This window comes from Lontra canadensis, unplaced genomic scaffold, assembly GCF_010015895.1.
Source record: "Lontra canadensis isolate GAN:19392208 unplaced genomic scaffold, GSC_riverotter_1.0 scaffold10, whole genome shotgun sequence".
NCBI lineage: Eukaryota > Metazoa > Chordata > Mammalia > Carnivora > Mustelidae > Lontra > Lontra canadensis.
In genome coordinates this window covers 12,836,825-12,908,913 of record NW_022631004.1, presented here as the reverse complement: position 1 = coordinate 12,908,913, position 72,089 = coordinate 12,836,825, and the positions used below count along the sequence as shown (strand labels likewise).

Below are 72,089 nucleotides of genomic sequence, written 5' to 3'. Positions count from 1 at the left end.
GCACACCACCTCTGTAGTGGTTCCCCACAAAACAGATGCTGAATGCGATGCCCACTTTTTAACTTTTTTCATAGGAGGGAAATCCTCTCCAGGTTTCTTCCTGTACTGGAGCCAGGTAATAACACAAATCTTTCCAAAAAGCCAAGTGTCTTGAAATGAACTTTGAGAAAAGTGGGAAAGACTTGTACTTAAAAGTTGCTGAGGGGGTAGAAGTTCAGAGTTCTCCCAGACACAAACAAGAGCAGGTCCATTGTGAAAGGCACCTTCCTCAGCAGGTGGAACATGGACTACCTCCCATCCCCGGAAACCTCCTTTGCCTCACTCAGGACAACCCACAAGATCTAGGAGTTACCTCAATTCCTCCTACGTCCCATTCCCAAATCAAAGCCATCGGCAAATGCCGTGAGCTCCGTCTTCACTAGGTACCCAGAATAGCACTAACCCCCCCTTCCAAGGCCACCTTTCTGGTCCACACTGGAGCCCATCTCTTGCCCGAGTTCCTGGAAAAGCTTCATCACTGACCTCCCTTGCCCACCCTCAACCCTGTGTCATCTGTTCTCAACACTGTAGCCAGGATGGCCCAGTGAAACAGGGTTCCATGGGGTCATGGCCCTGCAATGGCTTTCTGTCACCCTGTTGTCACCTCCCTGGGGTCATATCCTAAGCTATCTCCTGTGGCCACAGGGCCTTCTTGCTGCTCCTGGACATACCTACCTGCCCTAGGGCCTTCACATATGCTTTCCCTACCACTTAGAAGCACTTGGTGTAATATCACTCACTTTCTTTCAAACTTGACTCAAGTATCAGCTTCCTAGTGAAGTCCCACTTGCCCCTATGTGAATAGCAAGCACCACCACCACCTCCCCTTCAGCACCCCAGCCCTGTCTCCTGCTTTCTATTTCCAGAGCAGTTATCACAGTCACCAGGCCATCTTGGCAAGGGGGAAACGGAGGCCTACTCGGGTGGTTTCACCACTGCCTCCCTCTGATTTCCTAGTCCAGAGCCCAGGGGGAAAGGTGACCAGAGCTCTTGCACAGTCAGGATGCCTGGGACAATGGGCCCACCTATGGCACCCTGAAGACCATCAGGAAACTGAGCCATAAGAGGAATTCATTTACACATGAAACCTGAAACCAGACACCTTCCTTGATTCCAGGTGAGCACATACACTTCCTCCCCTTACCTAATGTGCTCATCTGAGAAAGCTGAGCAGAGAAGCATTCCAGGATCCAAATGTCCCTCTGGCCAAGGTCCTGGGAAACAGGACCTACATGCATCAGCCACCTGTGATTGACATCCAGTATTCTCCTATGGGGGCGGGCAGAATGGTGCACCTGTCCCTCTTTCCTGGGATGTCATCACAAACCAGGCTTTGCTGCACACTCTTCAGGAAGGAACCTGCAGCAGCAGCAGCTGCAGGCCGCCCAAGTTAGGTCTCAGTCTCACATCAGGCCCCATGTGGAACTGGAGCTTCAAGGAGACTGGTGTGCCATATAGCCTTGGAACCAAACGGCAGGAGCTGAGATTTCAGTTCCAAATGAAAACTGGCCTCTTCCTCACAGCACAGAAAAGTGGAGGATTTTCAGGGGTGTGGCTCTGGAAGAAGAGCTTCTGCTGGCTGAATTCACAGACACCAGGCAAAGGACACCTTCAGTGTTTCACCTGAGGAAACAAGGGGCACACTGGTTAAGAATCCATAATGCTGCCCATCGGCTGCTTCCCACCAAGCCCCCTGCTGAGTCGAGGGCTTGAGAACCAAACAGGAAACAAGTTTCATATCCTATCTGCAGCAGGAGGGCTGGCTGGGGAGCAGAGCCCTGTCCCTGGACAAGCTGGCCTGTGCATCAAGAGTGAAGAGGCCACCACCATGGCCTCACAATCTCCTTGCTCTCTGATCTGACTACCCTGCCAGGCTCATACCTACTGACATGGTTGACTCCTAAGACTCCAGACACTGCTTTCCACCCCAGCTCACTGCTACTCACAGAGAAGCAAACTCCAGCCTCAGAAATGTATTCATTATTAGCTCTGGAATTCCATGGGTTTGTCTACACTGGCCAACAAAGGTGTCCCATCGAGATCATTCCACAAGTGCACTAGGGTTCCAAGCCACTTTCAAGCTGCCCTTCAAAAGGCAGGAACTGGTCCGATTAGGCAGACCAGCCGAGTGACTCTGTGTGCAGGAAGCTTGGACAACTTCCTCCCTGACACCAGTGCTTCCAAGTCCAAGCTTCAAACCGTCACTAGGCATGGAGCACCACATCAGCATGAACACTGCTCTTTCAAATCTCTTGCCTCCCATTCCTTAAAATCAGAAACTCCAGTCGCCGCTTTATTTTCCCCTCAGAGATCCTCCGCCATGTTCTCCCTGCAGGGAAACTAAAGAACTCTTGCACCCACTCTCTTGCTGACAGCTGCTTCAGTTTGACTTTGTGGCTCCACTGGAGATAAGAGAAAAGGACGTTTGGGGTTAAAGAGAAGTTTTACCTCCTGTCCTGACATGGATGTGACATTTGCCCAATGTACCTGCTGCTTTCTCTGAACACTGACATCCTGTGACGTGACTGACTCAGTCCCTGATTTCAAAACTTCAGTCTTGTGGAGCCAGAGTGGAGAAGGGTTATCAGGTGGGGATAAGCAGGCACCTCCCACCTAAAGTCTCACACCTGCTCTGATTCCTGGGAGAAGGGGAGACACATGCTTGTTTCTTAAGTGGTAATTAGCTTCATTCTAAAGTTGACCAATGCCATTGTCCTTTTTGGAAAAGCGAAGTTACTCTTCCAAAAAAACACTCATCAGTTCCAAATGCAACATGAGTCGGGTCTGGTTCCCCCCTCCTGGACTCCAGACCCCCACAGGGAGACCCCTCCTGCAACATCCTGACAGCCTATTACCACCAAACCCGGGGACATGGGGCACAATGCTGAGAGGGTGGATGGCTCCAGGGGTTGTTACCACCACTTTTGAGCCCGGGGAAACAGAGACTACATGGCTCACCACTCCCTCCTGTAGAAACAAGCTTCAGTGCCTCACCTTTCAGGGTCTTTACCCAGCACCTCGCCACTGCCTTCAGTGCCAACAGGTTGCACTGATTCCTCTTCCAGTGTCTTTCACACTGCAGTTTACCACTGCCTCCAGTGGTGGCAGGCAGCATTGCCATGCCTTCCAGTGACTGTTACACCGCAGCTCACCACTATCTCCAGTGGTGTGAACCTGCACTGCCGGGCCTTCCAGCATCTCACAATGCACTTCACAACTGACTCCACTGGTCTCAAGCCAAACTGGCATGTCTTCCAATGTCCCTCAGACTGCAACTCAGCACTGTCTCCGGTGGAGGGAATCCACACTGCCTCACCTTCCCACACCTTGCACTGTGTCTGTTCACTGTATCCATTGTCGGGAAGCTCCAGCAGCACGTGTTCCAGCATCTTGCCTACAGCAATTCAGCATTGCTTCCCTTGGTGGCAAGCTGAACTGGCTCATCTTTCAGCATCTGTTGCACTGGGGCTCAGCACTGCCTCCAGTGGTGGAAAGATAAATGATGAGAGCTGCCTGATGGCATGGCAGTGCAGATGTCTGTCACTGGAGGCAGTGCTGAGCTTCATTAGGAAAGCTGCTGGGAGATAGACCAGTGCAGATTGCAGGCACTGGAGGCAGTGATGAGCCACACTGGGAGACCCTGGAAGAAATGGGAAGAAAACGGTTTGTGCCTGAGTCAGCTGCAGTAAGAGGGATGCCAAAAGGATTTGCAGTGCTGATGACTGCCACTGAAGGCAGTGGTGAGCTACACCATGAGAGGAGCAAGAAGACTTGACATTGCAGCTTACGTCCACTGGAGGCAGTGGTGAGTTCCATTGTGAGAGGCCAGAAAATGCTGCAATGCCCTTCCACACTACTGGACGCAGTGGTGAGTTGCAGTGTGAAACGCTGGAGGGAGGGGCAGCATCGGTTCCCGCCACTGGAGGCAGAGATCAGCTGCAGTGCCACAGACACCGGAAGGCTTGCAGTGATTCTTATGGCCACTAGAGGCAGTGTTGAGATGCAGTGTGGGTCCAGTGATAATGAGGCTATGCAGCTTGATGCCACTGTAGGCAGTGGTGAGTTACAGTTTGTGACTCTGGATGGAGTGGCAGTGTCAGTTCCCACCATGGGAGGTATGAGATCTCAGTCCAAATCTCATGAGAACTCAAGCCCTACTCCATAGATTTTTACCCAAATATCGTGAGAACTTATTCCAAATATGAGATGAGAACTTTTTCCAAAGCTCAGGAGATCTTGTTTGAAATCTTGTTCCAAATCAATAGATTTGGATAGAATTCTCTTTAGAATTGGGTAGAAATCTCGTGAGAACCCTTTTCAAATATCCTGAGAACTCAGGAACATCAGTGATCTGAGTCCAAATCCTGGAAGATCAAATCCAAAGCTGGTGAGAACTTACTCTAAAGCTTGAGAGATCTCAGTCCAAATCTCCTGGGAACTCAGGGAATTCTCACGAGAATTCCAATCTATGGATTTCAGTAGAATTCTTACGAAAATTGAGGAGACACCTTGTGAGAAGTATTTTCATATATCATGAGAACTCAGAGACATCACATGACATCAGTCCAACTCCTGGGAGATCTAGTCCAAAGGTTGTGAGAACGTATTCCAAAGTTCGAGAGATCTCAGTCCAAATCAATTTGGGCAGAAAGCTCCTGAGAATTGGCCAGAAACCCCCAGTGAACTCGCTTCCGGTGGCAGGGCCCTTCAGGGGAGCTGTGTGGGCCCGGCCCATGGTTTCGAGCACTAGCAGCAGGAGCCTCTCCAGAACATGCTCCCAAACCCATGTACATGTGGCCCAAATCTCCACACAACACACAATGCCAACCAATATCTGGAGCTTTCTGCCCATCAATCCATAGGATTGTTGCAAGGACTAAATGAATTAATAATGTAATTTTGGAAATTAGTGAATATATAAAGTTTAGTTATTATTAACCTTTAAGTTAAAATGGTACCATCTTTTATATATCTATCTATATATAGATAGATAGATACACACACACATATACAGCATTTATATAAGCACATACCTATAAGCAACTCCCACATAATCAGATCCTTCAGGTATCTGGTAATTAAGTCCCAATGAGTGGTGTCCCAATGCATTCTTTTTCCCTTTTGATCTGTAGGAAATTGTCATTTTTTCCCCCATTCATTCTACACATATCTATTGAGTCCTAACTATGTGCCACACACTATGTTGGAAGCTGAGAGTATAACAGTGAATAAAAACAGATATTTCCCCTTGTGTTGCTTTTGTACAGTGGGGGAGAACACCACCATTCCTATACCATAAAGTGAATAGAAAACATAAACTATGAAAAATGGAACAAGGAGAGGTATATGGTGCTATAAAAAAGTCAATTTATCAAAAATCAATTTGCAGAAAGTCAATTTTCCAAATGACTGATTCACTGAATTCCCTAACAGACAATTCATCAAAAGCAAGTTTGCCAAAAGCCAATTTCTAGAAAATCAATTTGATGAAAAGTAGTCTGTCAAATCATTATTTCACCAAATAACCAATTCACTGAATTATCGATTCTTTTGTTGAAACTTCATTTCACTGAAGTTTCAATGCAGTCCTTTTATGACAGCTCTTCAGTCCCAAATTTGACAGTCTCTCTGGGCTGAATATCAATTTCATGTTTTCACATTTCAGATGCCAAGCCCTTCTCTTGTAATGTAAGCAAACGGTGGACTTCTCTTTAAATGCAGCTTACTGTCTTCAGACTTGAGCTTCTGCCTGTCTCTACCTCTTCCAGAAAGATAGCTGCAGAGAACTATCTGATGATATCTGATGATGAACTGGTCATCTGCAAATTGGTTTTTGCCAAATTTGTTCTTAGAACATTGGTCCTTCATGGAACTGGCTCTCAGTTAACTGTTTCTCAATTAAATTACCTAGAGTTCATGTCTTGAGAGGCTATCACTGGGGAATCTGACCTTGTCGGACCGGTGAAGGAAGGCTTCATTGAGCAAAAATAACTGATGTCAGAAGGATAACTCAAAAAAACAACCAAACAGTGTGCCTGGATGGCTCAGTCCATTAAGCGTCTGCCTTCAGCTCAAGTTATGATCCCAGGGTCCTGGGATGAAGTCCAGCATCAGGCTCCCTGCTCTGCAGGGAGGCTGCTTCTCCCCCTGACCCTCCTCCCAATCATTCTCTCAATCTCTCTCTCCCTCTCTCTCAAATAAATAAACATTTTTAAATTAACATGTAATGTATTATTAGCTTCAGGGGTACAGGTCTGTGAATCATCAGTCTTACACAATTCACGGCACTCACCATAGCACATACCCTCCCCAATGTCCATAACCCAGCCACCCTATCCCTCCCCCCAACCACCCCTCAGTAATCCTCAGTTTGTTTCCTGAGATTAAGAGTCTCCTGTGGTTTGTCTCTGTCCCCAGCTCCATCTTGTTTCATTTTTTCCCTCCCTAGTCCCAAAAGGCCCCCGCCCTGCCTCTCAAATTCCTCATATTATAGAGATCGTATGATAATTGTCTTTCTCTGATTGACTTATTTCACTTAGCATAATACCAACTAGTTCCATCCACGTCATTGCAAATGGCAAGATTTCGGGTTATTGATGGCATAGTATTCCACCAAATAAATAAATAAATAAAATCTCAAAAACAAACAAAAGAGAGAGGAAACAAAGGGACAGCATGTATAAAAACTATGTGGAAGGTGAAAGCACCAGAATTACAAAAATTTGCAAAATGGCCAGAGTGGCTGGAATACAGAAAACAAGGGGAAGCAGAGTGTGATAAGAGGCTAGCAATATAGTTGGGAGCTAGATCATGTTGTGCCTCAGAGACCATAGTAAAGACTTCTGTCATTATGTTAAGAATGATGATCTTTAATATATTTTAAGTGGAGAATGACATAAGGTTTTCATTCTGAAAGATCATTTTGCAAGTGGTGTAGAGACCATATTTTAAGAGTGTGATAGTATAGGCTGTTTTCTCACCTGGAGAGTTTTCTCACTCTTGCTCAGTCGTACTTAGATTGGGGGTATAGAAAAAGTGGAGTAAAGTAAATCACTTACAGAGTTGTGTTTTTTTTGTTTTTTGTTTTTTTTGTTTTTTTTTTTTTCTACAATGTAGAAACAACAGAATTCATTATGGAATATTGGATATGGGAATGAAGAAGAGAAAATTCTATGGACAACTCCAAGATTTCTGGTTTGCAGAAGCAGATGATGTTGTCATTCCTGAGAAAGAAAAAAAACGACACTAGATTTGTATAATATTCTCACTCAATGTATTGCTACACATGTGTATATTTTATGTATTTATAAGAATATCTTCTTTCAGATCTTAAGTTATTAAGAAATGAAATGTAAAAAAAGAAAAAAGAAATTAAATGTGAATTTGATTGAGGATTTTTATGTAATTTAGTGCTTCATTTATGTAGATATTCAATAAACCACAATCTTTATGTTGTAGGCTCCCTCATTTACTAGCTGGTTGACTTTATGCAACTAACTCAAATTCATTGTCCCTCAATTTCTTCAACCTTAAAATGGGAATAATACTAGTGCTTGCCTGGGAAGAAACTAGCTAACAATATTCCTGCAATCCATTCTCTCCCTTTATTACAGGGAGGCCTCCCCCTCCCCCCCAAAAAAAGAAGTTGACCAAGTTAAATCTCCTCATGAACATGCTAATGGCAAAACTGGTAAACACATTAATTATGCCAAGTCATCATTTTACCAAATGATGCTAATGAAAGATCCTTGTTACGGGCTGAATGGTGTCCAGGTTAAAGCCTAATCTCTAATATTTGAAGACAAGGCCTATAAAAAGACAACAAAGTTTAAATCAGGTCGTAAGGGGGGCCTAATCCAATAGGCCTGTCCTTATAAGAACAGGAGGAGACACTAGAGGCCTCTGTATCTCTTCATTTCACAGAAGGAAAGACATTGTGATGACACAGTAAGAAGGCTACTGCCCAGGAGCCAGTAAGAGAGACCTCATTAGAAACAAACCCTGATGGCACTTTGATCTTGGACCTTTAGCCCCTAACTCAGAAAATAAATTTCTGTTGTTTAAGCTGTGCAGGTTGTGGTATTTTGTTATGGCAGTTCTAGCAGAATAAGACAGTCCTTATCTATGGAAAGCCTTTAGCAGAATGTACCTGATCTGTTTTGATTCCTTATAGTAGCTGAATCTAGAATCTAGGGATTTAGGGGTCAGGTACCAATAACTATCTAAGTGTGAAGTGGAAATGTGTTATTATTGAAAAAGCTACCTTTTGTGTAAAAAATGCAGCAACTTGCATTACTTATTTAGAGACTTCATATACTCATCTGTGCCAGAGTGAATCCTGGTACAGCAAGAAAGGACATGGAGATCTGTGTTGGTGGTCCCAGGCCTCTCCCTGCTAAACCTGTGGTTCAAGATTACTTGTAATAAAGATTAGTTAACTTGATGCAGAGTAAGATCTCTAATTCTTTTTTTTTTTCTTTCTTTTTTTAAAAAATATATTTATTTATTTGACAGAGAGAGGGATCACAAGTAGGCAGAGAGGCAGGCAGAGAGAGGGGGAAGCAGGCTTCCCACTGGACAGGGAGCCCGATGTGGGGCTCGATCCCAGGACCCTGAGATCATGACCCAAGCCGAAGGCAGAGGCTTTAATCCACTGAGCCACCTAGGTGCCCTAAGATCTCTAATACTTGGTTGTCTGATTTGATAATGCAATCCTTTGTGTTAAGATCACTAACTAAGAGGGGCACCTGGGTGGCTCAGTGGGTTAAAGCCTCTGCCTTCAGCTCAGGTCATGGTCCCAGGGTCCTGGATCGAGCCCCACATTGGGCTCTCTGTTCGGCGGGGAGCCACTTCCCCCTCTCTCTGTCTGCCTCTCTGCCTACTTGTGATCTCTCTCTGTCAAATAAATGAATGAAATCTTAAAAAAAAAAAAAAAGATCACTAAGAGAACTGTAGTGAGGATTAAATGAGTCAATGCTTGTGAAAATGCAGTACCAAGTTCATAGAAAATACTCTTTAAGTATTGTTATTATTAGTCTACTATTCTAATCCTAAGGAATATTAAAAAGCTATCTTTAATAGAGTGAATAACATGTGACAGCCACTTGAACTAAGTAAGTACCTTCTATGGATTATCTCATTTATTATATAAAAAGCCCTAAATTCTCTATTACCATCATATGAGAGGCCTGAAGCCTCAAGACTAATTCATTTTCCTAAGGTCAGATAGCTAGTAAATTATAACACTAGGTTTTAAACTCAGACACTCGAACTCTTCAGTTGAGCTGTTGTTCCTAATTTCAAATCACAGTGTCTTGCTATACAATCATGTCTCTGAAACCACTTTGGAATGTCTATCTAGGTGCTATTTTTAGTATGATGAAAGTATATATATATTAACTAGCACCAAAATGGCCTTAAAATGTTAATGCAGTTTCTAAATAAATTTGACTTCCATCTAAGGAGTACTAACATTGGGAGAAATTTTTTAAAATAATAGAGAAAACTATTATTTTTCTCAGTTTCTCAAACTGTAATGAGCCTTTGCTATGGCACTGAGCATAACCTTCCCCCTATCCCCATGGTACCCCAAAAAGATACATGGGCTGGCCAATTCTGAAACAATAAACTGGAGTTTTAAGAAAATTAACAAGAGGTTTAGTGAGTTTATTTTTCCTCTCTGTATTCTCAGATTATACAAGCTATTTCATCTCTTCATTGCTTTCTCGTATACAACAATAGGAATAAGCAAAGAAAGAGAAGAGATACAAGTGAACTCTATCAACTTTGTTAATAGCACTAATTAGATCAAAATATAGGACTAAAATATTATTTTGGAGGATAAAAGAGTATTGATTTGATTTGAAATTACATTTGGAAATGATATAGACACTCTACAAACTTTATTACATAAATGATAGTTATAAACTATAGGCACTCAATGTTGTCTTATCTCATTTTATTTATTAAGGACATTTTTTATAAAACATCTGTAGATTGGATACCAAATCCTATTTCTGTGGATTTTTACCAATCCACACAATACTGAATAAAGTGATTAAACAACAGTTTTCCGGGAACTGATGCAGGTAACTGGAAGGAGATTATTTAAGTAATGTTACCAAAGAAGCATTATGTTAGCCATTCCATCCATTGTGGTCCTGTTTTCAGTCTGGATATCAAACAAGAAATTTTTCCTACCAGAGGGAGTAGACCAGAGCTTTGCCATTGCAGAAAACAGGGCATGGCAAAGAAAACAAGGTGTACAACAGACATATTAGGAAAAGACCATATTTAAAGTAAGGTCTAGGAGATACAGATGCATAGAAGAAATTTTTGCAAATAATAAAGGCTTTGATAAAAAAAAAATGCTACCATTCCATAGAAGATTTGCATGGAAACTTCCAAAGGAAGATTAGGAAGACTGGGAAGAAAATAAATCTAGATTGGAACACCACAGAGAAGAATGCTTATTAAGAAGAAATGATACAGATGTAGTGAAAAGAGTCATATGTACCCCAATGTTCATAGCAACAATGGCCACAATTGCCAAACTGTGGAAAGAGCCAAGATGCCCTTCAACAGATGAATGGATAAAGAAGATATGGTCCATATATACAGTAGAATATTATGTCTCCACCAGAAAGGATGAATACCCAACTTTTGTATCAACATGGACAGGACTGGAGGAGATTATGCTGAGTGAAATAAGTCAAGAACAGTCAATTATCATATGGTCTCACTTACTTGTGGAGCATAAGGAACAACACGGAGGACACTGGGAGAAGGAGAGGAGAAGTGAGTTGGGGGAAACTGGAGGGGGAGACGAACCATGAAAGACTGTGGACTCTGAGAAACAAACTGAGGGTTTTGGAGGGGAGGAGAGTGGGGGGTTGGGTGACCCTGGTGGTGAGTATTAAGGAGGGTACGTATTGCATGGAGCACTGGGTGTGGTGCATAAACAATGAATCTTGGAACACTGAAAAAATAAAGTTTAAATTTAAAAAAGCAGCAGCAATGGAAATTGACATTAGTATTCCATTTGTGAAGAATTTGTACTTAATTTTATATACGTATGCATAAGTCAACTGCACATGAAAATTTATATTTTTTGTTTTTAAAAACCCTAATGTAAAGCATTTCTTTCCCTAAGCATTGTTAGAAAAAAATACCATAACTAAAAGGATCTGGAAAGGTGCTCCACCATGGGTAATTGGCATCCTGCACATTCTTACATAATGTGCCAAGAATGCAAAGCCCTAACCACTCCTTTCTTTGGCCATTCCTCAAGGCCATTTACAGTGAGCAATCTTGAGAGATAGGGTAATGCCCTCATCCCAAAGAGCAGGCTTCTTTATTGCTTGCTATAAAAGCAGGGGATTCCCGTATTTGGCGTTTTTTTTTTCTTGTAACACAACCAACTACATGTATAGGCTCCCAACTAAGCCCTCTGTGCCACTCGCAAATATACAGATGCTCAAGCATTGATGAAAAAGTACCAGCCTAACTTACTAGCTTGCAGGCATGGTAAAATCAAATCACAGAACCAACAAACCCTGCTCCACTCTGTAATAAAGATTCCAGAGCCCAGAATAGACAAATGAGATAAACAGCATCTTTCATAACGAGATATTTAATGGAGTTTATTTTTTAGAGCAGTTTTACATTTACAGAAAAGTTCCCCCAGAAAGTTTTACATTTTTATAGGCCTCCAACCCCCAATTTTATTGTTAACAACTTGTGTTCATGTGGTACATTTGTTACAACTGACGAATATTAATACTTTATTATTAACTAAAGCGCATAGTTTACATTAGGGTTTATTCTCTATTATACATTCTATCGGCTTAACAAATGCATAATGTTATGTACCCTTCATTATAATATCACATAGAATAGTTTCACTGCCATAAAAATCCCTGTGCTCGAGACACCTGGATGGCTCAGTTGAATAATCATCTGTCTTTGGCTCAGGTCATGATCCCACATTGCTGGGATGGAGTTCCACATAGGGTTCCTTGCTCAGTGGGGAGCAGCTTCTCCCTCTATCTGCCCCTCCCCCTGCTCATGCTCTCTTTCTTTCTCTCTGAGAAGTAAATAAATAAAATCCTTTTTTTTTTTTTTTTTTAATCCCTATGCTCTACATTTTCATCTCTTCCTTCTCCCTAACCTCCGGCAGATATTGATCATTTTATTCTCTGCTTAGATTTGTCCTTTCCGGAATGTCATATAGTTGAGATCATAAAATATGTAGCTTTTTCACACTGGCTTCTATTACTTAGCAACATGCATTTAAGGTTCCTCTATGTCTTTTCTTTTCTTATTTATTTATTTATTTATTTGACACAGAGAGAGATCACAAGTAGGCAGAGAGGCAGGCAGAGAGAGAAAGGGAAGCAGGCTCCCTGCCGAGCAGAGAGCCCAATGCAGGGCTCTATCCCAGGACCCTGAGATCATGACCTGAGCTGAAGGCAGAGGTTTAACCCTCTGAGCCACCCAGGCAACCCTCCTCTATATCTTTTCATGGCTTGATAGTTCATTTCTTTTTAACTTCATCCATTTATGGTAAGAGAAAATATTTATATAACATCTATCTTTTCTAAATTACTGAGACTCAGTAGGTCACCTAACATATGGCCTATCCTGGAAAATGTCCCATGTCCACTTGAGAAGAATGCATATACTGTTGTGAAGTAGAGTGTTCTGTATATGCTAGATCTACCTAGTGCATTGCATTCTTTAAGTCTTCTGTTTCCTTACTTACCTTCTGTTTGTTCTATCAATTATTGAGAGTATATTGAAGTCTTTCAAATGTTATTGTAGAATTATCTATTTCTTCCTTATTTTTTCCAGTTTTATTGGGATATAACTGACATACTGGGTTAGTGTAAGATGTATAGAATAATGATTTAATACATGTATTTATTGGAAAATGATTACCACAATGTTTAGGTTGTTTGTTTTGTTTTTAGAGAGAGAGCATGAGCACATAGGGGAGGGACAGAGGGGGAAGGATAATCTTAAGCAGGCTCAACACCCAGTATGAAGCCCAAATGGGGGTTTGATCTCATGACCCTGACATCATGACCTCAGCTGAAATCAAGAGTTGGACACTCAACCGACTAAGCCAACCAGATGACCCTTGTCTATTCTTATGTTTAACTGAACTGCTCTATCCATTCTCTCAATCTCTATTTTCTGATTATCATTTATATATAAAATAATTACTAATAATAAAATACTTACTAATAATAATTAATTCTGTCATTTTCCCCAGCTTTATTAAGATATAATTGACATATAACATTGTAGAAGTTTAATGTATACAACGTGATAGTTTGATACATGTATATACTGTGAATTATTTAGCACAATAATATTAGTCAACACATCCTTCACCTCACATAATTAACATTTTGTTGTTGTTATGGTGACAACATTAAAGTTCTACTCTCTTTTTTTTACCTGCATAATATGTTTCCTTTTTAAAGTTTTTATTTAAATTCCATTTAGTTAACATACACTGTAATATTAATCTCAGGCATAGAATTTAGTGATTCATCATATACATACAATACGCAGCGCTCATCACAAGTGCCCTCCTTAACACCCATTTTATTGACTTTCTCCACATCTTCCTTTAGTTTTTTGAGCGAGCATCTTTAAGACAGTCTTTTAAAAAGATCATTGTGTAGTATGGGGCACCTGGGTTGCTTAGTCAGTTGAGGGTCCAAATCTTGATCTCATTTCAGGTCTTGATCTCAGGGTTGTGAGTTCAAGCCCTGTGTTGGGCTCCACAGTGTGGAACATACTTTAAAAAAAACCAAAAACAAAAAAACATTGTGTAGTAGATCTGCCATTAGATATTTTCAAGGCCAGTTTCTGTTGATTTTTTTTTTCCTTGAGTGAGCCATACTTTCTTTTTTCTTTGTATGCCTAGTGGATTTTTTTTGTTGAAAAGTAGATATTTTTATCTAATAATGTGGCAACTGGAAATCAGATTCTCCTCTTCCCTGAGGACTTAACTATTTTTTGTTATTGTTTTTATTTTGTTTGTAGTTGTTGTGGTGGTTGTTATTGCTGTTCTAGGCTATCTCTGTGCCAAGAATCAGTTGCAGGTGTACAATTAAGATCATCCACGTCCTTTCTGAGACCTTCTCTGAGCCTATACAGCCACATTCTAATTTTTCCCTATGTGAAGTTGTTTTCTAATGTCCTAATCTTCAGTGTCTGGCTCCCAAAAGTGAGGGAAAGAAAAAAATTAAGGGGAGAGGAAAAAGGTGTTGGCCCTTTAAATCCTCTGGAAGTCACTTCAGCCTGGGGGATGGGGGATTGTTACCGTGGGAGGAGGAAAAACAACACCTGCATCTCTGTGATCAGAACTTGAGATTTGGAGGATAGGGTCTCTTTTAACCAGTTTGGTTCCCGCAAGCTATGTGCAAACTGTTCCAGGAACATGTCCACAGCTGCTTGCCACGGTGGCTGGTAATAGGGAGTTGGTAGTTACTACTGAAATTGACCAAAATTAACTGCAGTTTGCCATCTAAGATATCCCCTGCAATCTGCAAGACTTCAATAGATCCGAGTTGCGAAAAAGTTGCAGCAGACAGATTCTGCCAGTGTAACTGTTATCTCAATGAGAAGACAGCTCCTGGTGCTTCCTACTCTACCAGCTTCTGAGACTCCTTCATAATGTGTTTTTAACATTAATAATTTTATTAATTTTTCCCACAAAAAAGTACTTCCAACAATAATATAAATTACATTAAAAATCTAACATTCATGGATTTCTTCTGAACTTTATTACTATGTATATTTTGTGAATTTATATCTCTAATTCTTGAAAGTACAAAATTAGATATGAATGTAATTTTGTTATCTGGTTCTATATAAGATGCTATTCTAATATATAAACAGGTGGCCCTTGGTAATAATGTTTTGATTGTGTTAGTGATGTATTTCAATCATACCAGCTCTATTAAATAATCTTATGAGACATATATTTTGCCATGTGATGAAAAGGTAGTTGTTTGGTTATTTCATTGTGGTATGGTGGTATTTAAATGATACAAGCAATATGAGGTGTTTTTAAAGTAGTTCTCAAAAGCTTATATCACTCTTCTTTCTAGGATAAGGTTGGCCTTGATTAGTTCCTGGGACAGCAAAGTATCTTAGTAGTTGTATAACTACAAAGTAGTCACTGAAATAATGACTATTTTTCAGGGTAGAAAATCATAAACTCAGAGAGATACAAAAGTACCCAAGAGGGGTTCTTCCTGCAAAAATAATATCTCTTTTTTTCCTGGTAAATGATATCGATCTTTGTCTAATAGATCACTCTCGAGTAAAATATGAACAGAGGAAAATAATTTTGTTATTAAATTACTAAAATGAGGTTATATTTGTAATCACATAAATAATAGAAATCTTTTTCAATAATTTAGAAGTGCATATGCCAAAGTGAATTACATGGTTAAGGCGAGTTTCACTGGTAATTCTCACTGAGGCTCACTAAAGCATAACTCCTGAGCTATAAGTGTATGTTCTTTTTCACACAGTTTAGACAGTGTAAAGCATATGTTACTTTATAAAGTTTTGTTAAAATACCATGAGCTCCTAAAGGGTAAATATATAAGATGATAACAAGATTTAAGAAAGGAACATGTACTTAGAAAGTGAGGAGAATGGAAAGAGACTGATAATACAAGGATAAAATTGATGAAGCAAAGTATCACTAAAAGGTGAGAAGAGATGGAAGTCACAAGCATCAGAATTAACAAAAAGAGGATGTTTTCTTTTCTGAGATTAGAAGGAAGATGGGAAGTGTATAAAAATTCAAAAACTTTTTTCCAATGAAGAGAGAAATTAATAGAATTGATGTGATAGTCCTCAATCTTTCTAAAAAAGAAAGAAGGATATTATCAAAGAAAAGCAGGGGGAGGGTCCTTGGGTACTGGGGGAATATGAAATATTTAGAGATGAATGTAAAACTTGTTTAACAGCAATGAGTATACCTATTTCATGAGTGGATAACATGAACTAGAAATATAATTAATTAGTGCATTTTCCTGACTTAATATTTCAGCAAACAGGGAGTAAGAGAGAATTGAATTATAGGACGGACCCAGCATTTGAATCCAATTAATAAAAATTTCAATAAACTAGATAATGCCTACAGCTTGTGACTACTGACTAGTTGAAATTTCTTTCCTTTCTGTAAGGAAGATCTGTTATTAACCATAATAATCCACAGGGAGTTAAAGCTACTGACTGTGGTATATCACTGGTAAGAATCAAAAAATTCTGGAGTAGAACAAATTAATCATTTGTATAATTGTATCTGTTGTAAGCTAAATTGAGTAAGTTGGTTAATTTATTGTTGTGATTCATCACTTCCAGATGATTTACCAGAACCAAAATATGGAACTATGAGACAGAAAGCGTCCTGTTAGATAAATACAGTTGCACTGACTTTACTCCAGAAGTGACATTAAAAGGGGACAGGCTTTCTTTGGCTTTGGAAGACTATGCTTATAGATTACAAAGTTCTTACTACAAGCTTAGAAAAAAGTGACTCCCCATCCTTTCATCTCAAACAACCAACCAAAACAAACAAACAAGAAAACTCTAGCCTGCCCACCAATCCAACTTCTTTCTTTTCATGGGTTCCTTTGTAATATAGAAACTCTGTAATTAGCACTTGCACCTACATTATGGACTCATGAATAATAAATACATTTAACAATTCATTAGCTGTTTTCCTCAATGCTTTTCTAAACAATTTCTTCTCCAAAACTTACCACAACCCTCCACTGGGGGTGGGTGGGGGGGGTTGTGGTAAGTTTTGGAGAAGAAATGGTTTAGACCAATCCAAGCTATAGACATGGATATTTGAGAAAGTATGTATGTTTCATTAACCTCACATCCTAGTGAGCTTCCTCATAAAAACAAACAACCCAAACCACAACCTTTACTTTTCAGATAGAAGGGAAAATAGAAGCAAGGAATGACGGGAGGAAGGAAAGAATGGGAAAGAAAGAAGGGAAGGAGGGAGGACAGGAGAGGAAATTGGAAGGGTGGGGAGAGGAGAGGAGGAAGACCTGGTCTGAGTGTCAAAGAATATGGTTCAGTAAAATCCTACATTGCTGTTTTTTCCTTAGCCAAATCACCAACTAATAAAAGAGGAAAAATAAATATTAGTTGTGTGCTATCATGTGTCAAACTCTTTATGTACACTGGATTATTTAATCCATAGAACATTCCTGGGAGTAAGGACTAGAGTGCATTTTGCAGATGAGGAAACTGACTGAGGTCCAAGCATGTAACCCAAGGCCACACCATAAGAGTAGGGTCAATCCATTTTGGTCTGTTTTGAAAAACATTTGAAAAAATATTTTTTCGGGGCACCTGGGTGGCTCAGTGGGTTAAAGCCTCTGCCTTTAGCTCAGGTCATGATCCCAGGGTCCTGGGATCGAGCCCCACATCGGGCTCTCTGCTCAGCGGGGAGCCTGCTTCCCGCCCCCCGCCCCCCTCTCTGCCTGCCTCTCTGCCTACTTGTGATCTCTGTCAAATAAATAAATAAAAAATCTTTAAAAAATATATATATTTTTTCTTCACTAATCTATAATTGAAAGTGAAAAAAATATGTAACATATTAAAAAACAGAAAGATAACTTGCCCTGCTTTGTTCCCAATTCTCTGGTTCTTTGTTTGCCACCACTTAGAGTTAGAAGGGATACTTCAAATAAACCCTCTGGATTGTTCTTCACATGAAAGTGCTTTATAGCTAAATCTGACTCAAGTACCATCTTCCTAAAATACAAATATTTTTTTCTACATTGGAACCTGTAACAGACTATCACATCTTGTTTTATCTAAGAAATCTAAGCTAGCTGGTGATACATTTTTGAGAAAAAGTATGTACAAGGCCTCAGAAATAAGGTATTAAAACATTATTAAAAATATTTAGGCATTAAAATATCATTAAAAATATTTAACAACCTACAGACTGACAATGTCCACATTATCTTAAGAAAACATATACACACACACACATATATATGTGTATATATATGTATATATATACACAAATACACACACGTGTGTTATAGCAGTTACAGCAAAGGAAGCTAAGATACAGAATTCCTAAAGAGACATAATACCACTGAAGGACTTATTTCCTGTCAAATCTCTCTTTAAAAATATTTATTTTTGCCAAATGAGCATATCACCAAAAACATCTTAACTAAAACCAAGATTAATTATTTAATATTATTGAATGCTGAGTCTTGGGAGATATTGTGTTGGGTGCTGGGTTAGAAACAGGAATGAAGATAAATATGATCCCTGTTCTTATGGAACTTAGCTCCCAGTGTAGAAAAAAAGATATTCAAGAATTACAGAAAAAATAATTATAATCGTGATGAGTGCTAGAGAGAGATAGAGAATGCTCTGAGAATATTTTATAATAGTACAACATTAAAGATCTTATCTAAATACTAGAGAAGTTTGTTGCAACCAGAAGTCATTATTTCTGTAACACATTAAAAAAATGAAAATTCTTTAGAAAGAAAATTCAACCTGGGCTGCCTGGGTGGCTCAGTGGGGTAAGCCTCTGCCTTCAGCTCAGGTCATGATCTCAGGGTCTTGGGATTGAGTTCTGCATCGGGCTCTCTGCTAGGCAGGAGCCTGCTTCCTCCTCTCTCTCTCTCTCTCTGCTTGCCTCTCTGCCTACTTGTGATCTCTCTCTGTCAAATAAATAAAATCTTAAAAAAAAAAAAAAAAAGAAAGAAAGAAAGAAAGAAAATTCAACCTAAGCCAAGCACCTGGCTATGTACCTTGCATATTTTATTTAATTTACTTTTATAACAAAACCACAAGGTACCTATTGACAGACCCTGGTTTTATTCTCCGATTTGGTGTGCCAAGTGCGTCTTACACACTGTCATGACAGAAACTTTAAAAATTACCTAAACAGTACATGAAAAATTTCTCAGTACTGTTTTCCATCTAAATCTTCAAAACCTGTACACAAGCATTGCACCATTATCCATTCCAGCCCTCTCCTTGTGTTAGCAAACATGAATTTTCAGATTATGCAAAGACCCCAATCACAAAATAAATAAAACTACTACCATTGCACAGCCCCCTGCTTTCTTGCTCTCCACTTCATTCCTATTCACACCATCCTGTGGTTACATGCCCTTCTCTGAGCAAGACAATACCTCAGTTGTCCCCAACCAGCAAATTGCTCCTCTCTCAACATATAACAGTAGCAATGGTAGTTGAGTTCCTGATAAAAATAAGTCAAGAGGAGACACACAGGTCTAGTCTTAGGGAAAATAACTGCGTTGACCAAAACAAGAATATTCTCACCCACTGTGTTTACTTGTATTATTTTTGGATGATTCTAGGCAGCAGAGGGGGAGCCATAATAGTTTTTTATGTACCTATAAACATTTCTGCCCATTTTTTAGGGCCATATTTGGAGTTCCCCTACTGTTTCTTTATTCTGAATTCATGTTCAGCCAGTTCTGACTGCTTTAACCTTTGGTAACTTTTAAAAATTAAATTTCAAGTTTAAAATTTTGTTTGAATGTAACTATAGGTAAAATGTCTACAAATCAACAAGATGCTACTATTACACAAACTCTTCTCTGGTAAGAGGGAAAAATTATTGCTTAGCTTTTGAGAAAAATCCCCTTATGATAATGAAAGTCTTTGATATAGCAGCAATAATTGCCTATGACATAAATTGAAGGCAATGAATACTCAGCCTTATCTTCAAGGTCTTCAGATTCCTTCATAACCTCTTATACCACCCTGCACCCTTCAGAGGTAGACATTTTGCCAATAGGTATTTCACTCATGAGTAATCTGAGCCCAAGTTTGTCCCTGAATAGGCACTAAAGGGGGACATTTGTTCATTACAGCTTCAATTCTTAACTTAAAGCTTTTATCAAAGCCTTTCATCAAGATTAATTTCACAATGCCTTTTATGCATGTTGATTTCAGTTGTCACAAAAATAGCCTGAGTAAACTCTTATCTTCAAGACTCTAATTCCCATAAGGCTCTGAATATCCCTTTTTTTGGCCCCATTTCTTATCCCTGTCCAAAACCAGAAATAATACCTGGGCCTTTTGAGACTCAATCATCAGCAGAATGGCCTTCTTGGAACATTCTCTTCACTTCTTGCTTTAAAACCTGATCAAGCCTTCAGCCCTTTTCTCTGCAGCTCAAAGTCCTAACTCTACTACTAGAAGGCCTGGAGGTAGAGATGACATTCTCATTTTTTGTTGCTCCTCCCATACCATTCTTCTTCCCTCCTCCATAAACATGTTCCATTTAAATTTCATGACATCAACTACAGCATTAATTCTCATTTCCTTGCTGCGGTGCTGGAACCATCTTGTCTTCCTCCACCCTATTCCTTGAAGATTTTAGTTCCTAACTCCTCAATACTCTCTCAGACCCTATTCCTGTCATAGATTTCAGTTGACTTCTATGCCCACATAGATGATCCACCCAATGCGTTGTCATTCAGTGCCTTGACCTTCTCTCTTCCAATTTTATCCTCCAACTTACTCCTGTTACTTACTCACATGACCATACCTCCACCTTTGTCATCCCTAATAACTACATCTTCTCAATCATCTCAATTTGAGGCATCTCACTTTCTGACCACCATCTCCTATCTTTCTAGCTTAACTACCTATATTTGAAGAATTCCAACAAGTCTCTGACCCTACAAAAATCTACAATTCATTGATTCTATCCACCTTAAATTGCATGGTCAATCATAATCACTTCCTTGCATATACCACATATACCCTTAACTCTCCTTCCCTTCTCTTATCTCTTTGTATTTGGCTAAACCACAACCGTGTTTATGTCCAATTCTCTGCCTACTCCATATTTGCACCTGTGCATGTAAACATGGCTGGAGGAAACAAATAAATTGACTCGTGCAACCAAAACAGAGGCAGAACCTTTGGTGGGCCTCTGGATTTGGAAGGCAACATATTCTTCATTTGGGAGGTTTAAAAAAAATTAATTAATTTTAATTTTGTGTGTTCCAAAAGTCATTGTTTATGCACTTTACCCAGTGCTCCATGCAATACATGCCCTCCTTAATACCTACCACCAGACTCACCCAACCCCCCCCCCACCCTCCCCTTTAAAACCCTCAGTTTGTTTCTCAAGAGTCCACAGTCTCTCGTGGTTTGTCTCATTTGGGCATTTTAATCTACCCCATTTACTGAGTGACCTGAAAAGCTTCTAGTTTTGACAGGGGTCTAGAACAGAGGGCTCTGCAAAAGGTCCAGGTGGCTGTACAAGCAGCTCTGCTACTTCTGTCATATAATCCACCACATCCAGTGAGCCTGAAAGGTCATTGGTAGATAGAGATGCTATTTGGAGCCTTTTGCAAGTCCCTAGAAGTGAACAACACAAGCCCCTAGGATTTTATTTTATTTTATTTTATTTATTTATTTATTTATTTTTTAAGATTTTATTTATTTGACAGACAGAGATCACAAGTAGGCAGAGAGGCAGGCACAGAGAGAGGAGGAAGCAGGCTCCCTGCTGAGTAGAGAGCCTGATGCGGGGCTTGATCTCAGGACCCTGGGATCATGACCTGAGCCCAAGGCAGAGGCTTTAACCCACTGAGCCACCCAGGTGCCCCAAGCCCCTAGGATTTTAAAGCAAAATTCTGTCATCTTCTGCAGATGGTTACTCTGAAAAACAGCTCCTGGCCTGCAACTGGGACTTCATAGAAACTAAATGTACAACCATGAACCACCAGGATACCATGTGACCTGAGTTTCTAATCGTGAACTGGATGTTAACTGACCCACCAAGGCCCAAATGTGGCATGCATAGCAGTACTCCATCATCAAGTGAAAATGGTATGTATGTGATTAGTCTCAAGCAGGCCTTGAAGGCAAAAGTTACCTGTAAAAGTGGCCCAAATGCTCATGGTCCTCACTCCTGCCACACTACCTTCTCTCTCCCAGCCTGCAACTATGGCCTCATGGGGAGTTCCCTCCAATCAGTTGACAGAGGAAGATTCTGGCCTGGTGTACAGATGGTTTTGGACAATACGCAGTCACCACCCAAAAGTGGATAGCTGGAGCACTACATTCCCTCTTTCTGGGACATCCCTGTAGGGCAGTGGTAAAGGGAAACCCTTCCAGTGCACAGAACTTTGAGCAGTGCACCTGATTATTCACTTTGCTTGAAAGGAGAAATGGCCAGACGTGATTACATACTGATTCACAGACTGTGGCCAATCACTTTCGCCCCAACCACCCCTGGCATTGTCCAGTGGGCTCATGAACAAATGATTATGGTGACAAGGATGGAGGTTATCATGGGCTTAGCACATAGATTCCCACTTACCAAGACTGACCTAGCTATGGCCACTGTTGAGTGTCCAATCTGTCGATAGAAAAGACAACATTAATCCCGATATGGCACAATTCCCTGAGGTGGTAGCTGGTTACCAGGTGGCAGACTGATTACTCTGGACTGCTTCCATCATGGAAGGGGCAGTATTTTGTTCTTACTGGAACAGACATTGTCTCTAGATATGGGTTTTCCTTCTCTGCATACAATGCTTCTGCCCAAACTATCATCCATGAACTTACAGAGTACCTTACCCACATCCACGGTATTCTACATAGCATTACGTCTGATCAAGGAATTCATTTCACAGCAAACAAAGTGTAGCAATGGACCCATACTCACGGAATTCACTGGTCTTCTCTTGTTCCCCACCCCCTTCCTGAAGCAGCTGGCTTGACAGAACAGTGTAAAAGCCTTTTGAAGATTTTGGAGACTCAATTACAGTGCCAACTAGGTGACAACTTGCAGGGCTAAAGCAAAGTTCTCCAGAAGTCTGTGTATTCTCTGAATCAACATCTGATATATGATGCTGTTTCTCTTACAGCCAGGATTCACAGGTCCAGAAACCAAGGGGTAGAAGTAGGAGTGACACCACTCACTATTACTCCTGGTGACCTACTAGCAAAATTTTTGTTCCCTCTTACTGAGACATTATGCTCTGCTAGTTCAGAAGTCTCGGATCCAAATGGAGGAATGCCTCTACCAGGAAACACAACAATGATTTCAATGAACTAAGAGTTGAGAATGTCACTAGACCACATTGGACAACTCAAACCAATGATTCAATAGGCAAGAAGAGTTGTTGTGCTTGATTGAACCTGACCATCAAAGGGAAATCAGGCTGCTGGTCTACACTAGACATGAGGAATGTACTCTGTCCAGAATATGAGAGATACTTTAAGGCATCTCTTACTATACTCCCTAAGTGATTAAAGTCAGTCTGTAAGAATCCAATCAAAATGGACTACTAATGGACCAGACTCTTCAGGAATAAAGGCAAAGAACCATAACCAGCTAAAGTGCTTGCTGAAGGCAAAAGGAATAGTGAGAAAAAGGTTCTCACAAATACCAGCTATAATTACATGACCAGTTACAGAAATGAGGACCATAATTATCCTAAGTACTTTTTCCCGACTTTTGTTATATGTTTGTGTGTGTAATATGCATGTTATGCATGATATGCGTAACAGAAGTATTCGCTTATTATGTATATATGTGTGTATATATATATATATATATATGCAGCAAATATTTTGCCTTTCCTCTTATTTCCTTAAGTGACATGGAACATATAGTGTGCAACTATTATTAATTTTATATCATTTGGTACTTAAATTATAGGATATAAAGAGGAGAAAGTATCATTAAAAAATTTTACCTCCTCTTGTAGGGAAGCAAGAAAACAGTATTTTAGGATATTTGGTAAAATTACGATCTTGTCATTGTTTCATTTGGAGATTAAATATGGTTAAGGAGATGTGTGTGAGTGCCAAACACAACTGTATAATTCTGTGTCACCTTGACTGAGCCACAGAATGCCCAGATATTTGGTCAAATAGTATTCTCTGGTGTGTGTGTAAAGACATTTCTGAATGAGATTAACATGATTCACCAGACTGTGTAAAGCAAATTGCTTTATCCAATGTGGATGAGCCTCATCCAATCCAATAAAGGCCTGAATAGAAGAAAAAGGCAGAATAAGAGAAAATTCATTTTCTCTGCCTATCGTCAGACAGACTAGAACTATAGCATTGACTCTTCTGGAACTCTAGCTTATCAACTTTAGATCCCAATACTTCTGTTTCCATAACTGTGTGAGCTAATTCCTTATAATAAATCTCATACAGTTCTGCTTCTATTCATTCTGTTTCTCTGGAGAGCCCATGCTAATACACTAAACTATTTCATCACCACAAAAATCATCCTCATGCTATCTCTTTACAGTCATACCCACCCTTCCTCTTCTCCAACCCCACCATCCCTAACTTCCCCTAACTTCTGGCATTCACTAATCCATTCTTCATCCCTATTTTTTTCATTTTGAGAATGTTATATAAATGGAATCTCATTACATAACTTATGAGATTGTCTTTTTTCACTTAACGTAATGTCCCTGAAACCCATCCAAGTGGTGTGTCTATCAAGAGTTTGTTCCTATTTTGATTAGTGTTCATGGTATGGGTGTAGCACAAGTTGATTAGTCATTTACCTACTGACAAACATTATGGTTGTTTCTAGTTACTGCTTATTACAAATAAAGCTGCTGCTATGAATATTTGTATGTTTTTGTAGAAACATAGTTCTCATTTCTCTGGAATAAAAACCCAGTGTGATGACTCAGTCTATGGTAGTTGGGTATTTAATTTCTAAGAAACTGCCAAATAATTTCCCAGAGTAGCTGAATGATTTTGCATTCTACCAACATGTATGAGAGATCCAGTTTCTCTGCATACTTGCCAGCATTAGCATAGACACTATTTTTCACTTGAGCTGTTCTAAGAGGTGTGTAATGATACCTCATGGTTTTAATTTGTATGTCCCTAGTGACTACCGATATTGAACATCTTTTCCTGTGCTTATTTGCCATCTGTGTATACTCTTCAGTGCAATGTCTTCATGTTTTTTGCTTTTTATGGATTCCTTAATTTTTTACTGCCCATTTTCTACAAAACTCTTTACTATGGTAAAACATACATAAAACTTACCATTTTAACCATTTTTATGTGTACAGTTCAATATTAAGGACATGTTGTGAAATCATCACCACTATCCTATTCTAAACACTTTTATCCTCCAAAACAGGAATTCTGTACCCAGTAAGCAGTAACTCCCAAGTTCCTCTTTCCACTAACCTCTGGTAACTTCTATTCAACTGTCTCTGAATTTGACTTTTCTAGGTACCTCCCCTAAATGAAATCATGTAATTTTTGTTCTTTTATGTCTGACTTATTTAACTTAGCATAATGTTTTCAAACTTGATCCATGTTGTAGTATTTCACTCCTTTTTATGGCTGGCTATTGTGTAGATATAACTTATTTTATCCACTCATCTATTAATGAATATTTACATCATTTTTTAAAAGCTTTTAATTTTGTTGAAGTCCAATTTATTGCAAATATTTTCTCCCATTTCATGTTTAGTCTTTTCACTCTCTTGATAGTATCATCAGATACACAAAAGTCTTTTATTGTTGAACTCCCTGAGTTCTTTATTCTAGATATAAGTCTTTGTCAGATATCTGGTTTACAAATACTTTCTCCCAGTCTATAACTTGTTTGTTCATTCTCTTAACAGGGGAAGGTTTCACTGGGGAAGGTTTTTAATTTTGGTGAAGTCCAATTTATTGATTGCTTTTAGTATTACGTCAAAGTACTCTCACCAAGCCCTAGGTCCCAAATATTTTTCCTATGTCTTCTAAAAGTGTTATGATTTGATGTTTTACATTTAAATCTATGATACATTTTGAATTAATTTTTGTATAAGGTGTGAAGTTTAGGTCAAGGTTTTTTCTTTGCCTATAAATATCCAATTTCTCCAGCACCATTTGTTGAAAAAGCTACCCTTTCTCCATTGAATGGCTTTTGCATCTTTGCCAAAACTCAGCTGTCTGTCTATTTCTGGGTAGTCTAACCTGTTATATTGATCTATGTGTTTATCCCTCTACCAGTACCACATTTTGTTCATTACTGTAATATATAGTAAGTATTAGATTTGGGTTAAGTGATTCTTCCCACTTAACTCTTCTTTCAAAATTATTGTTACAATTTCAGTTTGCCTTTCCATATAAATTTTCGAATACTCTTGTATCTCAAAAAAATATCTTGCTGGAATTATAATAGGAATTATGTTAAACCTGTACGTCGGCTGGGGAACAATTAGCATCTTTACTGAGTTTCCCAATCCATGAACACAATACGCATCTCTATATATTTATATTTTCCTTTATTTCTTTCATAAGTGTTTTGTCGATTTCAGTGTAAGTACTGCTCATGTTTTACAAAACTTAAACCTAAATTGTTTTGTTGTGACTGTAAATAGTATTACATTTTTTATTTTGGTTTCCATGTGTTCATTGCTAGTATATAAAAGTATAATTGATTTTTGTCTATTATCTTGTATTCTGAGAACTTGCTGAACTCACTTTAAGTTATTTTGCTGGTTTCTTGGAATTTTTAAAATAATTCCTTCATTTTGTTAAAAAATAATAAGTTCGTTTGTTCAATAAATTATTAAATTGTTTACTTTGTGCCAGATACTGTTCTAACCACTAGATATGGAGGTTACTGAGAAAATTAGTTTCTTGATCTCATGGAGCTTAGATTTTAGAGGAAAGAAAAGGACTGCAATCAATTAAATAACAATTAATTTCACATGATGGTTTAGTACTATAAAGAAATAAACAGGGGCGCCTGGGTGGCTCAGTGGGTTAAGCCGCTGCCTTCGGCTCAGGTCATGATCTCGGAGTCCTGGGATCGAGCCCCGCATCGGGCTCTCTGCTCAGCAGGGATCCTGCTTCCTCCTCTCTCTCTCTGCCTGCCTCTCTGCCTGCTTGTGATCTCTCTGTCAAATAAATAAATAAAATCTTTAAAAAAAAAAAAAAAAAAGAAATAAACAGAGTAACATAATAGAGTGGTAGATAATCTAGAACTGACCATATGAGGAGATGACTTTTGAACAGATTTAAATTATAGTAGCCAGAGAAGAAAATTTCAGTAAGTACAAACGCCCAAAGACCTGAAAGAGGATGGATGACCTGAGGAAGAAACCATTAGAAGGCCAGTGTGGCTCACATTGTAAGGAGGAGAGTAGTAGGAAATGACTCAAGAGTTACTTCATGTAAAGTCTTGCAGTTAATAGTAGGCACTTGAATCGTTTGCATTTTATTCTAAATAAGATAGGAAGCACTGACAGTTTTAAAAGTTGTTAGGGAATTGCTTTTCGGCCTTTTGGCTAAGATCAAGTATAAAAGTTGTTAGGTTAAGTTTGGTGTACGTTATTGAAATCATAAAAAATATCACCCCACCATACCAGTGATCGGTATATTTCTTTCCATCTTTTTAATTTAAAAAATGTACATCAACATAAAATGCATAAAGTGATTCTTAGTAATTATTCACAAGATGATTTATTAATCACAGTTCTTTCTAATCTACACAATGAGTTTGCTTTTGATTCTATAGAGAAATATAGATAATCTCATAACCTCATAGTAGTGGTGTTGCAGTTGGCCAACTCTAACCAATGCCTTTGAAAATGTCTTTCCTCTTAGCCTATCACAAATATATAAATGCACACACACTTCTCAACTAATAGCTATTTATTTAACCTCTGGTGCTTTCATGACCTTGTCTGTAAAATGTGTCCACTGATGTCTTCTTCCAAAGTCTGTTTCAAAAACTAAGAATAAAGTATACTATATTGAGTCCCAGGAAAACAGAGGGTGTTTAATAAATGATATTTCCCTATCCTGAGCTTTTTATCGTTCACCCCCATCACAGCTCCTACTTTCAGATTTAAGATATTTCTAAAACTATTTAATTCATAACTGGAGTCTTAGAGTAAAATTTTATATAAAATTTTAAAGCCTGTAGCAATAGCACCTATTAATTCAATGATTGGGGGAGAACACACTTCAGCAAAACCTTTCCACAGACTTTTGAAAATATTTTAAGATGTTGAACAAGAACATGGTACTGTATATAACTTTTAGTTGTGGGATAAAATCAATTATGTAGGGGCGCCTGGGTGGCTCAGTGGGTTAAGCCTCTGCCTTCGGCTCAGGTCATGATCTCAGGGTCCTGGGATGGAGCCCTGCATCGGGATCTCTGCTCAGCGGGGAGCCTGCTTCCCCCCCTCTCTCTGCTTGCCTCTCTGCCTACTTGTGATCTCTCTCTGTCAAATAAATAAATAAAATCTTTAAAAAAAAATCAATTATGTAAAACCACTTTCAAATGAAATCTTAAAACACAACAGAACAGCATATTGTGTACATTTTTTTTTTTTACCAATGGCAATATAGGAAAACATGCTTTGACTATTTGAGCATAAAAACCTACTAGATATTTTATTTCATGCATCTATCACTCAAGAAATACTTTAAAAACACTGAGTCATGGTGCTTTTGGAAGCCTGATAGCATGAAACTATGTTATCTGTGTTATGCAGACTGAGAACAACTTGCACTATGTTCTCTCAGACATCTTATTTTACAACACTCAATTTCTCAAGAGAGAATATTAACAGAAAGAAATGTTATTAATGATCTGTTAAGTTTTTAACTAACCAGTATTTTTTTTTCCTATTTTGGAGTAATTACTTCACTCCTGTTATTCAGCAATCTTCAATCATCTTCAGTTGGCTCCCTAGCAAATCCTTAACTAAGGCTAATTCCAAATCTCTGCTACTCCTCAAATTCACAGGCCTACCGTTCATTCCTCTTAATGTTTCACTTTTTATATTATTTTTGTCTTCCAATACGGCACCATTCCCAGTAAAGTACAACCTTCCTCTGTAGTTTTACCCTCTATCTATTTGAAAAGGAAAAGTTCCAAAGTTATTCCTGTGCTCTAGCATGGTTGTCTTTTAGACTCATCAACTGCCTTATTTCTCTTTTATCTTCAATTTCTTCCTACAAACTCAGTCCAAAAGTTTACTCTACTTGGTTCCCTTCTCATCTAAACTGCTATTCTTATGATTACCACAATTGGCATGTTAAATATGTTGGTGTAATCATTTTGTAAATTGGTAAGAGAAAAACATACAACTTTATTCATTTTTCTATTGGAAAATATTTCTATTTTATTTCTATTCTACCTTAAACCATTTAAGTTTTGTCATTATTAGAGGCCATTTATGCCTAATTTCACAACTATTATTTAATTATATTAGCTAAAGCTGAACGGGGCTATAATTATGCTCTTTTTCTTTCCAATTTAAAGGCCTCTGATTAAAGGCTATATTCTTAGTGCAAATCTTTGGACTTTAACTTGAAAAAGTACAAGCATCACTGTAGCTGTTTATTGTAAACCATCTTCAATGTCCGCATGCTTGCATAAAGGCATACCTCAGAGATAACGTAGGTTCAGTTCCAGACCACTGTAGTATGAAGTATCACAAGAGTCAAATGAATTCTGGGGTTTCCCAGGGCATCTAAAAGCTACGTTTACACAATACTGTTGTCTATTAAATGTGCAATGGCTTTATGTCTAAAAAACTACGTATCTTAATTTAAAAGTATTGTATTGCTAAAAGATGCTAACCATCATCTGAGCTTCCAGTGAATCATAATCACTGCTCACAGATTACCTTCACAAGTAATTACTAAAAAGTCTGAAATATTACAAAAACCAAAATGTGACAAAGCCACAAAATTAGCAAATACAGTTCAAAAAACAGCGCCAACAGACTGGCTTGACACAAGGTTACCACAAGCCTTCAATTCATAAACCAGTATCCGCAAACCACTATTTACTCTAGCGTGTGAAATGCAACAAAATGAGATATTAAACACTGTGAAATTTTCACCTGGTTTTCTATTTTCAAAGTACTCTTCGAGATGACATAGGCAAATATATACCTTTCATTCTTTCTCACCTGCCACCTTTTCCTTACTCTTCCATTGTTTGGACACCTTTTAGTTTTTCAGTATGACCCAAAAGCCCACTAAAAAGATAGTTAGAGGCTTGACAAAACAAATCCCTACCCATACTGGCCCTCACTAAACGCACGCAACCGCCAGTACAGTTCTTACTTTAATAACCACAACACTGAAGGCACTCACATTTAGGAGCCTTAGCTCATTTCTCGATGAAGGAGCCAAGACCTAAACCATTTCTTCTCAATCACAGTTTTGAGTTGTCTTCCTTACTTACTCCCCAAATGTTTTTCTCTCGTTTCCAAAACGTTTTCACAAAACGTTTACACAAAATTTCCTCAGGCTTTCACGAGCAACCTGACCGGCACAGAACCTACAGAGTTCCGAAGGTGGGCATACTAAAATCGTGGTCACTTCCTCAGCGTCCGCTCCCGGCCGCACCTGCCAGAAAACCGCCTGTGACTCGACACACGCTTCCCAATGACGCGAGTGTCGTCGTGCAACTCCCCTGGAGGCGGCCGCACCTGCGCAGCTGCGAAGGAGCGGGGCGGGGCAAGGCGAGGACGGGCGGGATGGCAGCGGGAGCGTAGCCTGGAGGGTGGCCGCGAGTGGGGGAGGGTTTGGAAGGGGGAGAGGAGGACAGAGAGGTGGGGGCGGGGGAGGGGGCGGAGGGCCCGAGGGCTGTAGGGCTGGAGGGCGGGCCTTTCCGGAGGGAAAGGTCTTTCACTTCCTGTTTGCGGGAACTTCTGAATCCGGGTCAAGGAGGGTTCGCCTCCTCATCTTCCCCCGGGCTGACCCGGCACTTTCAGTGACAGCGGCTTCTGACTCAACCTAAGGCTGGTTTCATCTTACGACCTGCTGAGCCCGGACGTCCACACCTGCCTCGGGACGCTAAGTCGCGCTTCCTCCACCTATTGGGGGACAGCCACGGGCCTTAAGTGACCGCCGCCGCCGGGGGTCCTCGCCAACCGCTCCGCGCTGATGCTGAGAGGGAGCGTGGGCCCGGGGCGGCGGCGGAGTGCGAGCCTCTGGCTCCCTAGGCCCGCCGCGGGCGCTGCCGGTTCTTACGCTCCCCAGGCTTGCCACCTCCCGCCCGGGCTTGGATGGGCCCCTCTGCCCGATAAATGTGGCTGCTGAGACTGCGGTGGCGGTGGTCGGTCCCGCTGCTGCTGCGGCGCTCCAAGTTCACCTGTGCCGCGGGACTCTCCTGCCCCACGTCGGGACTGTCGCCCCCCGCTCCTAATCCCCCGGCCCCGGCCTTGCAGTTTGGCGACAATGGACAAGATCCTGGAGGGCCTGGTGAGTTCTTCGCACCCACTGTCCCTAAAGCGGGTGATTGTGCGGAAGGTGGTGGAATCGGCGGAGCATTGGCTAGACGAGGCGCAGTGTGAAGCCATGTTTGACCTGACCACCCGGCTCATCCTGGAGGGCCAAGACCCCTTTCAGCGGCAGGTGGGGCACCAAGTGCTGGAGGCCTATGCACGATACCACCGGCCAGAATTCGAGTCCTTCTTCAACAAGACGTTCGTGCTGGGCCTCCTTCAGCAGGGCTACCACTCGCTGGACAGGAAGGACGTAGCCATTCTGGACTACATTCACAACGGCCTGAAGCTGATCATGAGCTGCCCATCGGTGCTGGACCTCTTCAGCCTGCTGCAAGTAGAGGTGTTACGTATGGTGTGTGAGAGGCCGGAGCCGCAGCTGTGTGCCCGATTGAGCGACCTCCTGACCGACTTCGTGCAGTGCATCCCCAAGGGAAAATTGTCCATCACCTTCTGTCAACAGCTTGTTCGAACGATAGGCCATTTCCAGTGCGTGTCCACCCAGGAGAAGGAGCTGCGGGAATATGTCTCTCAGGTGACAAAAGTGAGTAACTTGCTGCAGAACATCTGGAAGGCTGAGCCCTCCACACTCCTGCCTTCCCTGCAGGAAGTTTTTGCAAGCATTTCTTCCACAGGTAAGTGTCATTATATTCCAGAAAAATCTCTCTTGGAAATTCAGTATGTCTCTTAGACACACACCATGTTTGCTTCTCTGCCCTAAAAACATTCTTAATGGAGAACAAATCTTAATACCCTCATCCAAAGTTTTATTCTCATCCACTTCCGTATTTAGGGTGTCCATTTGTACCTTTGGGGGGGAAAAAAAGCAGTGTTCCTATTTAAATGTTGAAAACACTGAGGTCTAAGACCTTTGGCACTGAGTAAGTTGCTTAATTACCTAGCCTCTGCTGAAGTTATGGACTGCTTTGAGGATGACAGGACTAAATAAAGCTTCTATTCATTAGTGACTAATGATAGCATAATCATGTTTACCATATTATTATTGTACTGTGACTCTGTCATCTTGTCGTTACAAGTTTTTCTCCTGTTTTTTAATTTTCCCACTTTTTTGTTCATGGGCTGTGTGGTTTGTTTTATTACTGGATTATCACAGTTCAACTATGTAGTTTTTGCATATTGACTTTTTTTTCCTCTACAGTAGTGTATGACAGAGAGGGTATAGGTAGAAGGAGGGAAAGACTATGAGGACTTAAATAGATGTTTTTGTGCTCAGTGTATATAGCCCATGAACTACATCCTTAGAAAGTGGGAAGGAATCAAGTGATAATTGGCAAGAAAATGCTTTCTCACCAGGAATTTTACCTTGTATTTACATTCCTTTTTTGGACTTGGAACTTTCAGCTCTGTAAGTTGTGAGACAATAGACCCAAAACTGTGTTCCTTTCCACTCTACTTGGTACAACCATTCTCCTTGGCTATTTGAAATTGAACTTGTGAAGGAGGTGTCTTTTATCTTGGGAACCAGAAATAAAAGTAGAGTTTTAACAAGCTCCGTATATTCTGATGAATTAAATATGTTTAGGAAAGAATAGTCAACTAAATATTTGCAGTATCTGAGTTATCTTATTTTTTCCTTGTAATTTTTCTTTTATTACCTGTGTTGCTAGAACTGTTAGATTTCCCCAGAACTTTTTCAACAGTAGCAGTAAAGGAACTTGTCTTGAATTTGCTTAATCATTATATAGTTTAAACAAAGTCCCCTCAAAATTCACCTTAATTTTTACTTCTTTAAGAGATTTCCTTTAAGTCTTCCTTAGAACAATGTAATGGCTACTGTAATTAATAGTTATAAGTTACTTTGGAAGATCTAAAGTGGGAATTTAAATGATACCTAAAATTTCTTTTCTGACTACTGACTTACAAATGAATATTTTAACACAACTTAATATTAATATGACTTAATATTAACTAATGCAGGAGAATAAAGTAACTTATGAGCTGAATATGGTGATAGTGAACAGTAGGTTTTATATTGTAGTAGTTCTGTCTATAATGAACAATCATTGCTGCTCACTTTTCATCCCTCATTTCTGTAATTTAACGTTCCTTGGATATTAGCCTGCCTATGAGGTAGAGCATAACAGCTTGTCCTGAGTAACACCTTTGCTGCGAATACATTTTTTTTTTTTTGTAAATTGTTGTTTCTCTCTAAATACTTCACTTGAACCTTCTTGACATATCCCTTTTTCTTTTTAATTAAAAAAATAGATACATCATTTGAACCTTCTGTAGCATTGGCAAGCCTTGTGCAGCATATTCCTCTTCAGATGATTACAGTTCTCATCAGGAGCCTAACTACGGATCCAAATGTAAAAGATGCAAGTATGACCCAAGCTCTTTGCAGGTACTTCTTCATGACACTGTAGATGGTGTTGTAGATTTGGGAGGAGGAAATACTTTATTGTATTTTGTGGGTAATGAAAAACTTAGATGTTTAAACTGAAATCACAGAATGAAATACATATTCTCCAAATTAATTGGAATGAATTATTTACCTTACTATCTAGGTGTGACAGGTCTCCCAGTAATTCAAAGTCCATTTTCAGTTCAGCTTTTTTTAATTCCAAAAATATACACAGGAGTAGACTTACTGTACAGTAAGGAATTGGTTGGATTATCAGTATATTTTACTAATTACTGATTGTGGTTCCTGCAACCTGTTTTCCCTGGGTTTTTGTTTTTTGCTTTTTTAAGCTAAGTACATACTTTTACTTTCTCTTTCAATCAGAATCTCTGGATAATACACTCTACCTTAGTCTGTTTAAAATGTGTTTTTTCTTCCTTATTCTTAAATAGATGATTGGGTAAAATGCAGAATTCTAATTTGATAGTCATTTTCTCAGCATTTTGAAAATAATACTGCACTGTGTTCTGGCATTTATTGTTGCTGATATGGAGTCTGCTGTCAATCCAGTTGTCATTCCTTTGTGAGTAGTTAGGCTTTTCTGGTAACGTTTATGTCTCTTGATGTTTTTCAGTTTATTCTTATATTTCTAGGTGTAAACTAAATATATTAATCCTCAGCATTTTCATGCTTTTATTAATTCATTTGTTCATTTATTCAAACCATATTTATAGACACTTAACTTACCATGAGTGCTAGGCAGTGTTTCAAAACCTCTTTGAACAAATGGATTAAAAAAAATCTATCTTCATGGATTTAGTTTCTAGATGAAGAAGAAGACAGTAAATTAGTAACATATCTCTTTGATTGCAAGATGCATTCTAATTTCAGAGATGTTAAAATGTGGACATATACAGTCACTTGGTATGCTAATCTAATTGGCATGACTTTTCCTGCCTTAGTGGTACGTAAACTAATTATACATTCTAAAATTAATTTTGTTTTAGATTTTATTAAATATGATAATTAAAATTATAATTTAGTATTTGAATAGTGATAACTGTTTTTGGAAAAAAAGTAGATAGGAAGGACATAAAGTATGAGAGATTGGTTTGCAATTTTAAATTAGGTGGGTTAGGAAGGCCTCAATGAGAACATGAGGATGAAGTAAAGACATAAAAGAGGGAGCAAAGCCTGTAGAGATCGAAGGGGAAGAACATCAATATTGTCTTACAACTCACTGATTTTTTTTCTTCAGAGGTACCCTTTTATAGGGCTTATTCCAGCAATTGAGTTTCTTTATTTCAGTGACTCTATTTTTCTTTAAAACCTCAACCTCTGCTCTTCTTTAAAAAAATTTTATTTATTTATTTGACACAGAGACGCAGTGAGAGAGGGAACATAGTGGGAGTGGGAGAGGGAGAAGCAGGCCTCTGGCTGAGCAGGGAGCCCAGTGTGGGTCTCCATCCGAGGACTCCCAGATCATGACCTAAGCCGAAGGGAGATGCTTAACAACTGAGCCTCCCAGGTGCCCCTCAGTGATTTTTTTTCTAATCGAGCTTTCCTCCTCTACCTATTTTTGTTTCACATCTGCCTGAATTTTTTTGTAATTTTTTTCTACAGTGTACACATTTGTGCATGTGTATGTGGCACATCTAAATAAAATATAAGGATTTGGAACAAAATAATTTCTGTGTACCTGTTACAAAGTTGTAGTCATCACATAGAAACTTAAGTATTTATGTTGGATATTCAGAAAGCTACATGTATACAAATCTCACTATCTGTAACACAAACTTTGGGGACATGGATTTTTTTTCCACTTTTTCCCCCTTTTTGTCTAGGGTTCGAAAAGACCCTTCTCTTCCAGCTTTTCTTTTTTCCTTGCACTCAAATTTAACTGAATCAATTTAGCTCTAACTATTACTTTCAGTTTCTTGTTTCTCATTCTCTCAAACTTCCATAGATCTGTATAAATGTTATTCCTGCTTTATGGCCTCTATCTCTACTACGTTCAATTTATGGTGATCTCCTTGCCATATTTAGTGGTCTCTATTTTTGTTTTCATCATCTTGATATCTTTGTATTCATAGTCCTTAAAATTATAGAAATCCTGTGACACCATGCCGTTAGGATTTTCTTCATATTGTTCTTCTTATTTTTCCTTTTCCCTTTCTATATGTGGTTGATTTCCAAGTCTTTATGTAAAGTTCTCATTGTTTGTTTACTTTTAATTTTAAGAAACACTCTTACCAAGGCAGCTGGTGGCTTAGTCATTTGAGCCTCTGACTCTTGATTTCAGCTAAGGTTTTGAACTCAGGGTTGTGTGTTCAAGCCCCAAGTAAGTAGCGTGGAGCCTACTTAAAAAAAAAAAAAAAAAAAAAAAGGAAAGAAAGACTCCTATCTCATCCATCTCTCCATAATGAAATTCTGTATATGTCCTATTTAGCAGTAACACTCCACTGTAAGTGTGACCTCAACAGCACTAAAATTTCTTTCTCTTTGAGATGAAGATATCATAAATTATGTTGTCCTTAAATAAAATAGGAAGATTCAGAGAATTATATATTTCATAGCTGAAAGTGAAATTAGAAATCCGTTTGTCTGTCACCTTCATTGCCTAGGTAATAATATCTAACATTTTTCATTACATGCCATAAGTCATTGCAGCAGAGTCTTCTAATTGGTCTTTTTGCCAACAGTGACTTATACTTCTCTCTCTTTAAGTCATCCTGATCTATTCAGTTCTCCCTTCTGATTAACAAACTGCAGTGACTTCCACCCATGACTAAATCAAGTGCAAATTCCATTTCTTGGCAGTTGGCACTTTTCATCTTAATTTTTCAACCTTTTCAAAATAGCCATGGTATCCAATTTCTGAATTTGTCTTGTTTTTAAAATATATTTGGTAGTTAATTTTTGCTTATTTGTTTCTGTGGGAAGCTGTGATCCACTTTTTAAAAGTATTGCATTTTTAATTTATCCTGTATGATCCTGTTTAACCCATAGTCTATCTGAAGTAGTTATTCTTATTTTACAGATGTAACTCAACAGGATAGCAGTGTTTATTTTTATCATACTCCCACCTTCTCCTTCCTCTTAGTCTGTATTTCCCCACACATAGCACTTACTATGCTTGAACTGTTATTTTCTGTAATCTAAAGAAATGCAAATACCATACCAGAAACAGATAAGTAACATTAAAGTATGAGATTAACCAGATGTAAGTGAAATAATAAGGAATGGGGTACATAAGCACCTTCTAAAAGAGAATGCTGATCCTCAACTCCAGTTTTCTTGTTGTCATAAGGAAATTTGAATTCAGTATGGCTGATCTGATTTTTCAAAAGCCTGTGATCCAGTTTTTTATGTGAAATTTCCCAATTTTTAAAACAGTGGAACAAGGTAAACTGAGGCTGGCCATGAAGGTGCCATCTAAAAGTGAAAATTGGTTTTATTCTCTACAAATTAAGAATAAATTTATTTTTTGTCTTTTGTAATATTGCCAGTTTTAATGTTAAGATTTTCAAGTTGCATTTTTTTGCAACTTGAATGGTTTCATTTATTCATCAAATTTGAATTCCTTCTCAGCTCCAAACACTATGCTAAGTACTGGAGATCCATAAATTAAAGGCTAAAAAAAAAAAAAAAACCAAGATCACTGCTCTTAAGCCCATGATCTAATGGAGGAAAGAAGATTTCAAAGTACATAAATTATAACTGTAATCAATGTTTTGTTTTTGGTTTTTTTTTTTTTTAAGATTTTTTATTTATTTGTCAGAGAGAGAGAGGGAGAGAGAGCGAGCACAGACAGACAGAATGGCAGGCAGAGGCAGAGGGAGAAGCAGGTTCCCTGACGAGCAAGGAGCCCGATGCGGGACTCAATCCCAGGACGCTGGGATCATGACCTGAGCCGAAGGCAGCTGCTTAACCAACTGAGCCACCCAGGCGTCCCTCAATGTTTTTTAAATAATAAGAAATTAACTCAATATATCAGGGTTAAGTATCCTTAAAATTCATGTAGAAACCGATATATGTTGGACAAAATTAGTGTAGTTAATCATAAAAATAACTCATCCTACAATACCAGTGCCTGAAAGGATTTGGGCATATGCAAGTCCAATCAAATTGAAGCAGAACTGGAATATAATTAACGTGTAGCTCAAAGCATTGCATTTATACACCAGCAGAGCTTAGTTCAAACACCAGTACTGCTGTTTATTAATTGTATAACTGTTGACAAAATTCCTAATTTTTCTTACCAATTTGAAAGCAGAAATTGTAATTACTTTGTTTTCAGCACTTAACAGAGTAACTGTTATGGAATAGGCACTCAAATATTTGTTGAGTGAATGGCTTCTTATTCATTTACTTTTGACTGGAAGTTTCTTTAGTATGCCGGAGGACATTGTGGACATATGGGATAAGGTAAAGAGTGAAGGCTTTTGAGATGAGAAGCTAGAAATGGGAAGGAGAGGAAAAAGCTGATTGGGTGATTAGGTATAATGCAGAACCATGGCCAAATGGAATTTTCTACTCTACTCTTAGACCTGAGCTAAAGGGAGTTCTGGCCCAGGGCCCACTGTTCTGGAGAGCCCAGTTTCTTTCTACTCTGGTGGTACCATTCCCCACACGGGACAGAGTCCACAAAGCCAAGGAGATGTGCTCACATATACTTCTCTGTATCACATTTTTGTATGTGTGCGTATTTGTACCAAAAAAATATGAAATGTGTCCAGCATGATTTTTTTAAACAAGAACAGTTTTTAGAAGAGTTATTGGCACTTTTTTTCTTCTTTAATTGAACAATATCTCAGATCTTTCCATGTTAGATCCCCACAGATCAATTCATATAGATCCATCTCATTCTTTAAAATTAGGGTCTCCTGAGTGGCTCAGTGGGTTAAGTTTCTGCCTGCAGCTCAGGTCATGGTCTCAGGTCATGGTCTCAGGGTCCTGGGATCGAGCCCCGCATCGGGCTCTCTGCTCAGTGGGGAGCCTGCTTCCCTCCCTCTCTGCCTACCTCTCTGCCTACTTGTGATCTCTCTCTCTGTGTCAAATAAATAAATAAATGAAATCTTTTAAAAAAAATACTAAGTTTAAAAAAAAAAGGAATAAAATTGTACATAATGTTCCATAGTATATTTAGCCATTCCCTCATTGATGGACATTTAGATTATTTGCATTTTTCCATATCCTAAATACAGTGCAACAGTGAACTTACTCTTTATATACCAATACAGGTGTCTCTCTACTCCCTATATGTAGAGTGGCTACAAACTTTTATGAAAATCAACTTAACAACAGTTAGAATATGTGGAACAGCTGTCAAAGGCTATTTTAACGATTTGTAACCATCATTGTTTAAAGGAGATGGCCAGAAAAACAAGAAAGGAAAAAAAATATGGATTTAAAAAAATAAAATAGGAAACATAAGGAACATATAGATAACTAACATGCATTTGGACTTTGGGCTACTCTTAACATCTGATGGAACATTTTAATCTTAAGAGCAAAAACTTTAAAAAAGAAGATAACACTCCAGTGTTAATATAGATGGTTATAACATTAGCTGTTGTGAAAATAACCATATCAATTTTGAAGTCAGTTTTTTTAAGATATTAGTTGCTCTTTTTGGTCATGTGCTTTTGTACTTAGTATTTATGTTTGACATTTTATTCAGTTATTTATTTATTGCCTTATGTGTTGATATTTGGTAGAAGAGAAGCATTCACAATGAGTATTTCCAGTGTCATATATTAACTCATGTAGTCTTCAAATCAGCCCTGTAAAATAAACATGTTTATCTATAATCCATAGATAAGGAAACTGAGACATAGATATTAGGGCCCCCCCAACTAATAAATGGTAAGTTAAGATTTTGAAACCAGATCACTCTGATTTTAAAAACCTTTTTTTTTCCTACTACTATTTTCTTATTATGTAATCCCCAAAACTGGATTATTGGATCAAAACAGTTGTACTGCTCTTTAATGTGATTGATATTTAACATTAAGGACAGTCTCCATCACACCCCATATTATTTTGTCTTTATTTCCATTAAACTGGGTTGATATTCAAGAAGAACACTGATTAATTCAGTATGAGGCCATTTAGTGTATTTACAGATTCAGTGCCCTTTTATCTATGTAAAGCTTCCTTCTTTGTCTTGGTATAGTAGGATAATGAAAGGGATAAAAAGACCTATTTCTCAATTCAAAATAGTCATTTTTAACAGTGCATTTCATTTTTAGACTGCAATCACCAGAAAGGAAAAATTTTGTTTCTATATATCTTAGTCAATAGCTACATTTGAGCTCTTCTTCTTAGGGTAAATTTGCCTAATAAATTCTAGTTAGCACTGTGTAGAGTCAACTTAAAACTGCATTTATGTGAAATGACACTTTATCAGAATTTCTTTTTATTGAAATATGTAAGAAACTGTTAGTTTCTTACAAGTTCAGAAACTCGTTGAGTACAAGCACCTTTATACTTATTTTTGCATCTTGAACAGTGCTTTTCACAAGCCAGCTCAGTAAATATTGAGTCACAAAGGGAGAGGTTGTCTACTGTAACTCTTATTATTCCCAACTAAAAGATGTTGAAAACATTTTCAAGACTGATAGTTTTCTTTTTCAATTTTCAGAATGATTGACTGGCTATCCTGGCCATTGGCTCAGCACGTGGATACATGGGTGATTGCACTCCTAAAAGGACTGGCAGCTGTCCAGAAGTTTACTATTTTGATAGATGTTACTTTACTAAAAATAGAACTGGTAAGTTGGAGAATATAAATCTCTTTGAATGAATGGTCTCAATCTTTTAATCTTTGGGTGGTCCCCTGTAAAGCATCTAATGCTGAATATGTTCTTGTTTTTGGTTGGTTTTGAATTTGAAATAGAAATTAAGAATGGTATTTTAGTATAGATAATTAAAATAATTTTGCTGTTTTCAAGTATCTAATATGAAAACATTCCTCCCATTATCTCTTAAATCCGGCTAATCAAGCTTTTACCACCCTTATTCTACCAAAACCATCTTTGACACCAGTGCTTGCCAGTATTGCTAAACTCAGGAGTTGTTTCTTAGGCTTCCTCTCATTTGACCTATCAGCAGCATTTGACACAGTTGATCGCTCCCTCTTGAAACACTTGCCTCACTTAGTTTTTGTTCTAGTTCTCTTGGCTTTTGTCCTAGTTTATTACTGGCACCTCAGTCTCCCATAATGGATCTTTCTAACTTTAGAGTGCTTTAGAGTTTCATTTTTCAACCATTTTTTACTCAGTCCATTCTCACAGCATATGGGTCCCATCACTTTAAAATAATGTTTCTTAGTTAATGACTGCCAGGTATATATTTCTTGTTCATTATAATCCCATGAACTCCACAGTCATGTATCCAAGTGTCTATACTTGAATATCAAATCCAGCTTATCCACGATCTAATTTCTGATTTTTCCCTCCCAGACCTGGTCTTCCCATCTTAAATAGTGACTCTATCCTTCTGCTTGCTCAGGACAAAACCTGAAAGCTATCCTTCTTGCTTTTCATTCTCTTTCAGCCCTTATCCTACAAATCCTATTGACTCCACCTTTAAAATGTCCAGAATCCTACCACTTTTAACCAGCTACATCACTACCACCTTGGTCCAAAGCTCTCATCATCCCTTGCTGTACAGATTGCAGTAGTCCCCCTGCTCCTACCCTTTGGTCACACAAGACCTACATGATCTAGTCCATTGCTCCTTCTCTCCTCAAGTCTTCCACTATTATTGCCTCAGTCTCTCTACTTTGCTTACACTGCCCTTTTTGCTTTATCTCTAGTACACCAGGCTGAAGACATCAGGGCCTTTGCAGTACTTGGCCTTTGCTTTGCTTATTATGCTCTTCTCTCAGGTGTCTACAGGCTTACTTTCATTTCCTTCAGCTTTTTTATATACAGATATCACCTTTTAAATGACACATTATTTGAATACTCAAATAAAATAACAGGTCCCTTTGCTACCCAGCAGTCCGTATTCTTCATACCCTATTTTCAGTATTTATCTCCATGTTACTTTTTATTGTCTACCTACCCTAGAGACAGTAAGCCCTATCAAATTGGAGATTTTTTTTTAATCCACTGTTGTATCCTCAGTGCCTAGAACAATGCCAAGCAATAGTAGATACTCAATCTATGTTTGTTGAATGAAATTGAATGAAGTGTGGGCCAAGGAACAATCACTTTGTTGATAAAGCTTGACAGATTTGTATTTGATCAAGGGGTTTTAAGAGTTTTTTAGACCACTGTATTTTCTTGATCTCTGTTATGTTGTTATTTCCCAACTTTCTCTCCCAAAGTGACATGTTATGATAGAACTTTCCAGGAAGGGAGATAGTCACATAAATATTTTTGGTCCAAGGAAAATAGCCACTGATTGAGTTAATGATTTCCCTACAAACTCCTAAGGTGGATGTCTTCTCTTTTTTGAAGGTTTTTAATCGACTTTGGTTTCCTCTTGTGAGACCTGGTGCTCTTGCAGTTCTTTCTCACATGCTGCTCAGTTTTCAGCATTCTCCAGAGGCGTTCCATCTGGTAAGTTAGGACATAAGCTTTCTGCACTGAAAAACTTTGTGTTAAAATTTTAGTTTAATGGAGTCACATTTGTATATAGTGAAAAAGACTATAATTAGTCCTGAATCTATTTTCTTGTAGCTTTATGATTTCTTAGAAAATTGAGATTGTGGGTTTTCCCTCCAAAAAATATATTTTCAAAATGTTTTGAGTCTCACGAAAACTGCTACACTTGGAACCACTACCAGCAGTTAAATATTATTGCTCTACATGAGAGATGTTACATGTCAGCATCACTGATGGTTGTCTCTTGCACATAGGAACAATGTAGAAGAAAAATGCTTTAGAATTTCAGAAATATGAAAACAATAGATGTTGTTTTATAGTCCCAGAATTGAGATGTCATTCTCTCCCAACCCATAACCTATAAATCCAGTTAACTCCACCTTTAAAATACATCCAGAACCCTACCATTTTTAATGAGCTATATCACTGGTTTTGATTTGATTTGATTTCAGTTCTTTGATTATCAGTCATTACAGGTGGAAATGACAAAATGTTATTTTGAGAATCTGTCCATTTATCTGTCTAGTGCATCGCAGGAAAGCAGTGCTTTATATGGTTATTTGCTTCTTTTAGAGTCTGGTCCCCAGTTTTATAGGACTTGAATCTTATTACTAGTACACCCACAATATAAATATCTTAGGAATGCTGACCCAATACAAGCAAATTCAAGGGAGACTGATGAAGAAGTCCTGAATTCCAGTTGTTGATTATTAGCTAGAAATAAAACTAGCCTCAAAGAACCATGTACATACTTAGGCTGCTTAGTGCCTCACTGCCACTGAAGGAAAATCTGCAGGCTTTACAGAAAGTAATCCTTATCAACAAGTAATTATATCATCCATTGTCACTTCGAATGGGTTTTTCTGGGAATTTCTACAATTAATTTCATAATTGATGCATCAACCAATAACCTGATATTGGTTTGTTACATAAACAAAACTCAGAACTCAAGCTAAGATAGGATGTGTACTAGCTAAGTCTAACAAGGTAAAGAACATCAATTATTTGTGTCTGTCTTCAGGCATAATCATGTGTAGGCCAGTTGAGAAAAGGTTTATTTTCAGATTTTCTGAGAAGGAGATTCTTTAATAAAACTTACTCATCCATTCTAATGTTTACTGCTCTTCTCACTGATGACATTCCTTAATCTGATTTGTCACTTATGCCATACTCTAAATCTATTTTTTGGCTCCCAGTTGATGGAAGATATCTCCATATGTTGTATTACTTCTTTTTCTGAAAAACATAGTTGAAATAAAAATGGTTGACTTTGAAATATTTGGTTTATTGAACTATTGATATGAAATCATTTATTTAAGGTTTAGTTAGATCTGAGATTGAAAATTGTCATCTGGCTTAGTAAATTCTAAAAACTAAGATCTAATTATTGCCTATATACTGTATGTAGCCTGACTGGCTACTCAACTAAAATGAACTTGGGCATCTAATGGTCATGTAGTAGTTAAATCAGTATTACTCTAACTCAGTAAAGGATGCAGGCTTAGAAGGTGTTAAATGTGAGCAATAACTTAGAATCACCAACATCATTATTCATAGCATTTTAGAGCAAACTAAGATTGATGTTATAGTATATATTATTATAGACCAAATTGCTTTTCAAATGCTTTTTATAAGTGGAAAGAAATTTATTTTAAACTAAAGAAAAATATCAAAGTTTCTGATAAGTCATACACATTTTCTCAAATGGTAACTTAAGTTTAGTGAGTATTACAGTAATGTCCACAAATATTTAGATTTACTCACTCAAAAAAAAGCAACTTTCAAGCAGTTAGAATGTAATAGCCTGCTTGGACATGTAACTATATACCTGTGAAGAACTTAGTCTCATTTCTATGTCAGTGATAATTTTGACCATACAGGATATAATAGTAGACAACTATATTACCTGATTGCAAAGACCAAATCTACACTAGGAAGGCTTTTGGAAGATTTAGAGTTGTAAATTAAATAATCATTTTTTAAAAATTATTTTCTCTTCTCTTCCACTTCTCTCTCTTTTCACCTGTGAGGAAGCAAAATAATTTTGGATTTCTGCTATTTTAACAAGAGACTATCTGATAGGTATAGCTATATGAAGCAAAATTATAATTCAGCTTTGTTTAGAAATGAGAGATGAGAGCAATACAGTGAACTCGTTAGGAACTGATGGTTTCATGGTGGTGGAGGTAAGATCAAAGAAGGTTGTGCAAAAGTTAAAAAGCGATTTTGAGACCTCAGGCATAGAATCAGAGCAAAATGAGAGTAGCACTGTTAATTTAAGAATATGATTGTTCCTGGGGCGCCTGGGTGGCTCAGTGGGTTAAAGCCTTTGCCTTTGGCTCTGGTGGTCCTGGGATCGAGCCCTGCATCGGGCTCTCTGCTCAGCGGGAATCCTGCTTCCTCTTCTGTCTCTGCCTGCTTCTCTGCCTACTTGTGATCTCTGTCTGTCAAAGAAATAAATAAAATCTCTAAAAAAAAAAAATTAGAATGTGATTGTTCCTTTTAGGAGGAAGGAAAGGGAGTTGATTATGATGCTACTATAATTGTTGTTATTGCCATTTAGTGATAAGACAATAGAGCCATAACTTCACTTTTATTACAAGTTAACAACCAAAAAAATGTTCTACAAATAGAATGTAATATTATTAGAGACCTTTTACATGTGAAGTATAAACGTGTATTATTAGATTAATTATTAATTATTATATTAATGATTAATAATTAATTGGAACAAAGATATCACTGCACTAATGGAAAGAGCCATTTCTGCAAAACCGAGTTCATGTTGTTAATAACCTCTTGAATATGTGATGACCCTGTATTGACTTTAATTTTGTAATGAAAGCATACTGTTGTGCTTATTATCAAAGTACTAAGTTTTCTGCATGTTTTTGAACAATGAGCATTTTAGATTTCCGTTTTAACTCCAGTTTCTTAAAAGTAATAGAAATTTTTTATTCCATTTATTCTTTAGAACCATCTCCTCTTTTTGGAGGTGGGGAAATGGAGTTGTTAAAAAGAATAACCATGCTAACATAAGACATCTTCTCTGTATCTTCTCCATACTTACCTAAAAGAAGAGCCGAACTGTAATTTCAGTTAAGTTAGTTACTTTCTTGAAGTAGATTTTAATGTGCAATGTACTGTGTTTAATTCTTTCAAGTGAAAAATCTAAACTTCACACTAGATGGAGCTCTTAAGCTAATTCTAGGTTTATATTTTTAAAAAGTTTGTTCCTATTGAACAATCTGGTAAATAAAATAGTCCTAACATTTTCAGCCTAGCATTTTTCAGAATGGCAGAAGTGACTACGACTTCTATTTTGTACCTTAGTTTGTGTTTTAGGTGGAGTATAAGGATAAGGAGATGGGTCTTATATGGAATTAAAATTATATGTGACTTTGAAAATTTGATTTACCTTGATATTCTAGAAATTTTAAATTCATAACTTTTTTAGGAAAAGACTGTGACTGAACTTACAGAAAAGTACTTGCTGATCATGTAACATTTGCATTCCATTTGTAGGCTAGAGAATTTGTTGCCCATTTGTATATTAGAGGAATGTTTGTCTTTTTTCTCTTCAGATTGTTCCTCACGTAGTTAGTTTGGTTCACTCCTTCAAAAGTGATGGTCTGCCTTCCAGTACAGCCTTCTTAGTGCAGTTAACAGAACTGATACACTGTATGATGTATCATTATTCTGGATTTCCAGATCTCTACGAACCTATTTTGGAAGCAATAAAGGTATGATGGTAGTTGCACCAATATTTGTTCAGCTGCAAATCATGATGTGATAGATGAATGTAGTGAAACATTTCTATAACTAGATACTCAATTTACTATTCTATAGTAATGTGCTTTTTATTTGAAAAATGTAATTAGAATGAGGGTTCATTAATATTTAGGGAGTAATCTCTTTCTTATTTGCTATAACTAAATTAATAACCATATTTCTTCAGTTCTACAATGCCATCAGTTATAAGGCATATCTTTAAATTTATAACAGCTGTTGGGGAAATTTGTTTAAAATTAAATGCTACATTAAGTGAATCCATACAATATCTAATATCAGAATTGTTAAAATATTTTTTTAAAGATTTTATTTATTTGTGAGAGAGAGAAAGCATGAGCAGGGGGACAGGCAGAAAGAGAGGGAGAAGCAGACTCCCTGCTGAGCAGGAAGCCCAACATGGGGCTTGATCCCAGGACTCCTGGATCATGATCTGAGACAAAGGCAGACACTTAACTAATGGACTGAGCCACCCAGGCTCCTGTAGTAGTGTTAAAATATTTAAGAACATCTTAGAATCAAGAAAAGAAAGTTTAACAAAATATTTGACTTTGTTTCCTTACTTACTTTTATTCCATTTTTGTTGTGGACTATTCATGGATATCCATATTTTATAGAATCTTTACTTGAGTTCTTTGTGAACTCACCCTGTTTTTCAACTTTGTGTAAATAGTAGACCTAAAAAGCACTGATTCTATTTGTCTTAAAGAATCGGTCACACCTAGACATACTTCACTCTTAAATTTACTACATAATCAGGGTATTGCAAAAGAATTGGAAAATGTGCCTCAGGCAGACCTAATGAGAAGTTATTAGAAATCAGTTCTATTAATAATGTTCCTTTTTATGCTGAAATACAAGATAAGCCTCATTTATTACCTCTTCTGTATCTGAAATGAATACATTTTTTTACTATATAGCTCTAGCTAAATCAAACTGATTTTGGTTGAATATAAAACAAGACTGTTGAACATGGTATTCCACTAGGTATCCCACTAGTGTTACATTTGACACTTCAAAAGTAGATGTTTTGGGGCTCCTGGGTGGGAGCCCAGGAGTGGGTTAAGCCTGGGCCTTCAGCTCTGGTCATGATTTCAGGGTCCTGGGATCGAGGCCCGCGCCAGGCTCTCTGCTCAGCAGGGAGCCTGCTTCCTCTTCCCCCTCTGCCTGTCTCTCTGCCTACTTGTGATCTCTGTCAAATAAATAAATAAAATCTTAAAAAAAAATGTTTTTATGTAAAGGAGCATTTTTTCATGGATTTAATAGTAATGTTAATCTCTTTCTACAGTGTCGCTCTGTGTCCATAGACGAAACCTCTTGCTGTTAATTGCCATTTTTCAGTGCTTTATGTGTTGAGAATTCTGATAACTGAAATAGGCTCAGAAGAAGCAAGGTTCTCACTCTCAATCCAAGGGCAACACTGTTCTATTAGCTGTCAACAACAAGAGAATTAAAGAGATTAAAATTCCTTCAGAAAATGTTTTCTGAGGTCTAAGTGCCAGATGATAATATCAGTCCAAAAATAGTCTTAATGATGTTACCAGCTTTCATTATTCTGCATTGCTCCATTTATGCTTGAAATCACTTAGATTTAAAATTGTATCGTGGGGCATCTGGGTGGCTCAGTCTGTTAAGCATCTGCCTTCTGCTCAGATCATGATCCCAAAGTGCTGAGATCGAGCCCCGCGTTGGGGTCCCTGCTCATTGCTTCTCCCTCTCCCTCTGCCCTTACCCCTGTTTTTGCCTTCTCTTTCTTTCTCTCAAATTAAAAAAAAAAAAATCTTTTACATAAATAAATAATTGTATCTCAAGTATCGTAGAGCAAATAAAAGAATCTATATCTTATAATAATTATATTGTTAAACAGGAGATTGAGTTTAATTTTTTGAAGTCAGAAGTCATTGTGCTTAGGTGCTTTCATTTTTCATATCCTGATTACTTTGAGCTTTTATTTCTAAGGGTTAATATTGAGTAAATAGTAGTAGTGAATGAAAAGGAGATATTTTTTACTTTCACTAGAAAATTTGAAAGCAAATCGTCTAGGCTATTCAGTTGTGTGCTAATTTAAGTCCTCATTCTGATGTCTTTGAGTAGCACTGCAGTATACTCTCTTGTCTCAGAGTTTTATTCTGAAACATTTTGCTGGCACATTGGAACATAAATAGTTCAAATGTGACTTGAATTCCTGGTTCTTGAATATTTCTTCACTTGATAAACTCTACTTTTAGGATGTAGTTATTTATTTTAGGAGACAATTATTTTTGCCAAGTATTTTGGTCAAGTATTAGGGGTGATTTCAAAACTAAGTGGAGGAAAAGAAAAGTTAAATGTCAGTGGAAGAATCTTCTTTATGGTGTTAATTTAATAACAAAAATAGTTTATATTTTTAAGCTTTTTTCTTCTTGATGTTCTACAGGATTTTCCTAAGCCCAGTGAAGAGAAGATCAAATTGATTCTCAGTCAAAGTGCCTGGACTTCTCAATCCAATTCTTTGGCCTCTTGCTTGTCTAGACTTTCTGGAAAATCTGAAACTGGGAAAACTGGTCTTATTAATCTAGGAAATACATGTTATATGAACAGTGTTATACAAGCATTGTTTATGGCTACAGAGTAAGTTTAAATTTGAACCTTTTTTGTTAATTGTAGAAATTGATGCGTACTGATGAAATGTAAGGTGATGGGATTGTCTTGACATTATTTCTTATAAATGTCAGAAATATTAATATTTGTATATAATTGCCTTATTTAGAAATGTAATTGCTGTCAGTGCTCAGGAGCTATTAAAATGTTAACTTATATAAATTCTGCTCTATATTTATATTGTGTATTGCATTGAGACTCTTTTGATTATTCTGGCTGGATATTTATTAGTATAACAGAAAGATTAAGTGGGCTTATTCCAAAGAGTTTAAGTGTCCTCAAGTACTAATTTATTATTATCCTATAAGACAGTGTATTTTTTTAGCCTATATATCTTTTAAGGGAGTTACATTTATTTTTTTCTGCTTATAGCTATTTTGCTGTTTATCAGATTGATAACTTCTCTGTTACTGTGAAAGAAGCATAAGCTGTTTCCCTCCACAAGTTGTAGATACTGAACAAATATGTAAACATTTATGTTCCTTTGTCCTCTTACAGATTTGCTTTCAAATTAATTTTTTTTTTTTTTGCAGCCGAACAAATATGAAATCAGAGGTTGTTAGCTACTTGAGTGCTATATGTAAAAGTAAAAAATAATGATAAACTTTTCCTAAAGACAAAAATATGGTTGGATTTTTCTCTTCATTGTCAGTAGAGTATTTATGGAACTTGACCAATGGTCTTTACAAATTGAGTTCCATGCCTTTGTAAGTTTTTATGCCTACCTAGAGGAATCATAAACTAAAAGATGAATTCTTAGGTTTAGTTTATTTTCTGGTCCCAGAATCTGCTATAACACTAAGGTGTTTTTTTGTTTGGCTCAGTGTTTTATTTTATTTGTTTGTATTTGAGATTTTTAATTTTAAAATGTGTACACTCAGACACAAGTGATACTAAGCATAAAACTAAATTCAAATCTGTATCTCACCACCAGATGTCATCTAGTCCAGCCAGATGATGGTGAAAGGAGAGACCCAAAGCAAGTGTAACTGGCAACAGCAATTCAAAGAGCCATCTTATTGAATAAGCCAATTATACTATCTAAAAATAGGCATATAACATATTGTATTTCTTTGGTAATAGGTGAATTCTTTGTGGTTTAAAAAAATAAATTTAGAAGTATATAAAATAAAAATCAGGTATAAAAAAATTTTTTTAATCAGACATCCCCATTCACAAGAGTAATTGGTTAACAGTTTTGTGTGCATTGTTTCAGATCAGTTTTTTTACAGTTACAAGATTTTATTTACAAGAACAAATGCATTGTTTTTAAAAAATATTTATAATCTTATTTATATGGTTTTTTTCTAGCACTTTTATCTTTTAATGATTCATGTTGGCAGTATTCCCATGATAGAGTAATGACAGAACTGTCATTCTGAATAAATAGATGTACTATATTTTATGTAAGCATACTCCAGTTGATGAACAGTAGGTTGCTTTGCTCATAATTAACATCTCTCTGCCCATATGCAGATGTAGAGGATTTGCTTTGAATAGGTATGCCAGTTGCTCTCCAGAAAGACTGTAGCATTTGAATTTACATACTAATATATAATAATACCTGTGACCCCATTCCTTTAGTGGTACTTGATATAGTTAGTATTTGAGATTTTTTTCTAATTGGGGGAAAAATGTCTTTTTGCTTTAATTTGTAATATTACTGACCATTACAGAGTTTTCTGTCTATATTTTTCTTTGTTTATTTGTGTTTGTTTTCTGAATAACCCGTTCTTTCTTTTGTGCACCTTTCTATTGGGTCTTTTTCTTTTTCATTCTGATTTATATATACTCTGGATGATAATCCTTTACAACATGCTCCCTTCCCATCGGTGTGATTCAGATTTATAGAGTGTTTCATTTGTAATTTGTAATTTTTTTTTAAAGATTTTATTTATTTATTTGACAGAGAGATCACAAGTAGGCAGAGAGGCAGGCTGAGAGAGAGGGGGAAACAGGCTTTCTGCTGATCAGAGAGCCCGATGCGGGGCTCGATCTCAGGACCCTGAGAACATGACCTGAACCGAAGGCAGAGGCTTAACCCACTAAGCCACCCAGGCACCCCATAATTTTTTATTTTATGTGATGAAATCTGCTATTTCTCATTTATAGTGTCTGAATTGTAGGAAGGCTTCTCCCTCGACATTTTCCCCATTTTTTTTTCTTTTAAATACTTCAATAGTTTTCTTTCTTTTTTTTTTTTTTGATTTTTTAATTTTTTATTTCTTTTCAGCATAACAGTATTCATTGTTTTTGCACCGCACCCAGTGCTCCATGCAATCCGTGCCCTCTCTAATACCCACCACCTGGTTCCCCCAACCTCCCACCCCCCACCCCTTCAAAACCCTCAGATTGTTTTTCAGAGTCCATAGTCTCTCATGGTTCACCTCCCCTTCCAATTTCCCTCAACGCCCTTCTCCTCTCCATCTCCCCTTGTCCTCCATGCTATTTGTTATGCTCCACAAATAAGTGAAACCATATGATAATTGACTCTCTCTGCTTGACTTATTTCACTCAGCATAATCTCTTCCAGTCCCGTCCATGTTGCTACAAAAGTTGGGTATTCATCCTTTCTGATGGAGGCATAATACTCCATAGCGTATATGGACCACATCTTCCTTATCCATTCGTCCGTTGAAGGGCATCTTGGTTCTTTCCACAGTTTGGCAACCGTGGCCATGGCTGCTATAAACATTGGGGTACAGATGGCCCTTCTTTTCACTACATCTGTATCTTTGGGGTAAATACCCAGTAGTGCAATGGCAGGGTCATAGGGAAGCTCTATTTTTAATTTCTTGAGGAATCTCCACACTGTTTTCCAAAGTGGCTGCACCAACTTGCATTCCCACCAACAGTGTAAGAGGGTTCCCCTTTCTCCACATCCTCTCCAACACACGTTGTTTCCTGTCTTGCTAATTTTGGCCATTCTAACTGGTATAAGGTGGTATCTCAATGTGGTTTTAATTTGAATCTCCCTGATGGCTAGTGATGATGAACATTTTTTCATGTGTCTGATAGCCATTTGTATGTCTTCATTGGAGAAGTGTCTGTTCATATCTTCTGCCCATTTTTTGACATGATTATCTGTTTTGTGTGTGTTGAGTTTGAGGAGTTCTTTATAGATCCTGGATATCAACCTTTTGTCTGTACTGTCATTTGCAAATATCTTCTCCCATCCCGTGGGTTGCCTCTTTGTTTTGTTGACTGTTTCCTTTGCTGTGCAGAAGCTTTTGATCTTGATGAAGTCCCAAAAATTCATCTTCGCTTTTGTTTCCTTTGCCTTTGGAGACATATCTTGAAAGAACTTGCTGTGGCTGATATCGAAGAGGTTACTGCCTATGTTCTCCTCTTGGATTCTGATGGATTCTTGTCTCACGTTGAGGTCTTTTATCCATTTTGAGTTTATCTTTGTGTATGGTGTAAGAGTGGTTGAGTTTCATTCTTCTACATGTAGCTGTCCAATTTTCCCAGCACCATTTATTGAAGAGACTGTCTTTTTTCCATTGTATATTTTTTCCTGTTTTGTCGAAGATTATTTGACCGTAGAGTTGAGGGTCCATATCTGGGCTCTCTACTCTGTTCCACTGGTCTATGTGTCTGTTTTTATGCCAGTACCATGCTGTCTTGGTGATCACGGCTTTGTAGTAAAGCTTGAAATCAGGTAACGTGATGCCCCCAGTTTTATTTTTGTTTTTCAACATTTCCTTAGCAATTCGGGGTCTCTTCTGATTCCATACAAATTTTAGGATTATTTGCTCCAGCTCTTTGAAAAATAACCAGTGGAATTTTGATCGGAATGGCATTAAAAGTATAGATTGCTCTAGGCAGTATAGACATTTTAACAATGTTTATTCTTCCAATCCAAGAGCATGGAATGGTCTTCCATCTTTTTGTGTCTTCTTCAATTTCTTTCATGAGTGTTCTGTAATTCCACGAGTACAGTTCCTTTACCTCTTTAGTTAGTTTTATTTCCAGGTATCTTATGGTTCTTGGTGCTATAGTAAATGGAATCGATTCTCTAATCCCCCCCCCTTTTTTTTTAAAGATTTTATTTATTTATTTGACAGACAGAGATCACAGTAGGCAGAGAGGCAGGCAGAGAGAGATGGAGGAAGCAGGCTCCCTGCTGAGCAGAGAGCCCGATGTGGGGCTTGATCCCAGGACTCTGGAATCATGACCTGAGCTGAAGGCAGAGGCTTTAACCCACTGAGCCACCCAGGCGCCCCTCTAATTTCCCTTTCTGTATCTTCATTGTTAGTGTATAAGAAAGCCACTGATTTCTGTACATTGACTTTGTATCCTGCCACGTTGTTGAATTGTTGTATGAGTTCTAGTATTTTGGGGGTGGAGTCTTTTGGGTTTTCCATATAAAGAATCATGTCATCTGCGAAGAGAGAGAGTTTGACTTCTTCCTTGCCAATTTGGATACCTTTTATTTCTCTTTGTTGTCTGATTGCTGTTGCTAGGACTTCTAATACTATGTTGAACAAGAGTGGTGAGAGTGGGCATCCTTGTCGTGTTCCTGATCTCAACGGGAAGGCTGCAAGCTTTTTCCCATTGAGGATGATATTTGCTGTCTTTCATAGATAGATTTTATCAAGTTCAGGAATGTTCCCTCTATCCCTATACTTTGAAGCGTTTTAATCAGGAATGGATGCTGGATTTTGTCAAATGCTTTTTCTGCATCAATTGAGAGGACCATGTGGTTCTTCTCTCTTCTCCTATTGATTTGTTCTGTCACATTGATTGATTTGCGAATGTTGAACCATCCTTGTAGCCCTGGGATGATTCCCACCTGGTCATGGTGGATAATCTTTTTAATGTGCTGTTGGATCCTGTTTGCTAGGATCTCTTCAATAGTTTTCTTATTTTACATTAGCTCATTACTCCTGTGTGGCATTTGTAATAATTTAAAATTTTATTTAATTCCATTTTTTTCCAAATGGATATCGAATTGTTCCTATTCTCTTGTTTGAATAATTTATCCTTTTCCCATCCTGTACTTGTACCACAGTCTATAAATCACTCTAAAGTTATAGTTTGTTGACAATGTATTTTATTTCATGCAGGTGTATGAAAGAATTTAAAAGTTGCTTATTTAAGTTATTAATTAATAGCTTAATCCATTTCTGTTTGCTAATCCAGAAAATAGTAATAATATGTGACAGCACATAGGCCATTGTCTGGTTCCATAGCAACTGTTTTATCATCATTCTTCCTTTCCTTCTTCACAACATTATAAGTAGTAACTCTGCTAGGTAAAGTGCCATTCAATGAGTGATGTTTTACTTTGAAGATAATAAGTTCTGGAACTAATTTCCTTTTAGCTTTTAAAAAATGTGTGTGTATATGCATGTACATGTATACAAGAATCACTGTTTTATTCTCTGTCAGTTTCAGGAGACAAGTATTATCTTTAAATCTAAATGGGTGCAATTCATTAATGAAAAAATTACAGCATCTCTTTGCCTTTTTGGCTCATACACAGGTGAGTGTAAGTGTGTGTAGTATGTATATGTTAACTTCATTGATAATATTCTTTAAACTTCACATTATACCAAACTTGATGAATCTTGTTTAAATAATATGTATTTGACACAGCATAACAAATCCACTTAGATGTACTAGACATCCTGCCTAAAATCAGGATATGCTTTGAGTTTTTATTTCTTCCTCCTGTTTTCCATTCTTGTAGATGAATATTATGCTGACCCTTTCTTCTAATTATTATAGATAAAATCTGATTTCTTCTCTAATAAATAAGCCTCTTCATGAAGAAGAAAGAAACTCTAATAGTTTATAGATACTAAATTGATAGATTTTTCATAATAATAAATAAAATAATTTTGTGGCACATTGGCTTCTTTTTTCTCCTATTTCTAATATCTGTACCTTCTCATTCTCATTATGACCAAAATTTTAAGCTCTAGAGCCTAACGGGTAAACAACTTTATCCATTAAGTTCTAAAGCTTAAGATTTAAGATGATCTTTTATGTCCACAATTAATCCAAGGAAATGAATTTATGCTACTGGCAAGAAAGTCACATATAGTAAACATTCATTCAAAAGACTTTTATTGATGGACATTGGGGGAGGATATGTGCTGTGATGAACACTGTGAATTGTGTAAGACCGATGAATCACAGACCTGTACCTCTGAAACAAATAATACATTATATGTTAATTAATTACTTAAATAAATAAATAAAAGACATTTATTGAGAGACAATATGGAGTCTGGTAAGCATTCAAAGGGGAAGGCAATCCTTATGCTCAAGGAACTCAAGTTTTGAGCACTACATATGAACAATATATATATCATTTATAAATAATGTATACTCTTTTTTTCTGGTTTTACTCTGATTGTCTTACTTTTACTCTGTCTTACTCCTATAAAAGGAGTAGGTGGGAGAATCAGAAGAGAAGATCGCTTTAGTGGGATTGAGTTGATAAGAATGCCTTGTTTCCTATCTATAAGCTGTGAAATAGCTCAAGTATAACTTCTTAAATGGAAAAAATTAACTTTTGAGTGATGGCCTATAAGTAGTAGTATACTCAAATAATTTTATTGTTCTCTTTCTGAGGAAAATCTGTTCACAAATTAAATTTAACATCTCAGGACCAAGGGAGATGAAATCTCTTCCCTCCAATTGTCAAACATTATTTTCCTAGTAAATTGATTTCTGTACTTGCTTTATCACTAGTCTGTATTTACCATATATTATATAAAATGTATATATATCTATGTGTGTATAGGTAGCTATAAATACATTATATATACTATATTACCTTTCTGAATCAGAGCTGTTAGAAAAAAAACTATAGGAGGGTTCCATGCTCCCAAGGAAAAGAAAACAGGAATTCACCAGAGAACCTAATGAAAGTTTTGTCATAGTTGAGACCTTGTCTGATAGCAAGCCAACAAGAATTTTTTTGGATTGATAGATTTCCCTATATGATTGAAAAGCCTTTATTTCTTATAACTGAGGAAGCTAACATTTATTAAGCATTTAAATTTGCCTAGCTTCTATCCTAAGTAGTTTACATGTATTATTTCTTAATCCTCAGAAACAATCTGTGAAGTAATAAGATAGTATCCCCATTTTACAGATGAAAAAACTGGGTTTATATTACCTGCTTTTCAGGGTCGTGCAGACAAGTGGCAAATTGGGGTATGATATGAACCAAATGACTGTAGAACTCATGCTCAACTAGTATGTTAAAGTTCCTTCCTTCAGAATACTATCAACACCCCATTTTGATAAAAAATTTTTTGAACTGAGGACTCTGTTACATTCCACAAATATTCAAAATGCCAGAATTCTAAGTTTTCAGGTTTAAATCACATCTTTTCAGATGCCTTTTCAGTTACTTTTTGTTGTTGCAAAATCTAGGATTTGAACCAAGATTGCTTCAAAGTCAATGAGCAACCCACTTCACTAAACCTCCCCCACACCAAAAAAGATCAGCAAGGACCCTAAACAGTATACTTACATTCTGTGCATTTATGAAATGTGTACCTAGTCAAAGAAATTTTCACCTAAAGTAGATATGTGTGGCCCTATATGGTACTCCCCTTATTATTTTATCCAAAATATGTATTCATTAGCATGTCTTTTTCAGATTTGGTTTTACAAAAAATTTGGATGCAAGCATATGACTGTCATAGAGAGATAATGCCAGTAGCATATTAAGTGTTTGAGAGACCTGGGTTCCCTCTGGCACTATTTTAACTGTAAAACTTTGTGCAAGTCATATGTTTCTCTAGATATTAATTCTTATCTGCAGAATGAGAAGTTATAACTGAAGATTACATAATTTATTTCTAATTTTATCTGTCCCCATTTCTGGGTCTTTGTAGTAGTGTTAAGTGCAATATAATTTTAATTGATCTTTATTAAACATTGTATATTAAGACTTTAGTTATTTGACTCATGGTATGAGAATCACTTCCTTGTATTTTCTCTGTTGATATCAAGAGAGAAGCATATGCACCTCGGGTATTCTTTGAGGCTTCTAGACCTCCATGGTTTACCCCCAGATCACAACAAGACTGTTCTGAATACCTCAGGTTTCTGCTAGACAGGTAAAAAGTATTTGAAAGTTATGATTTGAATTGTTTTCTTTCATAACAGATTATTTCTGTGGCATATTGTTTTTGCCTTTAAAAACGTATTTCAGATGTTAATCTTTAAAATACCTTGCATTTACTGTATATATTTAAGTGTTCTTTTGTTTTTAATTTGGTTTCTTTTTTTGATTTTCTTACTTTGGACCAGCTGTTCTTAGAGTGTGGTACAAAGACCCCCTATGGGTTCCAAAAACATTCTCAGGGGTCTTCCCTTTTCTAACTATATATCTGTGTATATGTAATTGAGCCAGATTTTCTTCATATGTTTCACCCAGAGCAACATATCACAATAGATTAAATGCAGAGCAGCTCTGAGGATCCAGCTGTCTTCTATTAAGCCAGATACTTGAAATATTTGCAAAATGTAAAACAATGCCATTCTTCTCACTAAATTTTGTGGTTTTAGAAAATATAACTTTTTCATAATGAATATTAACACATAATGGGTTTATTATTTTCAAATGTATTATTTTATTACTTTTTTATTCTCAGTTTTTGAATACAGTAAATATTGATGGGCATAACCACATGAATGAAAGCTGTTGGGTTCCTCAATTTTCCTCAGTTACTTTCTAAGAGTATAAAGGGATCTGGAGACCAAAAATTTAATAGTTGCTCCTTTAGATCAGTGCATAATTAGATGAGTTTGGTGTATTTTGTTGTATCCTTACCACTTAGTTAATAAAACCTCTATCTTCTTCTCCAGATCATTGCCTCCCTTCTATTACATGAATGACTAGTAAAGTTAGTTGAACTTAACATGTGCAATCAGCTAAGGACATGTTGAGTGGTTTCTTTGTACCAGGCTTTCTATGAGATGTCAGGCAGACAAAGATATAGAAGATAATTAGTGGACATATATCATTTACTATCATGTAATAAGTGCTATAAAATAGCAGTATGAAAAAGAATGAGACTATAAGGTAGTGATAGCCCCTAACTTCTAATCTACATTCTCAAATTGTTCAGTATTCTTCTTGATTAAAAGAGGAAAAACTTGATTTTTTAAGTTAAGTATTATATTTGATAAAAAATAATTTGTCTATTTATATAAGCCACCAATTTTTTTAAAAGATTTTATTTTATTTATTTATTTGACGGACAGAGATCACAAGAAGGTAGAGAGGCAGGCGGGGGGTGGGGAGAGGGGGGAAAGCAGGCTCCACACCAAGCAAAGAGCCCGATGAGGGGCTCAATCCCAGGACCCTGAGACCATGACCTGAGCTGAGGCAGAGGTTTAACCCACTGACCACCCAGGCACCCCTAAGCCACCAATATTTTTAAATAGCAATATGAAACATAAGTGAAGCAGCAATATAATTATATATATTCTCCTGCAGGCTACATGAAGAGGAAAAGATCTTGAAAGTTCAGTCCTCATACAAGCCATCTGAAAGTCTGGGGTGCAATGAAACTTCTTTACAGGAAGTAGCCAGTAAGGCAGCTGTACTAGCAGAGAGCCCTTGCACAAGTGATGGTGAGAAGACTTTAATAGAAAAAATGTTTGGAGGAAAACTACGAACTCACATATGTTGTTTGAACTGCAGGAGTACCTCACAAAAAGTGGAAGCCTTTACCGATCTTTCACTGGCCTTTTGTCCTTCCTCTTCTGTCGAAAACTTGTCTTTTCAAGATCCAGCATCATCACCCAGTACACAAGATGGTGGCCTAATGCAAGCCAGTGTACCTGGTCCTTCAGAAGAACCAGGAGTTTATAATCCAGCAACAGCTGCCTTTGTTTGTGACTCAGCTATGAATGAAAGAATGTTAGGCAGTCCTTCTGATGAGTTTTGCTGTACTGAAAACGCTTGTGTCCCCAGTGAATCTAGCACAATTCTTGTTAATAAAGATGTACCTCAGAAACCAGGAGGTGGAAGCACACCTTCAGTAACTGACTTACTAAATTATTTTTTGGCTCCAGAGATTCTTACTGGTGACAACCAGTATTATTGTGAAAACTGTGCCTCTTTGCAGAATGCTGAGAAAACTATGCAAATCACAGAGGAGCCTGAGTACCTTATTCTTACTCTCCTGAGATTTTCATATGATCAAAAGTATCATGTGAGAAGAAAGATTTTAGACAACGTGTCACTGCCACTGGTTTTGGAGTTGCCAGTTAAAAGAACTACTTCTTTCTCTTCCTTGTCAGAAAGTTGGTCTATAGATGTTGACTTCACTGATATTAGTGAGAACCTAGCTAAAAAATTAAAGCCTTCTGGAACTGAAGAAACTTGCTGCTCCAGATTGGTGCCGTATCTATTAAGTTCTGTTGTTGTTCACTCTGGTATATCCTCTGAAAGTGGGCATTACTATTCTTATGCCAGAAACATCACAGGTACAGAGTCCTCATACCAGATGTGCCATCAGTCTGAAACTCTGGCGTTAGCATCCTCCCAGAGTCATTTCCTAGAGAGAAATAGCCCCAGTGCAGTTATTGAACAGGATTTAGAGAATAAGGAAATGTCAAAAGAATGGTTTTTATTTAATGACAGCAGAGTGACATTTACTTCATTTCAGTCAGTTCAGAAAATTACGAGTAGGTTTCCAAAGGACACAGCTTATGTGCTTTTGTATAAAAAACAGAATAGCACTAATGGTTTAAGTGGTAACAGTTCAACCAGTGGACTCTGGGTAAATGGAGACCCACCTCTACAGAAAGAACTTATGGATGCTATAACAAAAGACAATAAACTATATTTACAGGTAAGTTGGATATAGAAACTTAATCTGTGGAAAATATTTAAACAATTGGTTTAACAGTGGTTAAATGAGTACCCTAATTTTGAAATCCAACTTCTGCATTTTCAAGGAATTTACAGTGGCAATTCTGAAATTTGGGTCTGGGTTTATATAGAAATCAGCCTATATAAATTATCTTACTTTCTAATGTTATGAATTAGCTATGAAAAGTTGCAGTTAGATGCAGTTTAAAAGACCTCACTTGTTTTTAATTACAAAAGATGTGATCATTATACAGTCATTCAGTACAGAAATACAGGAAGCTTAGTAAAATGGCAGTATCTTCCCTCTCCTCTTTAATCCCACCTACCAGGGGAAACAGCTGCTGAATCTGGTGTTTATTTCATTCTACACTATTTGACAGGTATTTTAAGGGCACTTATTAACATTCAGGTGGATAAGATAAAGCACACTGAAAGGATAGAATATTTAAAAAAAACAAAAACAAAAACACATAATTGTGTTCTTTAAGGACCTGAGCAATAAAACCAGAGAGCTAATAGTACAATTACTAAATAAAAGCCATGGAACAAAGGTTTCATATGACCTGAATTTACTTACAACTACAGTTTTTGCAAGGAGTTAGTGATTTTATTATTTAAAAGTTAATAAAGATCTTGGCAGCAAGTATTTTTCTCTGAAACCTGCTAACTTGCTAATAGCATAAGGACTAACACTAAATTATCAGTGAAATTGTAGGTGTATTAACTGCGTAGTTCAAGTGATTTTATGACTTTTATTCTAAAAATTTGGTGTTTGAAAATCACAAAGCTGTAAAATACAGATTAAGAGAAGAAATGGGTCATTAGAGTACTGATTTTTAGAACTAGATTTTTAGTACTGATTTTTCTCAAAAATTTTCAAATTTGCCATGTTATAAAATACTCAAATAATGATACATGATACATTATTAGTTTGGCAATGTCCTGGAGTAACAGAAAAAATTTATATTTTACAGAAAAAAATTAGAAACAATATTAAGCCTGATTCACCACCAAAAATTCTAACATCCAGTCAGAAGGCTTATGGTCAAGTTAACAGGATATATTCAATCATATCCTTCTTGCTAGATATTACATAAGCACCAGATATTAATCATCATGATTCTTGGAGATTAGAAGGAGGAGTAAGGGCAAGAGGGTTAGGTTGAAATAGAAATTTTCTGTGATATAAGATACAGAAAATAAGGCCCAGTATAATCTTGACTTGTGGAAGTATGAAGATTATATATCAATGATTGGGTAAAATAGTATCTTTATCCAAGGATAGAGACATAGATTTTTAAAAGATGAGGAACCTACTACTCTCTTTCTGTGATTGGATTGCCAAAAGCTCTTGTAACCATAACTATTTCATTATAGCCTACCTCCAAATGATTTTCTCTGTCTTAACTATTTCCCCCATTACAGTATTTACAATATCTGGGTGTGATAAGCCATTCTTTTCATTATTGTTTAAGGCCCATTGTCACTATAAAGGAAAGCATTATGTACTTTATTAATTCAGTTTTTCAGTGTCTGCAGTTGTTCTAAATTCCGTCTGAAGTCTTAGATTGGCAAGTTAATGTAATTTAAAAGATACTGCCAAATTTTATTTTTTTATTTCTTTTTCTGTTTCCTTTTTGCTTTATTTTTTTTCAACTGATTTATTTTATTTTATTTTTCAGTGTTCAAGAGTCATTGTTTATGCACCACACCCAGTGCTCCATGCAATAAGTGCCCTCCTTAATACCTTCCACCAGGCTCACCTAACCCCCCATCCCCCTCCCCTCCAAAACCCTCAGTTTGTTTCTCAGCATCCACAGTCTCTCATGGTTTGTCTCCCCCTCCGATTTCCCCCAACTCACTTCTCCTCTCCTCCCAATGTCTCCCGTGTTATTCCTTATGCTCCATGAGTAAGTGAAACCATATAATTGACTCTCTCTGCTTGACTTAACTTCATTCAGCATAATCTCCTCCAGTCCCATCCATGTGATACAAAAGTTGGGTATTCATCCTTTCTGATGAAGGCATAATATTCCATTGTATATATGGACCATATCTTCTTTCATCCATTGAAGTGCATCTTAGTTCTTTCCACAGTTTGGCAACTCTGGCCATTGCTGCTGTGAACATTGGGGTACAGATGGCCCTTCTTTTCACTACATCAGTATCTTTGGAGTAAATACCCAGGAGTGCAATTGTAGGGTTATAGGGTAGCTCTATTTTTAATTTCTTAAGGAATCTCCACACTGTTTTCCAAAGTGGGTGCACCAATTTGCATTCCCACCAACAGTGTAAGAGGGTTCCCCTTTCTCTACATCCTCTCCAGCACTTGTTGTTTACTGTCTTGTTGATTTTGGCCATTCTAACTGGTGCAAGGTGGTATATCAATGTAGTTTTGATTTGAATCTCCCTGATGGCTAATGATGATGAACATTTTTTCTGTCTGTTAGCCATTTGTATGTCTTTTTTGGAGAAGTGTCTGTTCATGTCTTCTGCCCATTGTTTGATGTGATTATCTGTTTTGTATGTATTGAGTTTGAGGAGTTCTTTATAGATCTTGGATATCAGCCCTTTTGTCTGTAGTGTCATTTGTGAATATCTTCTCCTATTCCATGGGTTGCTTCTTTGTTTTGTTGACTCTTTCTTTGCTGTGCAGAAGCTTTTGATCTTGGTGAAGTCCCAAAAGTTCATTTTTGCTTTTGTTTCCTTTGCCTTTGGAGACATGTCTTAAAAGAAGTTGCTGTGGCCGATGTCGAAGAGGCTACTGCCTGTGTTCTCCTCTAGGATTTTGATAGATTCCTGCCTCACTTTGAGGTCTTTTATCCATTTTGAGTTTATCTTTGTATATGGTGTAAGAGAATGGTCGAATTTCATTCTTCTATACATAGCTGTCCAATTTTCCCAGCACCATTTATTGAAGAGACTGTCTTTTTTCCACTGGATATTTTTTCCTGCTTTGTCAAAGATTAGTTGACCATAGAGTTGCGGGTCCATATCTGGGCTCTCTACTCTGTTCTTCTGGTCTATGTGTCTGTTTACATTAAGATATTTATGATCCTGTATTAAGACAGACTCCTAAAGCTTATTATCAAACTACCTTTTTAAAGCGAATTATGATGATAAATACTCAACTCTTAAAAATTTAAATACATTTGTATTATTTACTTTTAAATACAATAATGTAATTGATTTATGATGAAATTTGAATTGTGATGGTTCGCATATTTAACTGAATCATTCTGGTATTTTAAGTTAGTATTAAGAGACTTTTTTTGAGTACGGAGCATATATTTTTTCTTATTTTCATTTTTTTATATTTTTGAGGCATAGTTCAAAATTTTTGCTCATTTCATAATAATAGTGCTTTAAAATAGATTGCTATGTCAAGAATACAACTTTGGTTTTAAGATACAGCTTTATACCTATTTATAAAACAATTGCAAAAAGTTAACTAAGTCTCAGTAAATGTAGAATGCAGAGTGAATATTTTGAGTTCCTTTGCTCTTGAGTAGTACTCCAAATGAATTTACCATCATAGTACATATCAAAGTAGCTACTTTCTTTTTTAATTCTTCATAATTACATTGGAAACGTATCTTGTATAATTTGGGGGGATTCTATTTTTAAATTTTACTAAAATCACATCTAGATTGACATGTGTTGGAGAAAAACTCTTGCTCTTTCTGGTGCTGATGAGACTAGTGAAAAGTGGGAAAAAATCCTATGTGACCAAATCATTTTCTGCTGTGTATCATACCTGACACATAGGAGAGCAGTATCATAACTATGTATCCTAGCCTGACACATAGCAGTGCAGATGGTGGATCTCAAAGTAAATTTTGGGAAGGGCTTTTTCTTCTTTTATTTCTTTCCCTCTGATCCAACTTGCATAAAGAGTGTCTCTATTATTTTAGTGTCTGCACTCCAAAAATTATGCTTTTAGTTAGGATCCAGTGAGAAAAATGTTGTGTGAGTAGCACCAGCATCACACTGTGAAGTGATATCACCACCTATCTCCACGTGTCCCGCGTCAACTACAGACAGACCTTCTGTCCTTTATTTTTGGTTTCTTTCCTTTGTTTCTTTGGAGGAAGTGGTAGTTTAGTGTCTTAATATTTTTCTTTATCATACATACAGAAGAGTATACATAATATATCTGTGTAGTTTGAAGAAAAATAAAAGATGGATTAATTTAATGTTAACATATTTACTTAAATGAGAGATCTAAATATTCTGCAAGTTATTTGTCCCAAAGCAACAGTAACTCCAGGCCTATAGTCCATTACTGAACTAAGAATTAATTTTAATACTTGATGTAAATTTGGAATATAAAATAAACACTATGAGAATCATAATTTTTAGCATTCTACACAATGCTCTCACTGTACTAAAAGAAGTAAAATGAGAAGCAGTTTTCCCTGCTTCAGTCCATTAAGCTTCTGAAAACAGGATATATACATTTTTCTCTGTCAGCCATATATTTATATAAGTATATAAAAAGCAAAAAAAGAATATTCCTTTTTTAGGAAGCTGTTTTGAAATACAATATAGTTCTCATGCATCTCAGAAGCAATGGGGTTAAATTTGTATTGTGTGTGTCCTTTAACACTGCTTCTCGGGGGGAATTACTTTGTAACAAAATTTGGCCTATCTTTTGGGAGCAGAACTTCTTGAACTCTACCTTGCATATTCAGTTTTATTTATTTCATTAGGGAACATGATCTATATCTGAAACCAGATCTTAGAGTCATTTTCATTGCTTGTTTGGATAGTTTAACAGGTTATAGAGCTAGAGCAATGAGGATTTTGTTTCTTATTTTTGTGTCTATTTCTTATATACATACCTATAGCTTTTATTTTCTATCAGTAATATTGAAAATTTTAGTTTCTATTTTGATTCTTTCTTTAATTCTACAGACTAAAAAATAGATTATGTCTTAAAAAACATTATACAAAGGAACCAGTACAGTAAATTAAAAAGTTTTTGAGAAGTATCTTACAAATTAAGTTTTAAAAGCCTCTCTAAATCCTCCCTGTGACTCGTTAATGAGGCCATTCTGTTACAAGAATTTCTTATCTAAGGTCACATAAATATAAATTATACATATAAGTACAAATAATATATATAATACATAACATATATAACATAAATATATATAAATTATAAATAATTTTATATAATTACATAATTATAACATATTTATATAATATATAAATATATAATTTATAAATATAAATTATAAATCTATAAATTCTATATTTATATTTATAAATCCTTAAAATATTTATAAATGAATTCTATAAATAAATAAAGTGTTCTAATCTGAGATCATTAATATTTATTGAACACCTAATATGTGTCTGGCACATAGACCAGTACAACTGGTTCCTCATAAAAATTCTGATAATCTGGTAGGGAAAATGTTATAAGTAATACTGTAAGGTTCCATTTTCCTTAGCAATGTTATTGAAATTCTACCTTTATTTACTGAGAAATATTCTAAGGAAAGGGTAGTTAACATTCAGCCTTCTTTCATTATTTATACTTCTTACTGTATCACCCACATACAAAATAGCCCCACTTGATAAAGAGTAGATAATCCTTTGTCATAACCTTTAAATATCTACATTCTGTGTATTAGAAAGGAAATCTGTTCCTATGTGTATTGTTGAGTATTTACGAGAACTATAGTACTCCTGTAGAGGAATTTTAGGATGTGGGGCTTCAGTTTTCTCTTCTGCAGACTGAAGTACTGAAACCGAACAGGCCATAGGGTTTGTCATTCTGTAGAGTTACACCAGGATTTTGTTCTCTGTCTTACTTGTTCCATCTGTGATTATGTACCTAGTAATATTTGGTAAGGATTACTATAGTCAATATTTTTTAAATTACTGAGATTGATGGATGCTTATTAAGAATTAAGTCAGTTTTAAAATATTTATACATCCATTGTATTTAGGGTTTTAATTTTATAAAAATTATTTTTAATTTTAGGAACAAGAGTTGAATGCTCGAGCCCGGGCCTTACAAGCTGCATCTGCCTCCTGTTCATTTCGGCCCAATGGATTTGATGACAATGACCCACCAGGAAGCTGTGGACCAACTGGTGGAGGGGGTGGAGGAGGATTTAATACAGTTGGCAGACTCGTATTTTGATCCTGAGAGAATCCAAAATGCACTGGTCACAAAACATCTAATACTATGACTGTTAACAAATATCATACCTATCTTTTATTTTTCTTTTCATTAGACCCTTATACTTTAAGAAAACACACTCAGTGCTTGTTTTGATTTTCTTGACAATACCTTTATTAACAAGTGCATCATGGGAAAAGAAAATCTACCTCTTAAAATTCCATTTTGCTTTCATGGTTAGACATGCTTGACCAAAAATTTTCAGAGGAAAATATGTACCCGGTCCCTAATTAAGCTGCATTAAATTTAGCAGAGGCATTTAAATGGTCTCATTCTCAGTTGTACTTAACAAAAAAAAATGATTCATTTAGCATCTTTTATAAAAGAATTGATGCTACAAATAATGGAAATATTGTTTAAAAAGAAAGAAAAAATCCTTTATTTCATGCATAGTACCCCATTATTCAAATCTTTTAAAATGCTAAAGATAATACAGTCTCTAATGAAGGCAATAACATAAAATTTATCAAGCTATAGTACTTTTCAGGTTTTTGTTTAGTGCTGTCTTCAGCATCACTGTATCTGCATTTCAAGTATAAATGTTTTCAAAAAGGATTATTTATACATATATGCTGAACTGATTTTAAGAAAGGTGCATGATCCTGTAGGAACAACATTTTTACCTAAAAATTGCTAACTTTGTAGTATTTCTAATTGTTTAAGGATTTTTAAATTCTATTTCAGGGAGTATATCTTCTGTGTGTTTTGAAGACGGTGAGTTCTGTATGTGCCTTGCAGTACTGTAATTAAAAAATAGGAATCTTTGGCTGCAGAAAAGTTTTTAAAAATGAAATGTTAGAAAGTAATTTTTTGTGCTAACATTAAAATTATAACTTTTTGAAAGATATTAGATATTCCTGAAGTAAAATCTGATGGTTCTAAATCAATAAGTATGATAGATTATTTTTAAATTATAGAAGAATTCAGAGGGAATGAACCTAAGCAAGTAAAAAAATCTTTTGATTTTGTTACTTAATCCTCTGATTATTAAACATCAATTGCATATTCTTAGAGTTGGACATTTGGGATTTTTTTTCATTTGAATCTTGTGCTTTGCACAGTTGTTTCTATTTCATAGTTTCATATAAAATGTTGAAATGTAAGACCCTACCATCCCACATTTTCTTTTACCAGAGAGTGAAAAACAAGTCAGTTCTCCTGGGTCTTGATTATATGTATTCTATAGTTATCTCAGTTTTCCCTTTCCCTAAAACTTTTAACTTATCCATGGTTGTACATTGTTCTAAAATCTGTCTCATATTTATTTTGAAAACACTTAAAGGAAAGGGTGTTCTTTGGTGATTTTGGAGTTTATCTTTTTCCCAACCTTTTAACAGTAGTAGTTAAAAACAGAATTCCCCATCTTCATTCCACTCCTAACTTGTTTCCAGTCACCAGGAAAATTAGGAAAACTGATTGGATTAGAACTGGAAATTCTTTGCGAATTGATTGAGATTTGTCTTTTCTATAAATGAATGAAACACAAATTTTTATCACACTGTCTTTTCCCATGTGCTTCCTCTTGTCTTAATAGTGTATTCCTGAGATACTCTATGTGTTCAGTTATCCACTGGCTAATTAATGATTTATTATCAGATTATATCAGTGTTAGCATTTACTGAAATTGGTAAAGTTATTTAATACTTGGTACATTCATATTGGGCTCAGCTGCTCCTGGGAACTTTCTTAAAGACAGACCTACACGTGGTTTTATCTATGAATACAAATCATTCAAGGATTTTGTCTGTCAAGGTGATACATACTGAGTTGTCAAAATGATAAAAAGATGGAATAATACTGGGACTATTCAGATGATAATTTCATACCAGTAGCAAAAACTTGAAATTAAGGATTTCCTTTTCAGATTAAAACTGTAATAACGTTAATCATTTGCTGAATTTAAAGTATTTATATCTATGTAAATGAACTTGAAACTTGAAATTGAAACCAGAATAACCAGAGGCTCCATTTCTTACATTCCTAACCCTTGTGCTTTCCCTGCCTCTTGCAAATTTTATAAGGTCTGACTCGGCCAGAATATTATTGCTGTTTCTCTTTAGTTCATTCCAAGGTAATCAGTTCAAATGAAGCTGCTCAGTGCTGCTTAAAAGAGCGCATTAGGCCACACCACCAACAAAAATGAAAAACCGGAAATCTAAGTCTGTTCCTTTCAAAGATCTTTATTGACACATTGAGAAAAATAGATTTTTTTCTTCAGAGAGATAGGCAAAGAAGAAAATGTATGTAATGTGGTCAGTCATGCAAGCCCTTATAATCCATTCACTAAGCAGGTGCCTATGCAGCTCTGCCTCATGACATTTACATAGCTCAAGTTGGAGAACGGAATCTAATTCATTCTTTGTTCAAGCTTCTTCCCACCACCTCTCTTCCAGCTGAATAATCAGAGAAAGAGCAGCATTGGGCTTGAGATCCCTGACTTTTTTCTCCATACCTTAAGACTCCAGAAGAATCCTTTGGATGTAAAAATAAAGATTCCTCATGATGTGTAGAGGTATTGGGGATCCTTATAACAGGTTCAAAAAAGCCTAGTATTATCTGAAATCTAGAAAGAACAAAAAATATTCCAAAACTAAAGTTTTAAGCTGAAATCTGTAGTATTTCTTCTCAGTTAGTTCTATTCCCTTTATGGTCATGTTATTTACAAAAACAGTTGTCTTTTCATATACTACCCCTTTAAAAACTTCTGCTACCTTCTTATAAGAAGGGGTTGAATGCTTATGTGTGCACCACAGTTGAAGAAAAACAAAATTGTCATAGTCTGTTCAGTACACAGATGTTAATGGAAATCACCATATTAATGTTGTATACTTTGTTCCAGTTCTTAATTCTCAGTTTATCTTTTTCCTGTGATTGTACATGTCACATAATATACACTATACTGTTCAGAGAAAATAATACCATACCTTTATGTATAGTATCTTTTCTCGTATGAATGCTATGCTTTCTATATCCTTTCATCTTTGGCTTTTTTCTAATGAGTTTAGATTTCTAAAACTATTGCTGAAGTAAAGAAGGATAAATCATTCATATTTTATAAAAGCATACGAAGAAGTGTTAACTGACTTCTATTAACAACTCAGTAATGTCGTCATCTGAGGGAGTAAGGCTAAACCTTGGATAATGTAATCTGAGAACTTAAAGTGCAACAGCTAGCAAATTTAAATTAAAAATTATCTCAAGCTTAAAAAAATAAATCTAAAATAAATGTTGCTCCATATATACAACCTTAAGCATTTACCAAACTATTACGTACCGTTATAGTATTAGCCTTTTTTGATATTACTAAGTTAATTTTCTTATAGAGTTCTTTATAGAAGTGAGTGAATCTCAGAATGAATGGAGGATTTAAAATAAACAGGGCTTTAAAAAAAATCTTGTAAAGAAACTGCAGCTTCCCTTTATAAAAAGAAATCGCTATAGAACTAATTTTTAAAGAAATGAAATAAAGATTTTTATAAAATCAACAACCTGAGTTTTACAGATTCAAAGGGACTTGTTATGTAAAACTTTTAGCCCCAATGTTATATAACCAGTGTGGATTTGGCATTAAAAATAGAATCTAAGAAGTCAGCCAAGTGTGTTGCCAGCGCTCATCAGTGTCAGTTATGGCCTGCAGTTGTTTTTCTCTTGATCTCATGTTTTCACATTTTGCTTTGTGTGCTAGACACACACACATACACATAAACACGTACACATACACCTTGATTTCAGAGAGATGAAAAAGCCTTCTCTAGCTAGATCAGCAGTATTCAACTTTGCGTTCCTGTTAAAATCACTCAGAGAGTTTATAAAAATAATAGCATACCCAGGCCTCACCCCAGACCAGTTAAATTATGTGGGGACTGGGCATCAATATTTTTTGAAGTTCCTCATGTGATTTTGATGTGCAGCACTGGTTGAGAACTTCTGGACTAGAAAAGGAGTTATTTTTTTCCTAGGGCTTTTATCCAAGAGAACTAGCATATTGACTGTCTACCATGTGCAGGAGACTGGCTGATATTTATATGTGTTTTTTGCTCATAACTTTGTTTTCCCTAACCCCATTACAGATCAATAATTAAATTCTTATTAAGGAACTTGCTCAAAATCATGCAGCTAAAAAATAAAAAATTGAGATTTTTTAAGATCAAAATTGAAAATTTAACCTAAGTCTTAAGAACTCCAGAGTCAGTATTCTAGTGGAAAGATAGTAACAAGTAGGAGAAAAATGTGAACTAAAAACTACACAAATTACATATTAATAAAGGCTTGGCAATAAATTTTTGAAACAAAATTTCTATAATGTTTCACTTCTCCTTGTGCCCTTAAATATGATTCCAAAAATAAAGTGAGATCTGCTTTGTTAAAACCTGTCAGTAATTATCTAAATGGTTAAAACATGATTCTTAGCAAACTTGTTTTCTAGACCAGTTTAATTCTGCTTACCTGCCTAATTTCTCCCATTTTTCCCCTTCTGTCCTCCCTCAGTCCTACCAGATCTTCCATAGTTCTTATTCATTGTGTTCTTGCCATCTCTAGGCTTTTGTACATACAAGTCTCGGTAGAGCATACCATTCTCCTTAATCTACTTTCCCCTCCCTGCATTCTGTTCACTAATTCCTTCTCACCTTTTACTATGCTCAAGTGTTCTACTATACTCCCAAACTGATTAGTCTCCCATTTTATCCTAGATCGCATCTTACTGCTTCTGCTTGAAAAGGCCATGTCTTAGTAGTGGAATGAAATTAGTCCTAAAGTAAAGGCTGATTATGTACACACAATAACGATTAAAAGCAGACCTTGAAACAATCAAACTCATCTGTGAGTAATTTAATTGTAGTACAAACTCCAACGCTTTTTAAAGGTGTACAATAAGCCTAGCATTTAAGAAGATAAAATTCCAGCATCTTTTAAAAACTTACCAGACATTCAAAGGAAAAAAATATATATCCGGGGTGGGGGGGTTGGAGAGAATACAAACAGATTCAGAAATTATGAAAGGGAATTGACAAACTAGGAGTTTAAAAGAATGTAAAGAAAAACATGAACACAATGAAGAAAGGAGTGGAAAATTCAAGAAGTTCAACCCTAGCAGAATAACATGAAATTTCATGATGACATCATAATCAAATTACTTAAAAACAAGGACAAAGAAATTCTTTAAAGCAGCCAAAGAAAAAGAACACATTACACACAAAAAGTCAGCAAACTATATATGACCCTCAAGCCAAATCTATCCTGCCTCCAGGTTTTTCACAAAGTTTTATAGGAACACCGCCACAGCTACTTGTTTACCTATTGTCTGTGGCTATTTTCACACTACAAAGGCAGAGTTGAGTAGTTGTGACAGCCTATATGACCCACAAAGCCAAAAATATTTACTAGAACACTTTATTTAAAAAAAAAAAAGTGACCCCTGATAAAATCAAAGAAAAACAGTCTTAAAAGAAAATATGCAAGCTAAAAGACAATGGAATGACTTAGATCTAAAAAGTGCAGAAGGAAAAAAAAATTGTGAACCTGTGAGTAATCACTGCATCGTGAAAATGTCATTCAAAATGAAGATGAAATAGATATTTATAGACAAAAGCAAGAATTTTTCCTTGAAGATTTGCACTACATGATACGTTAAAAATAATTATTTGGACTGACGGAAAATGATACCAGATGGAAACTTGGATCTACATAAATGAATGAAGAATACTGGGATTAGATTTGGCACCACTGACTATAGAATATCCAGGAATGGAGGAACGGCTTTGGAAAAGCTCAAGACTCACACTGTGCCCGTGAGCAGCAATTTAGATATCCTGCTGCATCCACCATGCATCTATCACATACCATAAAGACAAGAGACTACCTTCCAGGAAAAGAAGTATAAACACGGATTAAAGTAGGATTTAGCAAACTATACCCTGTGAGAGCCAGCCACTTATTACATAGAAAATCCAAAATAATATAAGAACGCTATATATAACATATAAACTTTCAGAATTAAGAAGTTTAACAAGTTCTCTGAATACAAAGCCAATATATAAAATTTAAGTGTATATCTATACATCAGGACAAGTATTAGAATATAAAATTCAATAATAATACCATATACAGCCTCTGCCTTCGGCTTGGGTCATGAGCTCAGGGTCATGGGATGGAGTCGCGCATTGGGCTCTCTGCTCAGTGGGGAGTCTGCTTACCCCCTCTCTCTGCCTGCCTCTCTGCCTACTTGTGATCTCTCTGTCAAATAAATAAATACAAATCTTAAAAA

At 36.7% G+C, this 72,089-nt stretch overlaps 1 protein-coding gene across 1 annotated transcript; it reads left to right on the top strand.

The window, feature by feature from the left end:
- Nucleotides 1-30,710: 30,710 nt before the first annotated feature.
- On the top strand, nt 30,711-66,835 carry USP38 (ubiquitin specific peptidase 38). Its single transcript, XM_032855626.1, has 10 exons — nt 30,711-31,996; nt 33,591-33,726; nt 40,373-40,502; nt 42,198-42,299; nt 45,929-46,087; nt 48,550-48,743; nt 54,168-54,261; nt 56,754-56,860; nt 58,246-59,608; nt 65,624-66,835. The coding sequence occupies exons 1-10, from the start codon at nt 31,315-31,317 to the stop codon at nt 65,783-65,785; spliced, it is 3,129 nt and encodes a 1,042-aa protein (XP_032711517.1). The 5' UTR covers nt 30,711-31,314; the 3' UTR covers nt 65,786-66,835.
- The last annotated feature ends 5,254 nt before the right edge of the window (nt 66,836-72,089 follow it).

What these genes read in the sequence shown, in the direction of transcription:
- USP38 (XM_032855626.1), top strand. Translation starts at nt 31,315, where the DNA reads ATGGACAAGATCCTGGAGGGCCTGGTGAGTTCTTCGCACCCACTGTCC. An exon ending in CTTTACTAAAAATAGAACTG is followed by an intron (nt 40,503 to 42,197) that starts GTAAGTTGGAGA and finishes TCTTTTTTGAAG; the next exon opens with GTTTTTAATCGACTTTGGTT. An exon ending in CTATTTTGGAAGCAATAAAG is followed by an intron (nt 46,088 to 48,549) that starts GTATGATGGTAG and finishes GATGTTCTACAG; the next exon opens with GATTTTCCTAAGCCCAGTGA.